Source organism: Quercus suber, unplaced genomic scaffold (genome assembly GCF_002906115.3).
Source record: "Quercus suber isolate HL8 unplaced genomic scaffold, Cork oak 2.0 scaffold_722, whole genome shotgun sequence".
In the NCBI taxonomy this organism is placed as follows: domain Eukaryota; kingdom Viridiplantae; phylum Streptophyta; class Magnoliopsida; order Fagales; family Fagaceae; genus Quercus; species Quercus suber.
Genome location: NW_027070162.1, coordinates 185,783 through 257,871, shown reverse-complemented (window position 1 = coordinate 257,871; position 72,089 = coordinate 185,783). Strand labels below are relative to the sequence as shown.

The 72,089-nt window shown below is 35.3% G+C and overlaps 5 protein-coding genes across 6 annotated transcripts; 3 read left to right on the top strand and 2 right to left on the bottom strand.

Annotated features, from left to right (window-relative positions):
- Positions 1-14,469: 14,469 nt before the first annotated feature.
- LOC136064628 (uncharacterized) lies at positions 14,470-15,378 on the bottom strand. The gene has a single exon (XM_065766587.1). It carries the CDS (start codon positions 15,376-15,378, stop codon positions 14,470-14,472), a length of 909 nt encoding a protein of 302 aa, XP_065622659.1.
- A 14,672-nt stretch (positions 15,379-30,050) lies between these two features.
- On the top strand, positions 30,051-32,171 carry LOC111998834 (protein RADIALIS-like 3). 2 transcript variants are annotated; one of them, XM_024030938.2, is made up of 2 exons: positions 30,051-30,697; positions 31,863-32,171. In XM_024030938.2, the coding sequence occupies exons 1-2, from the start codon at positions 30,462-30,464 to the stop codon at positions 31,867-31,869; spliced, it is 243 nt and encodes an 80-aa protein (XP_023886706.1). In that variant the 5' UTR covers positions 30,051-30,461; the 3' UTR covers positions 31,870-32,171. The 2 variants fall into 2 exon arrangements, with proteins under 2 accessions (XP_023886706.1, XP_023886705.1); XM_024030937.2 differs by having other exon boundaries at positions 30,055-30,742.
- Positions 32,172-34,920: 2,749 nt separating this feature from the next.
- On the top strand, positions 34,921-40,872 carry LOC111998833 (uncharacterized). The gene is made up of 7 exons (XM_065766584.1): positions 34,921-35,403; positions 35,697-35,792; positions 36,376-36,486; positions 36,902-37,211; positions 38,696-38,786; positions 39,788-40,130; positions 40,701-40,872. The coding sequence occupies exons 1-7, from the start codon at positions 35,125-35,127 to the stop codon at positions 40,851-40,853; spliced, it is 1,383 nt and encodes a 460-aa protein (XP_065622656.1). The 5' UTR covers positions 34,921-35,124; the 3' UTR covers positions 40,854-40,872.
- A 2,965-nt stretch (positions 40,873-43,837) lies between these two features.
- Positions 43,838-45,107, top strand: LOC111998831 (embryonic protein DC-8). Its single transcript, XM_024030934.2, has 2 exons — positions 43,838-43,982; positions 44,085-45,107. The coding sequence occupies exons 1-2, from the start codon at positions 43,853-43,855 to the stop codon at positions 44,891-44,893; spliced, it is 939 nt and encodes a 312-aa protein (XP_023886702.2). The 5' UTR covers positions 43,838-43,852; the 3' UTR covers positions 44,894-45,107.
- Positions 45,108-51,616: 6,509 nt separating this feature from the next.
- On the bottom strand, positions 51,617-54,468 carry LOC111998832 (zinc-finger homeodomain protein 6). The gene has a single exon (XM_024030935.2). The coding sequence runs from the start codon at positions 53,238-53,240 to the stop codon at positions 52,167-52,169; it is 1,074 nt and encodes a 357-aa protein (XP_023886703.2). The 5' UTR covers positions 53,241-54,468; the 3' UTR covers positions 51,617-52,166.
- Positions 54,469-72,089: the final 17,621 nt, after the last annotated feature.

Genomic DNA, 72,089 nt, shown 5'->3' with positions numbered 1-72,089 from the left:
ATTATTTCGTCGATTCCAAAGGTCCCAAACCACCCATCCAAATAATTCTGGTTCATTGTTTTTTGCCAGAATCATGCCAAGGAAGTTTGTAAAACAAACGGCCTATCTCAAAGAAGCACGGGTCCAGTTTGGTTTCCTTCTCCACATATCTTCGAGCTTGGGACAACCATATAACGTGTGCAACACATCTTCCTTGTGACACTTACACTATTCACATCGATCCTCAGTGATTATTTTTCTTCGCATCAGATTGGCTTTAGTAGGTAGGGAGTTTTGACAGGACCTCCATAGGAAATTACGAGTTTTGCCAGGACCGTCAAGACCCCAAAGTGTTGTCCACAAAGGCTTCATTGTAGCAGTATTAGAGGGGCCTGATTGTTGCTGCAACACCTCATTCTGCAGAAATTTATATCCTGATTTAATCGAGTAGTCTCCATTAGAGGTAAACAGCCAAATCAAGACATCTTGCTGCTGTGATTTACACAGTGGGATTTTTCTGATTAAGTTGGCCTCAAACTCATAAAATGAATGATCCAAAATATCATCTTTCCACATCCTCTGGTGTTGATCAATCAAATAGCTCACTCTTACATCTTCCTGCCCGTGCAAGATTAGCGATATGATCCTGAGATTACTTATCTCAGGAATCCACCTATCACCCCAAATTCTAACCGAATGCCCATCTCCAATCCTCCATTGTGCCCCCTTCCTAATCACCTCACTGCCACGAATAATGCTCTTCCAAGCATAAGAGGCAATGCTTGGAGCCTTGGCTTGCATTATGGAGCAATTTGGGAAGAATTTTGGCTTGAACACCCTATAAAATAGAGAATGCTCATTGTGCAATAATCTCCAAGTTTGCTTCGCCAAGAGTGCATCATTGAACAAAGATAAATCCTTAAAGCCCATACCCCTTTGACTTTTTGGTTTGCATAGCTCCTGCCACTTAATCCAGTGGATTTTGTGGCTATCTCCTCTTTGACCCTAAAAGAACTTCCGAATAAGTGCCTTAATTTCATGACATAGAGTCCCCGATAGCTTGAAACATGACATTGTATATGTAGGTAATGCTTGGGCCACTGCTTTAATCAAGATTTCCCTCCCCATCTGTGATAGAAGCTTACCTTCCCATCCTTGTATCCTCTTCCGCACCTGTTGTTTTATCTTTGCAAAGCTGTTTTTCTTACTTCTGCCAATAAAAGAAGGTAATCCAAGGTAGCTCTCATATTGATGGATGACCGAGACACAAGAGTTTGCTTGATCACATCTTATGTATCTTGAGGTGTTGATTTACTGAAGAAGAGGTTTGTTTTTGATCTATTTATTTTTTGCCCTGAAGCTCCTTTATAGATTGCCAACAAGTCCAGCAACTTTTGACATTTAGATTCCTTGGCTCTACAAACAATTAGGCTATCATCCGTAAACAAAAGATGAGTTATTTTAGGCCTGGATCTACAAATAGACCCCCCCCCCCCCCCCGAATCTCATCCTTACTTGCAGCTGAACTAATAATGCCATGTAATCCTTCAGTACACATCAGGAAGAGGTATGGAGATAGGGGATCTCCTTGACGAAGGCCTCTAGTGGGGATGATGTGTCCATGGGGTTCCCCGTTGATCAAGACTGAATATGTGGCTGAGGTGATAGACTCCATCATGAGTTTAACCCAACGGTCATGAAAACCCATTTTTACCAACACTTGCTTCATATACTCCCACTCAACTCTGTCGTAGGCTTTACTCATGTCAAGTTTGAGAGCCATAAAGCTTGTCTTGCCAGTGAAGTGGTTTCTCATATAATGGAGTGTCTCAAAAGCAACCAGTATGTTATCTGTAATCAACCTGTTTGACATGAAAGCACTCTGATGTTCTGAAATAAGATGTGGCATAATCTTTTTCAATCAGTTAGCCAAAACTTTAGCAAGAATTCTATATAAAACATTGCTCAAACTGATTGGCCTATATTCAGAAATATATTTTGGAGATTTAACTTTAGGAATTAAAGTTATGAAGGAATGACCAAGGGAAGGAGGTAATGAACCTGAATTCAAGTACTCCAAAATGGCCTGAACAATGTCTTCCCCAAGCAAGGACCAATAACTTTGGTAAAACAATGGTGGCATGTCGTCTGGGCCCGATGATTTAAGTGGTGCCATCTATTTCAAAGCTTTCTCAATCTCCTCTGAAGTGAAATCAGCAATAAGCAAGTCATTCATCTCAGCCGTTACCCGTTTTGGAATAGAGTCCAAAACTGCCTCAAAGCCATTCGGATTGCTTGAAGCGAATAATTGCTGGTAAAAATTTAGGATGGTGACAGAAATCCGTGTGGGATTAGTGGTCCAGCTACCCGAATCATCAAACAAGCCATTGAAATAGTTCCTCCTCCTCCGCTGTGATGCCTTACTATGGAAGAATCATGTATTCTTGTCACCATCTTTTAGCCACAAGACCTGTGATCTTTGAGCCCACATCTTCGCCTCCTTGTCCATTAATACATTAATCTCCTTCTCAAGTTGCCTCATATGCTTAGGATCACCCCCTCGGATTGCTTGCTTCTTGGCCTGCACAAGAAGTTTTCGCTTTTTCTCCAATTCACGCCTGACTCAATATACAAGTTAAGTACTTTATTACTCAATATGTGCCAAAAAAAAGTGTATTTAATCAAAATTAAGCAATCATGAGACAAGATTGACAAAATGATTTAATATCATTAATAAACTATGAAATAGACAAAGTCTCAAAACAAACAATAGTATAAAAGTTAAACATCTTTTTTTTTTTTAACTGTAACTGTAGGGATATTAGGCCTGGAGGTCCATTACACATTTGTACATTGGGCCTTTGGCCCAAACCGAGGATTGGGACTAGTCCGAGGAGAAATAATTTTCGTCATTGGAGATTGTGTTAAATAATAAAAGAGTTGGTTTTGGCCATAAAAGCTCAGCGAGATAAGCTGAGGATAAATGTCTCCTCAGAGAACTTCCTAGAGAATTCTGTCGGTATGAATAGACATTGTGGAGACGTCAAACCGAGAGAAGGCTTCAGATACCTTAGGAAGAAAACTATCACCACCGCATTTACTGTTCTGCAGCTACTTTCCTTGCTGTATTAATGTGGAGAAAACCCCTAAACAGTACAAAGTTGGCTACCTCAAGGCTACATAACCAGAGAGGGTGTCTGATGTGACAAGCAATCAAGTGGTAGTGCATGTGATCAACAAGTGTAAGATCAAGATGCTTTAGAAGGAGATATATAAGGAGAGACGTCTTTCATAGAAAAGGGGAGGAAAAAAAATCAGAAGAATGGGGACTAGAATATTGAGGAACCAAACTTGTAACCAAATTGGAGGATAAAAAAAAAGAATAGTTCTCCTCGGATCTTGCCGAGGACTGTTTTTTCTTAAATATAATCTTTTTTCTTTTCATTCTCCTACTTGAATCTATTCCAATGTTTGTTTAATAAACTATAGCTCAGTTTTTTAACCCATTCTCTATAAATTTATTGTTTTTGGCTTCTTGGATTTAAGTCTATTCACGTAGTGGATTCATTGCCCAATACTGGTCCTCACAGTAACCTACACTCTTTAAAAGATCTAAAGTAATCAAGTATTGAGTTAGAAGTGAAGTTCTCGGCAATTTCTTTTTCAATGTAAAGAGTTAAACTTTCTCATGAACTTAGATTTTTCAAATTAAATTACACCCATTAAGTATAGTAAGTTAATAACTAAGATTAAAAAACTATTAATAATTTAATGATTACTAAATAAAGAAGAAATAATCATTCAAATTTCAATGCATAAAAAAAATCTAATAAACTCTACAGCCAATTATATATATATATATATAAATTAAATAATAAAAGTAGTATGTTTTAATTAACTACATTTATAATGTTATATAATGTGAAAAGTCAAATGAAAAATAGAAGAAAAGAAAAGTACCTACGAAAGTGGGAATGAAGTCTGCACACAGCACACTGCACTACTTTACTTAACACGGCTACTTAATACTTTTGTACAAAGAATTTCACACGTCAGGCAGGAAAATTCTTACCATTTTATTTTTCATAAATTGCAAGTGAGGTTGGCAACCTAATTTTTGGTGACTTACATATTGAAATGTGAAAATAAGTTAGCTTATATATATATAAACAAATTATTTGGTAAAAAGTAAGACCCAAAGTGAATTTAAGAAAAAAAAGAAGTTTTTTTTTTTAAGGGGAAAAAAAAAAGAGTAAACTTAGATTAAGAGAAGCTGGCTAAATCATCCTTAAGTAGGAAAAAAAAAAAATTTAGAAAACCAAACAGACACGGGAAGGACTTTGTTGGTCCTAAAAATCAAAATTTCAACTAGAAATTGCCTCCCAAAAAAACGAGGTTGTATGTGTATTCGAGAGGAGCAAAGCATTAAAAAGAAGAAGAGCAAGTTTAAAATCCCTTAATTTTCGGTAACTTTAGTTGCTAAAGGTGATACAAATATATAAAATTTATCTTTTAAAAAAAAAAAACTAGTTTATTACAAAAGGTGAGAGGGGAAAAAAAACTAGTTTTATTGCAAAAAAAGAAAGCAATTGGTTGGGTGTTTTTAAACTCCCAACCAATTGAAGAGTTTTTTTTTTTTTTTTTTTTTTTTTAAACTTTTTTTTTATATATTAATTAATAAATGATCATACCATTCATACCAGCATTTGTCATAATAATGTCTAAAAAAAGAGAGATTTTAGAAAATTGACATAAACAAATAAACTAGATANGGTTCAATATGTAAAATAAAAATGATAAGATGAGGCACTGGCACCCAATGACCCAACCCAATCACACCAAATTCGTTTTTTTGTTACAACAAATTGTTGGATAATATACAGTTTTGCAAAGGCACTAAAGAAAGTTTACAACAAATCAACAATTCTAGCTACCATGAACTATGTAGTTTAAGATCTAATAAACCACATAGGGACTAGGTCGAGTACCACGATATTTATAGATTGCTAATAAAAGTGTCAAACTCATGAATTATAAAATTATAATTTATTATTTTGTTTGTCTATCGTTTATTGGAGGGCTATTCCAACCATCAGGCCTATGCAAGGTATCACTGCAATGTAATGGGCCATTAGCGAAATTTGAGGGCCCAAAAGTCATTGCAAAAGAAGATGCTATAGTACTACTAATTTTATTAAAAAAAAGATTTAATGTGACAATAAATATAATTGGTATTACATCAATATTAACATATAATAAATCACTTTTTTTTTTTTTTTGGTATTTAAAAGTTGTTGTATTAATTTGTAAGGCTTATATGATAAAATTTGTAGTATCTTTAGTGTCACTTTATTATACGAGGCTGACAATGGATTAATTTTTTTTTAAAAATATTTATTGTAAAGTATATGCTAGGGACACTTTTCTTAAAAAAAAAAGTATATACTAGGGACACAAATTTGTAAAACAAGACCAATAATTTATAAACTTACCCATGTGCTTACAATTTTCAACTAAAATATAGTGGAATAATTTGTTCTAATTACCGCATTGATAAATTCTCTTGTCATTGAATAAAGATTTATGGTCGAATCTCACTTAAAGTAAAAAGAAACCTGTAGGGTCAGTTTGTGTCGCCCAAGCCCAAGGGATATGGCTTGGAGGCCCAACGAACCCAGAACAATGAATTTGTAGAGAGTGGACGAAAAAGCTGGGTTGGTTATGAAGTACAGAACAATTGGCTAGGTCACGTGCAATAATGATAACATGAACTAAAGCTCAGATAACTCCATGAATGAATGTCCGAAGAGGTGTTTTATTGAATGAACAGCGATTACAACGTTCAGAGCTACAGTAAAGCTTTTCTCTCTCTTTCTCTTTCTTTTTTCCGATCCCCCCTTATTAGGGACCCTTCTTCTTTATATAGCATCCCTTCCTATCATCTCCATTGTCCACTTGTTCTTCATCCACGCATCCACTCGAGTGCATGTCATGTCGTGTGTCTACTTTAGTTCTTTGTGAGTGGCGGTAGCTGAGGTTGTACTGTTCAGGGGTCTTCTCCACATAAATGCGGCCATAAAAGCTGTTGCAGCGCATTAAATGCGGTGGTACCAGCTTTTCCTTCAGATATTTTTTAGTTCTGATCATTTCCGGTTCCACCCAGGACCTATCATCACCGTTGGGATCGTTGGGAAGATTAGTTGGACCTTCCACACGTTCGTTTGATCAAGGCTCATCATAGCCGAGGAGAAAGACATCCTCTGACAAATGGTGGTCTCTTCGGACGACACTCCCCTTCTGCTTCTGGGCTTCCTGCTTTAGATGAGCTGCCCCAACCACCTATTAATCCTCGGAAACACCATGGCCCTTAATAGGGGGTTCCGGGCCCATTAAGTAGCTTTGGGCTTTTCCCCCTACAATAGCCCCTCAAAATCTTAATTTTTCATTCGCATCCGAAGGGAAAAAAATGGGATTTTGACTTGTTACGGGGTAAAAGCTTGGAAACAGACAAAATTTCAGCCTGGCACGCGTGTAGGCATAGATGCGCGTGTTCCATCATTAATGCCGTTGTTTTCCTGATTCCCGAAGTGCTGCATTAATTACGCCAGGGGGCGCCCGTTCCATTGCATCCAACGGTGAGCTATTGATCCAACGGATGGGGTCCTTCCTCGGGATTTTGGCAAAAATAACTTCTGCCCTTTCGTTTGACTGGTATAAAATCCCAGAGGTGGACATTTCTCCTTACTTTGCAACTTTCAAACCATCTCGCCAGAACGAGCACACAAACGCTCAGAGCTTTTTCCAATCACCGATTTCGCTTCTTCCCAGAGTCCTCAGGAATCCTTCTGCGAGTTCAGAGATCAGTCTCTAGCCCCGCTCCTGTAAGTTTTCACCATCTCAATCCTTCAGTTTTCTCTTCGGCCGTCTGTTTTTCAGTTTGGGCGAACGTTTCCCCACTGCTATGTTGTGCCTCTGTTTTTCCGTTGAGTGATGGGTAAACTAGAGTATCTGGTAGACAGCCCCGCCCAGCTGGAGAAGTTCAGGGCTACATACCGCATACCTCCAAACGTGGGGGTGAAGTATTGCCCTCCGGAGAAAATACTAACTGATCAGGAAACGGGGAAGGTGGTGATCCCCCTCATCGCCTTCCTAGAAGGGGGAATGACGATTCCCATGGGCCCTATCACCACTAGCTATCTTATAAACCATAGGATTACCCCCTGGCAGTGTGCGCCTAACATGTTTAGGATCTTAGGGGCCATTGAGGACCTCAACCGCCTTCTAGGATTGGGGCTCACTTGGCACGACGTGGTGCACATGTATGAGTTCCACAGCCAGCAAAGGGCGAGATATTATTTGAAGTCCCGGTCCGACATTGTTAGGCTCATTTCCTGCCTCCCCAAATCCAATAAAGGGATGAAGGATGACTACGTGATCATCTCGGGCGCGTGGTATGACGGTCCTCACTGTCCGACCAGAGCAGGAGAGCCAGGTGGGACCCGTTAGACTTAGGCACACTAGCTAGAGGCCCAGGACCTTCGCTTTCTAATAGTTTTTTTTTTTTTGGTTTCTAACAAAGCTCTGCTGCGATTTGTAACAGATAGAAGAAATATATCTCCTCGACTCAGCCTCACTAACTTCGCCGCGCTCAACTATTTGCTACGGTCTGAGATCTTTGTAAGCGAGGACGGACAACTCTGATCGGCTCCCCTTATCCTAAGGTACGAAACGAGGCGAAAGGACCTCCAACCGGTCGGCAACGCGATAGTCTAGGGAGACGAACGTCTTAACCGTATTGACATTTTGTTCAGGGGCTTTTTGGCACCGCACGACCTTCCACCAGTACCACATCCGAACCCCCGGGCTATACCCCCTCTCGTCCGGCCACTACAGCAAGTTCCCCTCGGACCAGAGGTTGAGGGCGAAAAGGTTGGCTCCTCCACCTCCTCGCTAGAAGAACAGATAGACAAGTTTCACTTTGGAGGGGAGGCTTCAGGGGCGAACCAAGTAGTAGAGGCCTTGGACGCCGAGGAAGGAGGTGACAGGCATTCCAATGTCCACCCCTTTCTGGTAACTGCCCTTCCCGACGACTCTTCGGACGAAGATATGGCGGATCTGAAACTCTTGATGAAGAATAAAGGCAAAAAGGCCGAGTAGAAAGGTGCTGCGACCTCCCAACCAGCAGAAATCCTACCTCCAGCGCCTCCCACGGCTCCTGGAGTCGGCCTGAAAACCATGCCGAACCTTCAGAAGAAGAGGCCCCATGAGCCCGAAGAGAGGGAGGTAAGGGTGCCACCTAAGGTGAACAAGCAGCAGAGGACGGCGAGGGACCGAGGCAAGAGGGCCTCTTCCACTGAGAACCGCGACGAAAACGTTACGGCCGAGGTCCGCCGAGGGGCAGGGCTTCGCACATGGTCTCCAAGGCTTGAGCTGGATGGCGCCCCTATTCTTTGGGATACGTCCCTTAGGAATTATAATGGGGGAAGGGCGGGATACGTTGCTGAAACCCTGCAGCAGCCACTCCTCCTCCCTCATGATATGGAGTCCTTCAGGCGCTTCAGCCAGCAGGAGCTCTTCTTATCCCTTAAGAGGGACATGGCCATGGTAAAAGAACTTGCTCCCTTAATTCAGATTATATTTTTAACTTGCATTGCTTCCCTTCTTCGTCTTGTGCTAAAAATGTGGTCATGCAGATTACCCAGTAGATCTACGTGGCTGAGGAATGGAACAGAAAGTCCTCCCTCGAGGCCCAGTAGCAGCCCAGTCCCAATCCGAGGCGGAGAAGGCCCTTGGTCTGCTGAAGGAAGATTATGCTCGCGCATCCGAGCAGCTTAAGGCCGTGACCCGGGAAAGGGACAACCATAAGGCCGGCCTTCGAAGCGCCGAGACCAAGGCCGAGGAGCAGCGCATGCAATTGCGCGCGTCAGAGACCAACTTAGCGACTGAAAGGGAACTGGTGAAGGGTTTCAGAGCTGAACTCCAGAAAGTCCGGGAGGGCGCCCGAGCAGTTGAGCAGGCAGTTCAACTGGCCAAGGAGTCAGTTGAAGCTGAGAGGAAAGCGGCGTATCAGCTAGGGGTGGACGAGATTGGTAAACAGCTTATGGAGCAATTCACTCTGGTTGCTCGAGATTACTGCGACGTAACTTGGCAAAAGGCACTAGACGTTGCTGGGGTCCCTTCGGACTCTCCCCTGAGGTTACTTGGGAGCATATACTACCATCCAGAAATCCGAGAGCTCCCAGAGACTGACTTTCCTCCTGCTCCCCATCTTTTGGAGGCCACGGAACAGAGCTTAGTCAGTGTTGCTTCCCCATCCGCCCTTGATGCACCCCGAGAGGCTGGTCTACCAGTTGAACCGGCCGAAAACAAAGGTCGAGGGTTGGATGAAGAGGAGACTCCTGCTGAGTCCCAGAGCCAAGCCCCAGGAGTTGCTGTTCAGACAGGCCAGGTTGCCGACCCTGTGGTTCCTTCAGCTCAAGAGTAGACACATGGGGCCTCCCTCTTCTTTGTGTTTTTTCTTTTTGTAAGAGATTTGTAGGCTATTTTCCTGATTAATGAAGCAGTTTTTCCTTTGTATTTATTTGTTTTGCTGAGTAATGTGACTCACTATTATTATTAAGGCTCTGTGCCTCAACCTTATTGTGATCCTGATATCATGTTAACGACTCGCATGACTAAGATTGGTGTTAGAAAAAGGGGCAGAATGTACGAGAGCTGTGATAGCATGTTTACTTAAAAGACTTTAAAGTTTAAGAATTCAATGCAATTGTAACAGCGCTTAACTAGTCCTATATCATCTGGTCCGAGGACTGCATGCATGAATGGATTTAAGTTTGAACACTTAAAGGAATCGTAACATAGTGTTAACTAACCCAAATCATTTGGTCCGAGGACTACAGGCATGAATGGATTTAAGTTTAAACACTTAAAGGAATCGTAAAATAGTGTTAACTAACCCAAATCATCTGGTCCGAGGACTACAGGCATGAATGGATTTAAGTTTAAACACTTAAATGAATCGTAATAGTGTTAACTAACCCAAATCATCTGGTCCGAGGACTACAGGCATGAATGGATTTAAGTTTAAACACTTAAATGAATCGTAACAGTGTTAACTAACCCAAATCATCTGGTCCGAAGACTACAGGCATGACTGAATTTAAGTTTAAACACTTAAATGAATCGTAACATTTTGATATGCTGATTGAAAAAGGAGTGTGATTAATAATAATACCTTTTGAGGTTATTTACATTCCACGGGCGTGATATCACGTGATTATCTAGGTCTTCAAGGAAGTATGCCCCAATCCCAGCTCCTGAAGTAATACGATATGGTCCTTCCCAATTAGGCCCTAACTTTCCCCATGCTGGGTTCTTTGCAGTGCCAACCACCTTTTTTAGCACGAGATCGCCAGGCTCTAGAGGCCTGAGTCTTACGTTGGCATCGTAGCCTTGTCTAAGCTTTTGTTGGTAATGTGCTAATCGGACCATTGCATTTTCCCTCCTTTCATCAATGAGATCCAAGCTCCTCCCTAGCAGCTCGTCGTTACCCGTCGGACTAAACGAGCTAGTTCTCAGTGTCGGGAATCCAGTTTCCAAAGGTATGACGGCTTCAGCCCCGTATGTCATTGAGAAGGGGGTCTCCCCAGTAGACCTGCGTAGAGTGGTTCTGTAAGCCCAAAGCACATGTGGTAATTCTTCTACCCATTTACCCTTTGCGTCATCTAATCTCTTTTTCAAGCCATTCACAATGACCTTGTTGACAGCTTCTGCCTGGCCATTACCCTGGGGATAAGCAGGGGTGGAGTACCTATTTATGATCCCCAGCTCGCTACAATAGCTCCTAAATGTTTTGCTATCAAACTGCAGGCCATTGTCCTAGATAAGAGCATATGGGACTCCGAATCGAGTAACTATATTCTTCCACACAAACTTTTGCACGTCTATGTCTCGGATGTTCGCAAGAGGCTCTGCTTCGACCCACTTGGTGAAGTAATCAGTGCCGACTAGTAGATATTTCTTGTTTCCTGCAGCCTTAGGGAATGGTCCCACGATATCCAAGCCCAATTGGGCGAAAGGCCATGGGCTGGATAGTGGGTTAAGAGTCCCCCCTGGCTGATGTATATGCGGAGCAAATCGCTGACACTAGTTGCATTTCTTGGCATAATCCAGGGCTTCCTTTTGCATGTTCGGCCACTAGTAACCCTAAGTGATGGCTCGGTGAGCCAAGGATCTTCCCCCAGTGTGGCTTCCACAGATTCCTTCATGTAGTTCTTCTAATAACAGCTCAGCCTTTTCAGGATGCACGCACAACAAGTATGGCCCTGAGTAGGAACATTTGTACAGCTTCTGATCCTCAGACAACCAGAACCTAGCTGCCTTCCTCCGAATCTTATTGGCCTCCCCCTTCTCTTCAGGCAGGATATCCTCCTTCAGGAACTTAACCAGTGGGTCCATCCAACTGGGTCCAGCCCTGACCTGATGTACTTGAATTACTCCTTTTCCCGCTTTGGTAGGCTCATGGAGGTCTTCAACGAGGATAACTCTCGGCAACTCTTGTGCCGAAGAGGTGGCTAGAGTAGCCAAGGAGTCGGCGTGTGAGTTGCCACACCTAGGGATGTGCAGCAAGCTGAAAGACTCGAAACCCGACTGCAGATGCTTAGCTCGGCTCAGGTATCCCTGCATTCTTTCGTCCTTTGCCTCAAACTCTCCCTGGACTTGACCCACAACCAATCTTGAGTCCGAGAATACTTTTACCGCCTTTCCTCCCATCTTGTGGACCATACTCATCCCCATCAACAGGGCTTCGTATTCCGCCTCATTATTCGTTGCCGAGAAGCCTAACCTTAATGCTTTTTCAATAACGATTCCTTCGGGGGATATCAGCACTAGCCCCACTCCGGAGCCTCTATAGTTTGCAGCACCATCCACGTACGCCTCCCAAAGGGAGGGCTCTTGTTGGGAAATCATGCCAACCGATTTTTCATCCATGTTCGATGTCAGCTTAACCTCTTCTAGTCGCGGCTCTGTGAACTCGGCTACCAAATCAGCAAGCACCTGGCCCTTGACCGAGGTACATGGCATATACTTGATGTCAAAAGCCCCTAGGATCGTCCCCCATTTCGCAATTCTCCTGGTGTAGTCTGCACTTCGGAGTATAGCTCTGAGCGGAAGCTGGGTGAGGACAATAACCGCATAGGCCTGGAAATAATGTGGGAGCTTTCGTGTGCCGTGCACCACTGCTAAAATAGCCTTTTCCAACGGTAAGTAACGGACCTCGGCTTCATGAAGCGATTTGCTCACACAATAAACGGGTTTCTGCACACCGCCATCTGCTCGGATCAGGACCAAGCTTACAGCATGGGTGGCCACTGCGATATACACAAACAAGACCTCGTCGGGCTCGGGGCTGGACATGATCGGTGGTCGAGCTAGATAGTCCTTCAACTGTTGGAAGGCCATAGCACACTCCTCTGTCCACTCGAACCCTTTCCACTTGTTAATCAAGGAAAAGAAAGGCCGGCACCTATCCGCCGATCGAGAGATAAATCGATTTAGGGCTACCGTCATCCCTGTCAGCTTCTGAACCTCCTTAGGGTTCCGAGGAGGTTGTAACTCATTAATGGCCCTTATCTGGTTAGGGTTGACCTCAATTCCCCTGTGAGTCACCATATATCCCAGAAACTTGCCTGACCCCACGCCAAACGAGCACTTGGCAGCGTTCAAGCGTAGCTTGTACTTCCTGAGAACTTCAAAGGTGCTTTCCAGGTCCTTTACGTGCTCGGACACCACTTTGCTCTTTACCACCATGTCGTCTATGTAAATCTCGATATTTCTTCCTAGCTGTGGTTCAAACATTCTCGTCATCATCCTTTGGTAAGTAGACCCCGCATTTTTTAAACCGAATGACATCACTTTGTAGTGGTAGTTACCCGTGGGGGTTACAAAAGCAGTCTTTTCCTGGTCTTCCAGGGCTAAGGGTATCTGATGATAGCCTTGGAATGCGTCCAAGAAGCTCATTCGGGGGTGTCCGACGGTGGCATCTACTAGCCGATCGATTTTAGGCATGGGGAATGGATCTTTAGGGCATGCCTTGTTTAAGTCGGTGAATTCTACACATACTCGCCATTTCCCGCTCTTTTTCTTCACCACCACAGTATTCGCCAACCACTCTGGGTGGAAGACCTCTTTAATAGCCCTAGCCTGTTTGAGCTTTGCCGCTTCTTCTCTGACTGCCTCAGCGTGTTCCTTAGACAGACGCCGAGGAGGCTGCTTCTTAGGGGTGATCATGGGGTTTACTCTCAAATGGTGGCATATAAATTCCGGATCCACCCCCGGGGCTTCGTAAGCATCCCAAGTGAATACGTAAAGGTTTTCCTTAAGAAGTTGCACTAACTCCTCTTTTTCCTGCAACGGCAATTGGGATCCGAGTTGAAAGAATTTCTTGGGATCATCCCCGATGATGACTTTCGTCAAATCTTCGCACCCCGCGCCCTGGCCCGGATCTTCAATGGGCGATGACCGGTGCTTTGGTTGCTATAAATCCATGGTTGATGACCCAGCTCCCGGCTCGTGTTGAATGGCAGCTACTAAGCATTGTCTTGCTACGGATTGATCCCCCCGGATTTCGCAAACTCGGCCTTCGGAAGGATATTTGATTTTTTGATGCAAGGTGGAAGAAACCGCCCCCAGCGCATGAAGCCAAGGTCTGGCTACAATTGCCGTGTAGGGTGAAAAGACGTCTACGACTATGAAATCCACCTCCACCACCTCTGAGCCAGTCTGCACAGGCAGTCGTATTTGGCCCTTTGGGGTAACAACTCTTCCTTCAAAACTGATCAGCGAAGAATGATATGGTGTTAGGTAGCTAAGTTTGAGGTTCAGCCCCTTGTAAAGATCAGGGTACATTATCTCCGCAGCGCTTCCTTGGTCAACCATCACCCGTTTCACATCGTACCCCCCAATTCTAAGGGTGACGACCAACGCATCATCATGAGGCTGGACAGTACCCACCTTGTCGGCGTCCGAGAAGCCTAAAACCAGTTGTTCATCAAGTTTGCATTTCTTCGGACCCTGGCCAGATTCCCTCGCAGGTAACCGATCCACAGACAAGACCTTGGACGGCTAGGATCCTGTTCTCCCTGGGGCCGCAAAGATAACGTTGATAGTTCCCAAAGAGGGTTTCAGAGTGTCATCCCTCCGGGAGTCCGCGCTCGTCGGACCTCCTCGGCCACTGGTGTGATGCAGGAGATGTCGTAATTTCCCCTCGCTGACTAGTTGTTCCAGATGAATCCACAAGTCCCTGCAGTCCTCAGTCGTGTGCCCATGATCCTGGTGGTATTGGCAGTAAAGATTGCGATTATGTTTGTCAGGATTCCCTGCCATCTTGTTCGGCCACTTGAAGAACAGCTCGTTCTTGACCTTTGCCAAAACTTGGTGGACTGGGTCTCTGAATACGGTGTTGACGGTCTGGGGATTGGCTGTTCCTGACTACGCAGGAAAGTCTCTCCTCGGCTTGCTGCTGGTGTATCGATCCGACCTGAAATCCCTCCTTTCCAGGGGGATAGCCTTCTCCTTGCCTTTCCCTTGTTGTTGGTCTTCTTCAACTCTTTTGTATTTCTCAATGCGGTCCATTAGCTGGCGAATACTAGTAACGGGCTTACCAGACAGGGATGTCCTTAAACCGTGGTCGGTAGGGAGGCCGAGCTTAAACGTTTCCAAGGCCATCGCGTCAAAATTGCCCTCCATGTCGTTAAACATTTCCCAATATCTATCCGAGTACACCTTCAGGGATTCTCCTTCCTTCATGGACAAAGACAGCAGAGAGGACAGAGGTTGGGCCACTCTTCGACATGTAACAAATCGTGAACCAAATGCTTGGGTGAGCTCTTTGAATGAGCTGATGGAATTTGGGCTCAGCCCATTGAACCACCTCATGGCAACTGGCCCGAGACTGGAAGGGAAAACCTTGCACATCAGCGCTTCATCCCTGGAGTAGACAGCCATCCTCTGGTTAAAATGACTCACATGTTCCACGGGGTCTGTTTTGCCGTTGTAAATGGTGAACGCTGGTTGGTTAAAGCGCCTAGGAAGTCTAGCCTCTTCGATCCTGCACGTGAAGGGTGACCTGGAAATCTGGTTTAGAGCCTTACTCATGGCGTCGCTTCCGACGTCTCCGCGTGATGGACTTCTGCGTTGCCCCTTGTGAGGAGACTCCTGTTCGTAGGTATAGGTCTCGCTGGCCGGTGTCCTAGATTTGGGTTGATAAGTGACGTTCGGCTCATCATCAGGGTCCTCATCAGAATACGAGGGAGCCCGTTTCCTCTTTGCATGGCGTAATTCCCTTTTTAGTTTTTCAACCTCCCGCTGCAAATCTCGGTTCTTCTCTGTATGGGACATGTGGCTTCCGCCATGTGACTGGCTCTGACCAAGGGGTACAGTGTGCACGCTACCCTCGCGGTCCTGCCTTCGCTCTAGGTTAAGGAAAGGGTCCTCGTGTTAAGGCGTCCTAGACTCCGCTTCTTGTTCACCGTGTTCAGCCATCACTTACTGTTGTCTCCACCCCTGCGCAAGCTTTTCCCACAGACGGCGCCAATTGTAGGGTCAGTTTGTGTCGCCTAAGCCCAAAGGATATGGGTTGGAGGCCCAACGAACCCAGAACAATGAATTTGTAGAGAGTGGACGAAAGAGCTGGGCTGGTTATGAAGCACAGAACAGTTGGCTAGGTCACGTGCAATAATGATAACATGAACTAAAGCTCAGATAACTCCATGAATGAATGTCTGAAGAGGTGTTTTATTGAATGAACAGCGATTACAACGTTCAGAGCTATAGTAAAGCTTTTCTCTCTCTTTCTCTTTCTTTTTTCCGATCCCCCCTTATCAGGGACCCTTTTTCTTTATATAGCATCCCTTCCTATCATCTCCATCGTCCACTTGTTCTTCATCCACGCATCCACTCGAGCGCATGTCATGTCGTGTGTCTACTTTAGTTCTTTGTGAGTGGCGGTAGCCGAGGTTGCACTGTTCAGGGGTCTTCTCCACATAAATGCGGCCAGAAAAGCTGTTGCAGCGCATTAAATGCGGTGGTACCAGCTTTTCTTTCAGATATTTTTTAGTTCTGATCATTTCTGGATCCACCCAGGACCTATCATCACCGTTGGGATCATTAGGAAGATTAGTCGGACCTTCCACACGTTCGTTTGATCAAGGCTCATCATAGCCGAGGAGAAAGACAACCTCGGACAAATGGTGGCCTCTTCGGACGACACTCCCCTTCTGCTTCTGGGCTTCCTGCTTTAGATGGGCCGCCCCAACCACCTATTAATCCTCGGAAACACCATGGCCCTTAACAGGGGGTTCCGGGCCCATTAAGTAGCTTTGGGCTTTTCCCCCCACAAAACCTATTAGTGTATGTTAGATGATTATACAAAATAATTTACTCTTGTGATTTTGTGAACAAAAATGACGAACAAAAATAACAAACAAAACAAAATTGTTTGAAGTATAAGTAATTAAGAACAATTAAATATACTCATAAACTAAATGAATATAGAATTTTAAATACAAACTTGATTAAGGTTAGTGTTTGACATTGTTTCCCTAAGACAATTTTTGCCGCTCACACTATTTATGATCTCTCCTCCGCCTCTTCGTTCTATTAAGCCAGGCTCATGTGCATACATGTGAGTAAACCACATGTCATCTTGGGTGGCATCCATGTATCTCTAGTAAAAATTAGACTTTTCCATCTATTACTTATTAGCAAGACCATTTACACAATAACAGAAGAGTAAGTACTAAAACGAGACGTTTAAAAGGTTAAAAACCTTGTTAAAATATAGGCCATAGGTTGGGAATCAATATGATAATCAAACTTTAAAAAAAATAAAAAATAAAAAACCTTTAGATCTATATAATAATAATAATAATAAACTAAACAAATAATAAATTATTTTACTCAATTTATTGACATCTTATCAAAAGAACATATTAATCTATATCTATATATATTTAAAACTGAAGCATAACATTTATTCTTGCTACACTCCTGTTGAGTCACATCAACGCCAATATTATCAACCCATTTTCAACATTTTGTCTCTTATTTTTAATTCCTTTTTTCCTTATTAATTTCCCAACTTATTGTTATACTTTTTCTAACTTTTCCCCTGCCTTTTACCTTTTCACTTCCCTACTACCATCTACCTTAATATCGCTTTTCTTCTATCCATTTATCTTTCTTTATTTTTTACTTTTCTTATTCACCTCCTCTTATTATAAATTTACAATTCTCTTTTCCATTTTATTCATAATTTTTTCACACACAAAATGTTAATTCTCTTTCTTTCTCTCTTTCATTTTCCACACACAAAAGTTTATTTCTGTCTCTTTCTCTCCCTCATTTTTTTTTCTTCATTTTTGGTTGATTTTTAAAAATATTTTTTTAACATCTCTACTTTAGGTTGATGAATTTTTGTATTATTTGGAACCTTACTTTGGATTGATGTGATTAAGTTTTGTGTTTTTAAGTTATTATCTTTTTTATTATTTATTATTTTATAGATGTTATCATATTGCATTATAAAGATAGTATATAAGAATATAATGTTATTTTATTACATAACATGACTTGGATAATTTGGTGTTTATTGCTATATTTTTTATTCTTACTTTTTTTCTTCTCATATTATTTTCTATAAATTTCTTATTATTCTCTCTCACATTCTCTCTTGAAAAAGTGGGTATTCTCTTTCTCTTGATTTTTTTTATTCTTTCTTGCAACTCTATTTTATATTGATGAATCATTGTGATTTTTAAAACTCTATTTTGGGTTCATACGTTTTGGTGTTGTATTTTTAGTTCTCCGTCACAAGTAGTCTCGGTCTTTCTACAATAAAATTTAGAGAATAAATTATACATATTCATCATAAGTTTGATATGAGTTTTGATTATTATGTTAATCTCTTTTAAAAGAATGAATAATTTATTTAAATAAAAATATACATACATACATATGTATATATTTATTTATTTTGTTTAAATGTGTAATCAACCTCATGTAATTTATTTAAAAGTAACGACGTTAAAAAAAATAAATAATTACCCTAAAGATTACATTTGTATATTCATAGTCTTTATGTTTAGAAAAACTTTCACTTAAATTCAGCTATACTGAAGTGGACTAAAATGCTACATTAATGTGGCTCAACAAAAGCGTAGCAACAATAAATGCTATAGTTAAGATTTCAAATATTATGAGTTTGAGATTTTTTTTATTATAATAAATTTGGATTTAGATTAAATGCTTTCAACCCAAACATGTCTTTTTCCCATTATATAAGTGCACAAAAATAGATTGAAGTGGACTAAAATGAACTGAAGTGATTTAAATAGACTGAATTGGACCAAAATGAGAGAATTGGACTGAATGGGAACAAGGTGGACCGAATAAGACCAAATAGATCAAATAAGTACGAATGGATCGAATAGGACCAAAGTGGATAGAATGGACTGAACAGGACTAAATTGGGCCAAATAGGACTAAAGTGGAAAAATTGGGCCGAAATTGATTGAATAGGACCGAAGTGTACATACTGGACTGAAGTGGATAGAATGGACCGAATAGAACCAAAGTGGAGAAAATGGACCAAATGGAACCAAAGTGGACTGAATGGCCCAAATAAGATTGAAGTGCATCAAAGTGGACAGAATGGACCAAATAGAACCAGTGTGGACTGAATGGAAAATTAGACCGAAGTGGACAGAATAGGATCAATGTGGACCGAATGAAACCAATGTGAACTGAATGGACCAAATTAGAGTGAAGTGAACTGAATAAGACCGAATGGGCCGAATTGGATGAAATAGAACTTTAGTGGACAAAATGGACTAAATAGGACCAAATTGGACCGAAGAGGACAGAAACTTTTAGATAATTATCATTTTTATTGCATTTTTAGACTCATATTTCTAATTTCTAATGTCTATTTATTATTATTTTTAAACTCAAAACTAAAGAGTTTAGCCCAAATATAATAAAATTTCACACTTTTCAACCCAAAAATGAAGTAAAAAATAATTTTTGAGCTAAACTTGAAAAGAAAACCTATAAAAGAATCAATTTAAGGCCCAATTAGTTTAAAATTGACTGAATGGGGGATCGAAATTGACCGAGTGGACTAAATTGGACCGAAATAGATCCAAGTGGACCAAATATAAATTGTTTAATTTTTAGGGAGAACAAATTATCTTCAACAAATTTAAATAAAAAATTATACATTATATTATAATACAAAATAATTATTTATAATCACACATCGCGTGGCTCTGCGATTAGTTTATATAATAAGAAAACATCCTCATACAGTCCAACGTAAAATATTATGTAAAATAAAGACCAACTGTTTAGGTTCAAACCAACTAACCCAAAATATGTAAACATTGGTTGAAAATACATTGCCTTCATTTGTTTTATCACTTTATGTTTTACCCTGTTATCATGTTGATATGAACCAAGCCCCTTAACAACAAGGGACGTAGTTAGGTTCCTCAATTGAATACCTTAATGTACTATACAAAAATAACTTTGAGTATTTAATAATAAAGTCTCATTGGATCAAACTAAGAACCTCTTATTTTGATATTGTGATAAATTACCGATGGTCTTAAAAACTCAAACTGTTAAAAAATAATAAATTTAATTATTTAACCATAATTCTACCCCGCGTATATTTTCATTTGCTCATTCCCAGGAAACCAGTCACTTTAGAGATGCCTGATTTTGGTCCTGTAAGAAAGTTTTGAAGTCAATTGTGTTTTCCAAGGTGCCCACAAAAAGTGATTCTAATGCTTATGCCGACAGAAGTGGACCTGATTAAAGTAGTAGGCCTTTTGCAAATCTTGAATACGTTGAAGTTCCCTGGTCTGCTTAGTGCTTACCCTTAAACAAATAAAAGATAAATGAAAAAAATATATCTTTGGAGTTTGGGATTCGAAAATAGGACCTACCTAGGCATCTTCCATTGGCAAACACCAATACCATCTACGTAAAATTATATGAAGTAAAAAACATAGAAGTTAAATTGTTTTTATTGTTGAGTATACATGTGTGATTATGAGTATTATATCTCACCATGGGCGAAAGTGAAGAGATCAAAGTGATTATGAGTATTATGTCTCACTATGGGTGAAAGTGAAGAAATCAAGTGAGTGATTAATATGATATATGGCTAATTACAACTTACTTATAGTTTGATTGAAATTTAAGTTGCCTATCTATGGTTTGAAATTTGACACTTTATCCACTTGAGGTTTGACCAAAATTTAAGTTACCTACCTATGGTTTGAAACCCTATGATGCAAGTATTCCACTGGATTCTTTTTGATCTTATTTGAACTTGTATTTTTATGTTTTTTTTTTCTTTTTTTAGAGGAGAGAGATATAAAAGTGAAGCAAAATTACATATTTAATCTTGTTATTAATAGATTTGGGTTACGAAATTTTAACTAAGTTAATTTTAAGTAAGTAAAGTGTCAAATTTCAAATCATCGGTAGCAACTTAAATTTTAGTCAAACTATATGTTGGTAAGTTATAATTTGCTCAATGATATAATATCAATATATATAAAAGCAGAGACCTCATGCGAGAGAGTATGAGGTTTTGCCANTTCTATATATTACTAAAAGCTAAAGCGTAGCATTTAATGTTGCTACGCTCCAGTTGAGCCACATCAGCAGCCATGTCATTCCCTTCTTTTTTCTAAAGTTTTCCCATAATTTAAAAATACTTTTTCTAAATATTTCTCATAATTTTAAACTATTAAAAAGAAATGATTTCCAACTTTGCACCATAAAACCCAATCTACGTTAATGTTGTTAACGTTGTCTTTAATGCTAACCCCTCTGTTTCCCCTCCTCTTTTTGCTCTTCTTGTCTTTCACACTTTCTAAACTTCAGAATTTCACCTTTCTAACACCAAACTCTCTCTCTTCCCTCCTTGGTCTCTTCATCTCCTCTGAATCACTTCTTCGTACCTGTTCAATTGCCACTTTGCTAAAAAAATCACTTCTTCATACATGTTCTCTCCTAGGTACGCATTATCTCTTCCTTTGTAATTAACATTTTGCTATTCTTTCAACTAATTGAGCATTAATTCAGACCTCCTTCAAATCTGTCTCTTGATTAATGGCGATTCTTCCTATTCTCGATCAAGAGGTTTTTCAAAACGTTCAATTGTTGCTTATTGGAAATAGAACACCCACTGCTTTATTTTTCTATATATATCTGCAATCTCTTTGCCTCAATAGATAAAGAGCCTATCAGCCTAACCTATACTAATGCAGAATCCAATCCTTCCCACTAATAAGCGCCCACGAAATTATCATATTTAAAGCCATGGATATTTGTTGTGGGGTTCTCAGCAAACAAACAGACCAAAAAAAAAAAAAAAAAAAAACCAAAAGCTTTTAGAATCAAAGCCCTTCAACCCCCAAACCAAAACATTTTCAATGTTAAAGAAGTGCTTGAACAATCTGTAATTTGGTTCTCACAAGTTTAGATTAGATATATATATATATATATATATATATATATATTTTGTGTACTTACAACCATTGTTGAAGCTTCAACCGCCATGAGATGCTATCAAACCATGAGATTGTCTCTGTCTCTCTCGCTCTCGCTGCATTTTCTCCATTTCTACAGGTCTTCTTTGCTTTACTGTCATGGTGAAGGTTTTGGCTGTTGCAGAAGATGGACTGGTTGTGCTTGACCCATTCAACCACTTATTTCTTTTGTAAATTGCCTTGGGCTGTGTTTTTACTTAATTGGTTTATATAAAAAAAAAAATAAAAAAAAACATTTGAAATATAGATATTTATATTTATTTAAATTATTTTAGTCAATTTTTTATATTTTTACTAATTTAATATATTTATTTATTTTTTAAATAATTATTAAATTAATTATGATGTCATTATGGTTCGACCTCAGTTCGACTTTAAAAACCTTAAATCTCTCCCTTTTACGATTCTTTGAACGGTTCGGATTTCAAAACTATGTCTGTAAATGACAATGTCATAAACAATCTCTACCCACTTGGTGTCACAGATACTATTTGATCCCTCAAGACATTGTCTTTGCTTGAATATATGTCATTGGTATAACAAATCGAGGAGCAAATTATGGAGAGAGATCACAACTTTTCTTTTCTTTGTTTCTCATGAAAAAAGCATATGGGAAAATGGTTTCTTTTTTCCAAATTTGGTAGGCTGTGTTTGGTCATGATTATTGAGAGTGGGAGCTGTTTGGTTGTTGACGATAAATGCATGAATGTTTTTAGAAAATGGGTCATAAATGTTTTAAGGGTTTGACAAGTTAGGGTACGTTTGGTACACTGAATATAGATTACATTAGGAATAGTAATATTTATTACTAGGAATAGAAGACATTGTAATGGAATAACTATTACTATTCATAAGTTTGGTTGTTATATGTGGAAAACTTGTAAAAGATGTTATAGAAGGAAACTTTATATTTTTGGAAATATATTAATTTTAAAACCTATTATATATACTAAGGAATAGCTATTACATCCATTTTAAAGAGGAATAACTATTCTTTAATTTAAAGAATAGTTATTTCAATGTAATAATTAATCCATGTAATAAAGATGCAACCAAATGACCGAATTGATATTACACATAAATAACTATTCCATTATAGGGGCTATTACAGTGTACCAAACATACCCTTAGTTGTCAGTTGGAGCTTGTGTGTGTATGTTTTTTAAAAAAATTATTTCACACTTTGTTATTGAAATAGTTGTTACATTGTAGGTATTGCATATATTCACCAATTGTAGGAGATAAGTTTCCGAATTCTATAGATTTAATTTTTAACTTATCCCAATGAAAAATTATGTATTTCTTTTAATTATTAAAGTACTATACAAAGAACAAATAGAGGGCTTATGATATTGTATGTATTTAAATTATAGAGGGCTTATGATATTGTATGTATTTAAATTATAGAGGGCTTATGATATTGTATGTATTTAAATTATAGGTGGGCAATTTTATCCAAACAAAAAAAAATGTCTCAATTATGGCTTTGTGCAAAAAAAAAATAAATAAAGTGTAGCAAATATGCTATTGCAATCCTGGTTTTTGAGTAGCTGTTTGTTTATTTTATTTTGGCCATACAAGAAATGCACATTGCATTGTGCATTGTCATTTGTTGTTGGACTAATACGTTTTTCTTATAAAGTTTTGTAATTCTATTTTAAAGATCAATGAACACTAGCCTTTTTAGATATTGAATATAGACTTCCAAATATATGCTTGCTATTTTTCTACTTGAAATTTCCAATGTTGTATGAAATTTGAACTTCCCTTTAATGAGGTGAATGAAGAGCCAGTCAAGGAAAGACGAAATGTGGCCTTGAGCAAAAGAAGATTGTTGAACCATTCAAAAGGAATTGATAAGGATAAATATTTAATACTCACAAATAAGGATAAATACAATAATAATACTCTTTTTTTCCCGATGACAACTTATTCTTATCCCACGTATACCAAAATAACATTATTTGCTTACCAGCCCAAAATATCTTTAAACTTTACTATACTAAAAAACATAAGCTAAAATATTAAGTGAGCCCAACAATTGCAGCTCATGTTTCCCTCATCTCAAAACTAGACATGGCACTGGCATTTTTTCAAAGCCATCTATTATGCAGGTTTGGGCATTATATTTAGAGATAGTCATGGTTCTCCTGTTATAGTCCTTAATTAATTCATTGCCAAGGAAACCCATTGTGGATGGCTGCCATGCTCTATTGAGTGTTACACTCCTGTCATGAACTATGGATCGGGGATTTGATTGCGGAGTTTGCCAACTCAGTTGCTGGCATTAATTGGGTTGTTGGAACCATGCTTGAAGGAGATTTTGAATGTGTTAGAACAAATTCATGCTTTTTGTGAAATATGTAGGACATATATCATGTAGCACTGTTTCTAGATTGTGTAATAAGTAAGCGTAAGTGTTGGAGTTCTCTCTTTTGGAATTTTCCCGTGCATCGCACGGGTTAGCGACTAGTATATATAAAAGCAGAGACCTCATGCGAGAGAGTATGAGGTTTTGCCATGTGGCGCACTCTGTGTAAAAAATTGAAATACCCTTAAGTCACATTAGAGATAAGAACAAATTTAAAAGTAGAGACTCTATTTCCTTTGATTTAATGTTTCAAGACTATTTTTGTTACATTATTATTCAATATTTTAAGATTACTATTTGCTTTATTTGGTTCAATGTTTCAAGACTTTTCATCTCTCACACACACAAAAAATTCTTTGCATTTCCATTCACCCTTTTCACTTCTACTCTTTTATATACACATATTCATAGCCTTTCATACCATCCCATCTCAGATACACTTAAACAAAAAACAATTTCATTTACTTTCAACGACACCTACATAACTCCAACATTGTAGTATCATTTGATCGTAACCCGTATGAGTAGGCTATGACCAAGGAAGGGGGCTTGTGTTTTTTATTCAGTGATGGTAGCTTATGGTTTTGATATTGAAGTCAGACATTGTAGATTTTGTGAAGATTATGATTCACTTGGAGTCTTTGGATGTTTGAGATTTTGTTTTGGGAAAGTTATAAATGTATTTTTTTAGAACTAAAGAAAAAGAAAAAGAAACATTCTAATTGATTATTTATGAAGTTAGCTTCTTCTTCTTCTTTTTTTTTATTAATTAATTTTGTGTTAGAATTCATAATTTGTAGGTTTCTTTGTAAGTTTATTTTACTGCTTTTTTGTGCAGTATGAGCCATAGTGATGAAAACAAAAAACAATGGTGATTTAAAAGTGTTTTTCACTTTTTTTTTTTAAAAGGATATGAAAGCAGAACTAAAGATGATTGAACTTTGATAAATGAATGTGTTTTTAGCAAATTTCTCTTTGTTTTGTCACGTTCTCTTTATGTTGATACTTACAAATGATTTTCTTAATTTCATTGAGATAATTAATTGGATGTTTGTGATTATTTGGTTGTGAGAATAGAGTGGTTTAGAAAGTGTTTGATAGGTTGCTAAAATTTATGTAATTTTAGGATATAAAAGTATTATATACTTTAAATTCTTATTTGTAGATTTCAAAATCATTTAATCAATTTGAAAAATAAAATCTATTTTTAACAGTAAATATTATAATATATTATAATCTTACAGTGTTATACAATTTTTTTAAAGAAAATATGAATTAAAAAAATAAAGCAGAGATCTCATGTGAGAGAACATGAGGTTCTGCCATGTGGTGCACTCTATGAAAAGAATTGAAATACTTTTAAGCTACATTAGAGATAAGAACAAATTTAAAAGTAGAGACTCTTTATTTCCTTTAGTTCAATGTTTCAAGACTATTTTTGTTATATTATTATTTAATGTTTTAAGACTACTATTTGTTTTATTTGGTTTAATGTTTTAAGACTTTTCATCTGTTGCATACAAAAAACTCTTTACATTTCCATTCACCTTTTTCACTTCTACTTCTTTATATACACATGTCCATAGCCTTTTATACCATCCCATCTTAAATACGCTTAGACAAAAAATAATGTTATTTACTTTCAACCTTTTAATGACACCTACATAAATTCAACATTGTAGTATCATTTGATTGTAACCCGTATGAGTAGGCTATGACCAAGGAAGGGGACCTGCATTTTTTATTCAGTGATGGTAGCTTACGGTTTTGATGTTGAAGTCAGACATTATAGATTTTTTGAAGATTATGATTCGCTTGGAGTCTTTGGGTGTTTGAGATTTTGGTTTGGGAAAGTTAAAAATGAATTTTTTTAGAACTAAAGAAAAAGAAAAAGAAACATTCTAATTGATTATTTATGAAGTTAGCTTTTTTTTTTTTTTTAATTAATTTTGTGTTAGAATTCATAATTTGTAGGTTTCTTTGTAAGTTTATTTTACTGCTATTTTGTACGGTATAAGCCATAGTGATAAAAACAAAAATCAATTGTGATTTAAAAGTGTTCTTCGCTTTTTTTTTTTAAGGATACGAAACCCTAACTAAAGACGATTGAATTTTGATAAATGAATGTGTTTTTAGCAAATTTCTCTTTGTTTAGTCACGTTCTCTTTATGTTGATACTTACAAATGATTTCTTAATTTCATTGAGATAATTAATTGGGTGTTTGTGATCAAGATTTCTATATATTTGGTTGTGAGAATAGAGTGGTTGAGAAAGTGTTTGATAGGTTGCTAAAATTTATGTAATTTTAGGATATAAAAGTATTATATACTTTAAATTCTTATTTGTAGATTTCAAAATCATTTAATCAGTTTGAAAAATAAAATATATTTTTAACCGTAAATATTATAATATATTATAATCTTACAGTGTTTTACAATTTTTTTTAAAGAAAATATGAATTAAGAAAATCAAGTTTCAAAATTAACAATATTGTGGGCAAACATAAATATTATATAAAAAAAATATTAAATATTATATGTAAATTTTAATATGCATAAAAATGATTTCAAATAAAATTGTAAAGTTGTTCGCGCATCGTGCTAGATATCATCTAGTTATTATTAATTAGAACTAAACCAGTACGGTTAAGTTTATGAGTTAATTGATGTTATAGGAAGGCCTCACTTAGAAACTTCTGGTGTTTATTTGGGTGATACCTCCAAGAGGAGGAAAGAATTGGAATCCTTTCAGAAAGGGTGGATATGATCATGTGAGGTGATAAGGATTCCAAAGATCAGCAAGATTATGTACAGCAAGGACCACTACTACAGATTCCAGCTCTTTTTCCAAATGTCCCTCTTAACCAATAATATGGGCCTTCCCCACCCGACTATCCTATGCAGATATTCACGACTAGGAAGTATTGGATTCTCTTTCTGACGGGTTCCGGAACAAAAAAAAGTTTAGGCATCTCTTATATATAAATATATATTTTCTCATTCAGTGAGTATTCTCAATATTGTACCTTTGCCCCTCAGCCAGATTAAACAACTCATTTCACAATTAATAGAGAGTCAACTATAATTTTCTGAACTCCTCAAAGTATGAAAGTGGGAGGATTTGGAAATATGTTATAATTGTTCAATGATGCTGTTTTAGAAGAAAGAATAGATTGTTAACTTAGCATCCAGCTCTGTGCAATATGATAAAAAGATTTTAACTTTGTAAGTTGGATTAGACTAGACTTAAATTGTGTCAAGCCAAAACCAACCGAATAATTCAAAGCTAATGCAGCATTCAGCAACTAGGCTTAAAGGGATTTTCCTTTTGACGTACCTGCCTTCTTCCTTTACTCCAGAAAGCAATTTCTTGATTCTAGCAGTCTAACATTACTGAAGGTCAGCCCCAGCAACCAATTGATTGCTTTGTCGGCAAATGAAGTTTTTGGTATCTACCGAGATATTATCTAATTTATCTCTGGTTGAGAATATACCTCACGGCAGCTATACTTCAGCAAGAAATTTGGTCCATATCTTGGTTGGAATAATAGCAAGTGGAAGAATCGAAAGCCACAATGTAAGTAACAAAGAAAAAATAGTGAATTTATTGCCATTTAACTTGTACATGAAATGTACCAGATCAATTATATAGTCATTGTCATTTGATCACCAGCCAAAGAAGGGGAGTATTATTGTTGATACCAATGCATTGAAATAAAATGACGTTATCATGATAAACTACTGATTATTCCAAATTTAAAGTGTTAAAAAATAGTGAATTTAATTAAAACTCATTCTTAATAAGGGGGCTTAACATGTGGGATATTTAACTTTTTCAAATGGGAGATGGAGTAGAGATACTGTTCAAACTAAGGAATTTATGCTCTGTTATCATATAATTTATTGCTTATCTCAGGCGCTTAAGTTGTTAGGAAAGAGTGAATTTAATCATCATTTAACCATTATTCTAACATGCAATACTCTTATATAGGGGAGAACCAGACCAAGAACTTCTGCTGGTTTTTAACTTTAAGCTGGTACTCTGCTATATGGACTTTGAGAGTACAAGAAAGAGTACAAATTAAAATGGCTGTTCTGGATTTATCTGCCAGGTAAGGTTACCAGTTCTCAAGTTGTAGGTACCCTCAGGTGGCCTAGGAATAACTCTGAGCTAGCAAAGATCATTGATTGAATCGCCCAACACAATGTCATTCATCTTCCTCCCCTCTCTCAGAAGATCCATACAGTATTCCAGGTTTCTAATTTTAACTATAATGGAGAGCCACCATGTTTTCCTACTGTCTCATTGCCTGTCAGACTGTCATGATCTTGCCAAGTATTGTGATGGTTCAAAGAACATGAAGTTAAGAAAAGTGGATGTAAGTTGTACGAGGATGATCATTAATGACATTCACCATGCATCAAATAAGTCACTTCTTAACATACTACTCATGGACTAGAGGGAGCCCTCACCAACCTTGCCTAGGTTTTCAATGATTAGTAGAATTGTTGGAATTTTGACAAGTAACAATGTATGGTCGGCTAAGAGATTGGTCTCGCACTGAATTGTAGGGGCAAGAGTGAGTGGACTGGTTGATAACATAGTTTTATGGGCAAATTACAACTTACCCATATATAGTTTGGTTGAAATTTAAGTTGCCTATATGTGGTTTAAAATTCCATGATATAAGTGTTTTGATGGATAGTTTTTGATCTTATTTGATCTTGTACTTATAGTTTTTTGTGTTTTTGGTGGAGAGAGACATAAAAATGGAGCAAAATTACATATTTAGCTATGTTTTTAATGGAGGTAGGTTATAGAAATCTAATTGAGCTAACCTTAGATGAGTAAAATATCAAATTTCATACCACAGGTAGGTAACTTAAATTTCAGCAAAATCACAGGTGGGTAAATTGTAATTTGCCCTAAATTTATTTGGTTTGGTGTGGGTAATTCGATAGTTGGGGGATGGGAGATTTGAATCCGAGATGTTTCCATTAAAAACATCATTAGGTTTCAATTGAATTACAAGACTCTTGGCTTTGTAGGTTAAGGTGATGTCCACAAGATGGTACCATATTGATTTCATTGACATACACATACTAGTCTGATTAAGCCATGTAAAAATTATTGTCTTTCCAAATCTCTAATCAATTACTTGTTCTTGTACCAAAATTTGAACTTTCGATCAAGAAGGCATGAGATTTAACAAAGGAGAGCCTATTTTAACTGCAGAATATGTTCTTCAACTCCACCCCTCATTAAAAAGGAGTTGAAACTTGAAATGTTATTTCCCTTTAATAGAATGATGTCAAATTCAAGACTAAAGATGACAAGGAGAGTTATCCCTCCCCCTCAATGTGTGAGTGAGAGAGAGAGGAGAATCAATGATAAGGAGGTAAGACCACTAGGCCTTCTATCCAAGAAAGCTATCACTTATCATCATACGTAAACAATTTTAGCACCACAAAATAACAGAGGAAACGTCACAAGAGGCCTTGGTGCCATGTAACTCAAGGAATTAAAGTCTTCCCCACACCCGCATATGCATGCAGTGCCCTACAAAAAGAGCAACATTTGTTTGTTTGTAAATGCTGATTATGATATCAAACGATGTTACAAAGGCACAATATTCCATTGAGCTAGCTAAAATCATGGACGTATCAAACAAGGCATACAACTACTTTACAATTTCAGAAATTGAACGCAAGGGTAAAATATAAAGCTAAGATAGCCAAGGCATATCTGTCCAATTGACATGTGAGAGATAATAAGGACAAATTCTGTCACAACTCACAAGCTAGAAATATCTTTTGATTTAAGCTGCCTTAGATGAATAACTCACTGAACACTAGAAAAGGAAGATGGTTAGGCTATGAGTTGCTTTCAATTAACTAAGAAGTGCAATAAACAGTAATTATCATGGTACATTTGATCCTGTTTAGTCTTTGATTACACAGACTACTCCAGCCATAAGCATGATACATCTGATCCTTTGTCCACTGACAAGTTACTAATAAAGGCCTTCAACTTGCTTGTGATATTGTGATATATAATCAAGGAATATTGCTGGTAAAATTTATAGGGCCCATCCTTTATTACTGATTCTCATCTTACACTTGCTGTTCCTTGTCCTTCTAGTGCTCCATCTTGTGGTTCCTAAGGGGACGAGTCACTTTAATTTCCACCCTTCCCTAAGATATATTCGCCCAACTAGCTTAACCCCACCATTGCTTTTCCTCCTGCTTATAAGGAGCTCCTTGGTCATCTCTTTTCCATACCATCCCTTGACTTTGAGTCATCTTCCTTGACTGCAACAACCATTCTTTTTTGTTCTCCCTTCCCTTTTGTGGGATTCACTTTTGTCACACTCTTTCATTCACATTTAGATTCCAACCTACTTCCTGAAATTATTATCCTCCAAAGCCTGTCAAAGTACCTCTTGTCAGTTGTTCTCGTAGTGCATTTAAATAAATATCCACCAATGGCATCCAACTCTCTCAGTTCCTCACGTAGCTCTAGCTCCTCTTGGACTACTAAGGAGAACAAAAAATTTGAGAAGGCCCTGGCTGTGTATGATAAGGACACCCCTGACCGCTGGCAGAAGGTTGCCAAAGCTGTAGGAGGAAAATCTGCTGAGGAGGTGAAGAGGCACTATGAGATCCTTATAGAGGATGTCCAGCACATTGAGGATGGCAGAGTCCCATTTCCTAATTACAGGTCAAGTGGTAACAATGACTAAGACTTTGTGTATGACCAGTAGAGGTAATAACTAGTTACTTTCTACTAAGAGCAGTGTTTGTTATACACACACTGTTCTACATATTCGTACACACGCACACAGAATGCACTGAAATAGTGATTTCATTTTCTGCGTGTGTAGGGATGTGTAAAATAGTGTGTGTAACAGCATTTAGCCTTTGACTAAGTAGTAGAGTCAAATAATTACATTGCAAACAGCTTTCCACATGCATCCATTTTTCCATTCAGTCATTACCTGCACAATTAATATATATACACTGCATATTGGTGGCTGAAATGAAAGGATAATGCTATTTCACCTAATTCCTCACTTTGAATTATGGTGCAATGTCACATCTAAATCAATGACAGAATGCTAGTTAGTTGTTCAATATATAAACAAAAAGTGATGGGCAACACTGTCCCAAATGGTATATCTGCAATGCACTTTTAGTTCCTTCCAGGTCCTTATAAGTTACAAACCATAGGAAATCCCAGTTAATTTCTGCACCATCATCACCTTAGAAGTAATTCCTGCTGTAGGGCCAGGCAATTATTCTTGAAAGTGAAGGTTGTGAACTCTGATGTGATAGTTCTACGTGGTCCATCAATTTCTCCAATTCATCATAAGGCCAACATCTTGTTTACCTGACTGCTTATTGTCACTTTTATTTAATGAAAAAAGCCAATGCCTGACCACACATGCAATTTCTTATCCTGTCCCTAAGCCAAACAAAGCCCACATGAGATCTAATCCTACCACTTCTGGATAACTCTCGTCAATGGTCCTATGCTTACTAGTTCAAACAATTGCCATGTGAGATACACTACTTTGGCTTCTGTTTTCTGATTTCTAAGATGATTCTCTTTTAAACCGAACTCAATATTTTATTCTCTCTTTTCACTCCTAAGTCCTAAGCAACCTTTTCTTAATATTATTTTTTTAAAATTTTCTCCATGGTCTTCATTCAGAACCAGTTCTTTCGCAACCCATCTGAAACTTTTGGCTAAATTAATGATTTAAATGATAGCTTTTCTATAATTTGGATCTTTTCAACCTTGTCACGTTGATCCATAACCTTTTCAAATAATATATATATTTTTCTTCGGACTAAAACTACTTTCATTACTTTTTTCCTGGCAGGTCTTGAAGTAACTAAGATTCCAGAGTTCCAATGAAGTTCAAGACGATCTCAGTGGTTATCATACCATCATAAGCCGACTGTAAACAATAGCATATTGCAAAAAGTATCGAACTAGATCAAGTTCTTCTTTTGTTGTGTTCCTTTCCATATATACACGCACGTGTGCTCGTGCGCTTGTCTTGGTGGTTTTTTTTTTTTGTTTGTTTTGAGAAAGAGTGCGCTTGTCTTGTTTAATTGTGTTAGTAGTCTGGTATTAAGAATTCTCTGTATGAAGCAAGTATTATTAAGCATGTGAATAAGTTTCCACTCCTCGGTGTAAAATGTTAATTGTTTCTTTTGAAACTAATTATTATAACTGTTCATGTGGCCCATTAAAAAAAAAAAAAAAACTGTTCATGTGCAAATATATCCTGGAAATAAAATTGTTGAAGATTTCAAATATGAGCAATGCAAGATAAACAAGAGAGTACATAGAAAACAACAAAATTGATTTACGTGGTTTGACATTATGTCAAAATAACGACCATCAATGAATTTATACCCAAAAAACTCCAATCCAATACGTTGAATTTTCTAATATATCCTTACAATATGCATGATACCTCTTAACAAGATACCAGTGTTATTTTTCCATTCAGAATATGAGCCATTATCTTTAACAAAAGTAGAGAATTTATACACATTATGTTGGTAAAATGACTTTTATAAGTGAGCACACTATTGATGGTCTCACTAGAAAAAAAAGAAAAAAAAAAGAAAAAATAAAAAACAACTTAGTGAGTAGGGGCGGAGCTAGGGGGGTCGAGAGGGGACAACTGCCTCTTGACTCCTCTGAAACTTTCTTAGCTATAGGTATATGAGAAAAGCTTGCCCCCTCTGATTCATTAACATAGGAAAAAAACAAAACGACACTCAATAAAAGAAACTAAAACTGATACAGTCTTCCTAAAAAAAAAAAGCAAAAGAACATGGCACTGTAATAAAGAGGGCAAATAGTTACCTGACATGTCAAAGTCTTTTTATATTTTTATTTTTGATTTAGACACAATAAAGTTAATAAGTCAAAAAGAATTTTTAGCTTTGGCTTGTCCCACTTTTTCACTTTCTCACTAATATACTGTCACAAAATTATAACCCTTTTGCATTTCATTTTTTATTTAATTTATTTAAATGGTAAGAAATACAATAATTTTCTCAATAGTTGAGTTAGTAAACTTTTATTTATTTACAATTGTATATTTATTTTGTTATAAATATTTATTAATAATTTCAAATTAATTTTGTCCCCCTAAACAAAAATTCTGACTCTACCACTGTTAGTGAGTGAGTGTAATGTAAAAAAGGTGGCGTTGGGATCTAAATGGCTAACCTCATAGCCTCTAGATTCTCTCAAAGCATTTGAGATAGATAGGTTGGGAATCTGAATTTGGTAATAATAATATTGCAGTAGAGCAAGTTGAGCAGATGAGGAACGAATATAAGTATCTAAAAAAAAAAGAGGCAAACCAAAAAAAGGTTGAATTGGATGTCTAGTAAGGAGAGAATATGAACCAAAAAAGATTTGGAAGCATAAGACTAATTTAGGGAGATTGAAAATGAAGAATAAGGGAATGTCTGCACCTCGCAAACAACGGCCCTCATTTTTGTTGGATTATTCCAATTCTGTTTTGTGTACAAAAAAGGCATGCTAGCTCACACATGTTGTCTCAAATGAATATCACTATTACCTATACACAGAAAAATACCTTCAATAAATCGTGGTTCCACTGCAGCTGAGGTCTCCTTAGAGATCACAATTACATGTTTCCAATACATGGCTCATGGGTTTTGAACTTGATCTCATGATAGAGATTGATCCTTTATTACTTTATAACTCGCTAATTAATAATATTCATAGGACTTGACTTGCGTCCAAAGCTCTAATGTACTGAACCTATTGTAATGGTGTCATGTGTCAATTTTTGGCCATGTGTCATCATCGCAATAAGGACTCAAACTTTGTTCATACTCATATTCCTTTATGTTATAACACTTTGGTTTTGGATCATCAGATGCTATTCTTTAAAGATTGGCATATTGATATTGAAAATTAGCCATTGCTCTTGTGAATGTTGGGTGTTGATCCACGTAATGACGTGCACTGTTGCACGTTCTAGAGCTCTTAGCATCCATTTGAATAATTTATTTGGCATCAGCTTATTTTCTTGAAAGTAAAATAAAAAGTGATTTTAAGGGCATGTTTGGTAGACTATAATAGGTGCTGTAATGTAATAGTTATTCCTATGGTTTAGTTATTTTTTAGTTTGGTTATATTTTTATTACAAGGAATAATCATTCCTTATGAATAATTATTCTTCAAAATGAGGAATAACTATTCATCTTTAAAAAGTTGTATTAGCTATTCCTTAGTTAGTATAATATATTTCAAAACTTAAATAAATAAATTTTCCACGTACATCTAACAATTATGAAAATAAAAAACCATAAAAAATAACATATATCTCTCTTAAATTTAAAAACAACCATTTTTAAGGAAATATAATTATATGAATAAGAAATTTCCTAAAATAAATGTTAAGCTTCATTCTAATATTATAACTCACAACCAAACTAATGAATATATTTAGTTATTACATTACAACACATCTTATTCATAGTAATAAAGATTACAATTCCTATTGTAATTCTCATTTAGTGTACTAAACATACCTAAGTTTTTAACAAATAAGTTGGTCAAATGTACATTTAAAATAATAGTATAATACCACTCTTTTATTATTATTATTTTGTAATTCACTCTAAATAAAATTATTAAAATCTTAAAACTTCGAATTTTTGATTTATCACAGAGGTGGCTTTAAAAAAAAAAAAAAAAAAAATATACATTTTCAGAATAAGTGGATTTTAAGACATTTCAAGAAATCTGTAATAAAAATTATCCTAAAAAAATCTAGAGAGTTGTATCATGGTCCAAGCCTTGGGGCCCAGTTAGATTGCTCTCCACGCAGCCCTTTCTAGCGAAGCGCAACACAAACAAAATCCCCCCAAATTTTTAATTTTTAATTTTTTTTCTTTAGTTCCGTTTAAACCCTAAAACTCAGCAGAAAGAGGGTTTATGGGGTTATGCTCGAGCCAGAGTACACTAAACCCTTTTCTCCAATGGCCTAAAATTCCATTCATTTTATTTTAATAATTAATAAAAATAAAAAATCAGATCAGAGCCAGAGCTCGAAAATCTCAGAGAGAGAGAGAGAAAAAGCTATGGCTGCTTCAAGAGTATCGTCGTGTGTAGCAATGGCTGCGGCGGCGGCGTCCTTGTCCACCCTCTCCAACCGCGCCTACGCCGACGGTCCCTTTAATTTCTATCCTTTCTCGTCGTCTTCGTCTCCGTCTCCTGAAGGAGACCAAACCTCGAAATCCAAGTCAGATAAGAAAGCCCAGGCCGAAGACTCCTCCAGAAGCTCCGGTTTCGATCCCGAATCACTGGAACGAGGCGCCAAAGCTCTTCGCGAAATCAACAACTCCCCCTACTCTAAACAGGTTTTTATTATTATTATTATTTATTTTTATTTTATATATATATATATATAATGAATTTGATTTTTCTTTATGCTTTGTTTGGTTGCCGAGAAAACATGGGGGAAAATGAAACGAAATTCTGATCAATTGAGAGACCATGTGTATATGCCCAACGAAATGTAGCAATAAGATATTAATCATTTCTTTTTTCGCTTCGATTTTTTTTTTTTTTTTCACAATTCCATCTATCAAATGGCTTATTTAAAGTTAATATGGACTAAGAGAATTTTTCTTATTAATATGGCGTTGTGCAGGTTTTTCAACTGATGAGAAAGCAAGAAGATGTTCGCCTTAAGGAGTTGGCCGCAGAGAAGCTTCATCACCAAGCAATTGAAGCTCAACGTGCTATCGTGAGCGATTCTCCATTTCGTTCACACTATCCACTAGCTTTAGTTATATTATAGGATGTTGTTCTCACTGAATTGTATAATGCATACAGGGAAAATTTGTTTGAGTATATATATATATGTTTGAAGTGGGCCAAATGGTAGTGTTTGTTTATGTTTTCCTTAAACTGAATGCAATAATACTTCTTGTTTTAAAGTGCTAACATGAGCCTCCAAAATTTGCTTGGAATATATGTTAAAATTTCTCTTCTAACTTTATAGTTTCCGTGTTTGACAATCAATTCATAGCCTGTGGGGTCTTCTGTGTATATACTGTCTCCTTGAACCATTGTGCTTTAGTGGTTCCGGGTGGTAGTAGGCACGGCTGTTTTTCATTATACTGGCTCGTACACATTACACTTTTGTCTAAGCTAAGTTTTTTGTACATGCAGAAGTAGATTTCATCGAACTTGTACCTTTTTAGCTTTGAATCTTTCAGTTGTAATGTTTAGTTGAATTGTAAAAAGCAGTCTGATCAATTTTGTTAGGGAATCATTGTGGTGTTCTTCCAATTCACTGTATTCACTATATTTGTTTGCACTGGCAGGATAAGCAGAGGAAAATGCATGAAGAGCAAAGAGAGCTAATACAGCAACAAGGGCAGGCAAAGGCACAAATGGTGCGATATGAAAATGACCTGGCTAGAAAAAGAATGCAGGTGCAAACAGCGAAATAAATTTTTCTTTAAGTATCTTTTTTAATCTATAGGACATAAACTGGGCAAACTATAGCATATTAACCAGTTAATTGGTATTTGAAAAAAAGTTTCCTCCCACTAAAAGGAATCAGTAATAGCTATGGCAGTGGTGAAACTTCTTTCTATTTATATATAGGCATGTTGAGTCTGTCATTGGCCATTATACCTTATGCCTTCCTTTTTGTCCTTCCCCTTTTGGGACCAGAATGTTCTTTTCTGCTTGAAACTTTTGTTCACAATCCTTATGTATTGCAAGTGAGGAGAAAGTAATGTTCTTTGCTGCTCTCTCTCTGGACCTATTTATGTTAAAAAAATCAAATGGTAAGACTTTTACTTTTAAAATGTCAGTTACATTTTTTTCCCTCATTTTTTGCAGACAGATCATGAAGTTCAGAGGAAAAATAATGTTGAGTTGGTTAGGATGCAAGAGGAGTCCTCTATACGGAAAGAACAAGCAAAACGAGCTACTGAGGAACAGGTTCAAGCTCAGCGGCGCCAAACTGAGAAAGAGAGAGCTGAAATAGAAAGGGAAACCATAAGAGTTAAGGCCATGGCGGAGGCTGAGGGTCGAGCCCATGAAGCAAAACTGACTGAGGAACATAACAGGAGAATGCTTATAGAACGGATTAACGGTGAAAGAGAGAAATGGCTTGCTGCAATCAATACAACTTTTAGTCACATTGAAGGTATGCACAATTGACAAGCTTGTATATGTATTCATTTGTTAAGTTGCAAGGGTGACAATTTGATCCACAAATAAGTGGTTTCTTGGATCTTTGTTCAGCCATGTGCTCTGGGTGGTTTGCATCTTTTTCCTTTGTCCTTTACTTCTCAATGGATTGGCTCTCCTGGCCATTTTGTTTCATGCTTTTTAAGTTAACTGTGTAACTGTACCATATACAGCTTGAGTATTTATTTCCTTACAAAGTTACACACATGATGCAATAAGATGAAGATAAAGAACATCTTTAAGCTTTTCCAATATGATGTTATTTGTCTTCTTGTAGATAATTTTCTATTTAAAGGAAAGTTTCATAAATTTGGAATTCATATTTGCTTCCTAACATATCGGGGTTTATAGTTATGAGCTTTCTACTCAGATAATTTTCTATTTAAAGGGAAGTTTCATAAACTTGGAATGTGCAATTTTAGGGTTAGAACCTTATTGCTGTCTTATGTCTTATATATAGTTTAACTTGTGCAGCTATATTTTTCTCCTATCAATACAACAAAGCTTTGTAACTTTATGAGATTACAGAATCAATGCACTGAAATGCCAAATTTGAAGATGTTTTTTAACCTGAACTTAATAAGTTATGGCCTGCTTGGAAGTTTAGAGAGGGAGGAGAGTAGTGGGGAGGAGAGTCGAGGGGAATGGTTCCCCTCTACCTTGTTTGGATGTTTTAAAAATTAGTAAGGGGGAAGGGAGTAATTAGCCATTTCTCTTGTTTGGATATTTTAAAAATTAGGATGGAGATGAGAGGAAATGATTAAAATAAAAAAATTTACCCATATTTGAAAATGGACTTGCAACATTGGTCTATGATTAATTTGTTAGAAAGGGTAAATTAGAGAATTTACTTGGACAATAATTTATCTACTATACTCTCCCTCCAAATCTCTCCAATTTGGGAAAATTAAAAATGAGGGGTTAGAGAGAGTTGAAACCCTTCCAAACCCCTCCCCCTCCTTCCTTAAAAAACTTCTAAACAAGAAAATTGGATTACTCTCCCTCCCTCTACTCTACTCCCCCTCCTATTTTAAACATCCAAACATGCCATTAAGTTTTTACACAAAACACTTAATTTGTCTTGGAAATGCAATTCTTTGTGATTATTTTATATTTATTAGCTAATGGAACCTTTTCTCCATATATTTTTCTATTTCTCTCATTATTCTTAAAAATTTATTATGTTTGGGACATGAGATGCATTGTAGAACGTGATAGCAAAATTACAGAAATTGATACTCACATTATGGTGCATGAATTGAAACATTGGAAGCTGTTTATTCCATTTTATAAAAGATTTTGATCTAAGCTTCTATACTCTTGTATATCAGGTGTATCTAATTATTGATTGGACTTCAAATTGTTATTGATATTAATAATTGCCATTAAGGTGGAATGCAGTACCTAATGACTTGACCATTGCTGAACTCTAATCTGCAGGGGGTTTTAGGGTCTTACTGACTGATAGGAATAAGTTGATTATGACTGTTGGAGGAGCCACTGCATTGGCTGCAGGAGTTTATACAACTAGGTTTGTTTGCTGGTCTTCTCATTGTGTTCTTTTTCAGTCACTTCAGTAAAAAACATACTTTTTTGGTTGCAGTTTTTTTTTTTTTTTTTTTTTTTTTTTTTAAATTTTTATTTTTATTTTTTATGCGGGTCATATTTCCGTCATTTTTATCTTTTTCTCAGCAAATATCAACTTAACAAGTATGAAAAATGGGATTTGTGGCTGTTGCTTGGTCCATCCATGATCGAAGACCTGGTTAGAAATCATGCAAGAATCCTCCTTATCAAATTAAATAAATAAATAGATCTTGCAATAATTCCAATTACGATGCATGGACAAGTGGCATAATTTGACTTGAAGAGATGTTGGATGGGGATACAACTTGGATTTGCCACAACAACATATGTTTATGAGAACATTGAGAAGGCAAGTGCCAAAAAAAAAGAAAAAGAAAGTGGAGTGTATGGGACCAAGGCAGTTGCTGCAACGTCCACCATCTTTGACATCACTACCTCTGCCTTCCCCTCCCTCAACCTACCATCAACACTAACCTCCAACATGACTCCACCACCTCTACTACATTGCAATCTTTCATTACATTTGTTGCACCACTACCATTGTGTCATGGTTCTCATCAAGTGTACCCTATCAACCTATTTGATAGAAAAAGTGAAGTAGAAATGTTCACTTTTAGTCTCCGATGACTATGATTAAAGCCTTGTTATACTTTTATCTGTAAAGAATCCCTGCCCATTGAATAACTTAATTTTTTTTTTTGGATAAGTAAGTAATGCTTTATTGAAAGAAAACTGAACTTTACAAGAAACCAAAGCACACAAGTAGTGTACTAAGGAGACAGTAGAACAACAGATTGCAGGGCATAAAAATTACAAGTATCCAGCAAATCAAACTGAATAACTTAATTGTTGTCAAGTACTTGTAGATGATATGATCATGATGTTTATACTTGAAAATGGACAAGTCGTTTAATTTTCTCTGATGATCTTCCCCCATGTTTACAGAGAAGGAGCACGGGTTATGTGGGGTTATGTTAATCGGATTCTGGGGCAGCCATCACTTATTCGGGAATCATCCATTGCAAGATTTCCAGGGTCAGAACTAATATCTCAAGCAAAAAATAAAATTTTAAAATCTATTACATCAGCTGGAGCAGCAGGGCCTGTGGGAAGTAAAAAAGGTCTTGGAAATATTGTTCTCCATCCTTCGTTGCAAAAAAGAATAGACCAACTTTCTCGTGCTACAGCAAACACTAAAACTCATCAGGCACCCTTTCGTAATATGATGTTTTATGGACCTCCTGGCACTGGCAAAACTATGGTTGCCAGGGAGATAGCTCGGAAATCGGTATGCTGTTAACTTACGACTTCATTGCACAATATTTGATACCTGCTGCCAAACTTGTACGTTCCTTGTTGGCTTTTATTGGTCTTTTACGTGATAGAAGTATGCCTCAAAGTGTAATATGTATAAAGGGGATATGAACAGAAGAACCTGGATTAACAACTAGGGGCCTTAAAAAAAAGTTACCTTTGTATAAATGAAGATGTTAATTTCATTGATTATTATTCTTTTTTTTCCTTTTGTAGTGATTTAGAAATTGTGATAAAAAAAAAAAAGGGGAAATACTTGTTTCAAAACAAGCAGTGATTTACTAACGAATTCCAGATATATTTGTGATATAGATATGTTATAGTTCACAATGACATTAAACTTAAGTAGATTTGGTGACATCTTCTCAGATAAGAGGCATTGATATGGTAAATATTTTATACAATTTAACTTTCAGGACCTATCCAATATATTTGTGGTGTTTACAGCGCTTTTACTTTTTATGAGGGGAATGGCTTCAATGGCTGAGAATATTTTTTATTATTTTCATTTTGCTATCGTTGACCCTTGAGTCTTCTCATACAGGGTTTGGATTATGCCATGATGACAGGAGGAGATGTTGTGCCACTGGGTGCACAGGCCGTTACCAAAATTCACCAGATATTTGATTGGGCTAAAAAATCGAATAAAGGTTTACTGCTTTTTATTGATGAGGCAGATGCTTTCTTATGCGAGTAAGATTTTCTTTTCTTTCTTTTTCATTTTTTGAAGGTTAAGCTTCTCTCTGCCTGTTATTATTTATCAAGTTTCTTGGTCCGTTATTTTTTCATTTATATGATGCTGATAAGGTTTTGAAATCTTAATTACTTCTCATGAAGTTACGATTGCTTATAATACACTCTGGATAAGTTGGTGGTATCCCAAGATTCTCACTGTTGTAAACTTTGCATATATAGCAGCACCTAAATATATCCTCATGGACTTGTATGTGACTTCATATGTAACAAAGCTCAGTACCTCGATTACACATTCTCTCATTCACGCATTTAATTAAAAATTCCAGTACTCTAATTTTTTCTTCATAAAGATCTTTTGTTGGCTTCTATTTTCATGATATTTGTTTCCAAAAGTTCTCCAGTAAGAATAGTGTGAAATGCACTCTGTTTAAGAACACACCCCCCCCCCCCCCAAAAAAAAAAAGTGTGAAGAGAGTAATGTGTGAATACTCAGAAAACTTTTCATAAGCCCAATCAGCCCAGGAATCAGTTGTGTCCTGGGCATCTTGCGTTGCTTCGGCAGCACTTTGTTTGGTCTCCTCTGCTTTCTCCTTGGCATTCCCTGCTGCTTCATTCATCGTTTCCTTCGCAGTGTCCATGTCCAAACACCAACACATACCCACCCACATGATCACTACCCATAACACCAATATCAAAGTCTCTCTCTTTGCCATATGTCCCTCTCAGTCTCAATGAAAAGTTTGTTCAAATATAAAGTGGTAACCAAAGTTAGAGATTGATTCAAGTGAGTTTTCAAGATGGTCTTGTTAGTGGTATTGCCTTTCTGTTTATAAAAATCAGTGAGAGATGGTTGGCGTTCAGGTCGGTCCTCAAGTGGCACCACTAGGGGATTACGTGGCGGTTACTTAGGATGGTTATGAGAAAGAACAGTGCTAATATGCTGTGTTTGCGCCACTTGTTGCTTATCCAAGCCTAGTTTGCCCGTGTCCCATCCACTTTTGTCTCTCTCGCATCAGCGAGTCTGGCTCCACCGAAAAGCAGGGCTGAAAGCGCTCATTTCATTTGCCATTACAAAAAGAAAAAGTCTCCTGGTCCAGACGGAGACACGAGGCCCACAGAAGCTAGGGCCTCTGTAAAAAGAGGAGTAAAATTTTGAGTTTCCAAGAAATGAAAAATCGCTATAAATTTAAAATCAAGTCCTTTTTTCTTGTCTTTTTTTGATAAAATCAAGTCTTAACTATTTGACAGGTTGCATAGTAAATGATACCTTCTTTCTTCTATTTTTTGGACAAGGCGTGTTTGAACACTATTCATTAAAAAGTAAAAGAAAACAGACAAAAAATTACAGGGTCCAAGAAAAGAAAAGGAAGAGTATGCTTCCGGATTATTTGCAAAAAGCTTCCACCACTGTCTGATGTTCTTGATTGTAAAGCTCTAAAAATCCTAGGTAGACTGGACCACAGTTACCAGGTGAGTGCACAGTTTGGGCCTTAGCAATTGCAGCCCATTCCCTCACACACTCAAAGAATCTAATCTGATTTCAAAGCAAGAATTATCTCAAGTGCAGCGGCCAGCGGGTATCTCAGTGTATGATCCAAAATGATATCTTCTCATTCCAATACACTGAGCAGAGAGAGAGAGAGAGAGAGAGGAAGGAAAGGAAGATCAATTTATCAAACACCCCCCCTTAAAAAAGAATGACAATCACTCCACTATATATAAAAGGTAAAACATGATTAAAACAGCAAAATTTTCCAATATTTGGGCTTTATAAAAAAGAAGCCTGCCTTTCTACTCTGCAAGTGAAGTCTCAGATTCATGTTCCCTAGCTAAAAGCTGGTAGACCACCGTCAGTAGCTAGTTTTATTCGTTGGCGATGCTCCACAACCTTGTAATCTACAACTTCCTTAAACAGCTGGGTATCCAACACACAATCTGGGCGTGCATAAACAGCTGCTTGGACACTGGCAACTAGTTTTGCTATCTCACGGCCGGAGAACCCTTCAGTCTGTCGTGCAGCCTCTCGGATCACATCATCAGATACATCTTTGATAGTNTACCTATTGCCACTAAACATTTTTTTTGTAGGTTTTTTTTTATAAATTTTTTTTTTAAAATTTTTAATTTGAATTTTTTTTAGCATTGATCATGATATCTAACATATTTTTGACCTCTCCTGCGGCTAATTTCTAACTCTGATAAGATCAATATTTAATTCTTTTATGTGACCCAATATGTCATGTTTTCAGTTCTTATTTTAGGGTGTTGAAATTACATATACAGTGTGATATAAAACAAAATGACATGATTAGCAAACTTTCATAACTGTTCTCAGAGAGAGATAAAGGTTGAGTGAGTCCCACAAGAGACATTAAGTGGGGATAGGAACATATTGGTGCCCTAATTGCATACTATAATGAGTCAATGAACTGTTTGGGATGAGAATGAATCACCTTTTTTCTCAAGCTTGATCCTAGGCAACACATTGCTCTAGCCCTTGATTTTATGACTTAATGCTCTAAATTCATATCTTTCTTGCATTATGACAAACTTTGATACATTTAGGTTTCCTTGATAAGGTGGAATCTTATGTGACGAATATATGTATCACTTTCTCATGTAGGTGAGAATAAATATATATCGCTTTTACATGTAGGTGAGATATTTATGCGTGGGTCGTGGGTCACATACACATGTGAAAGAAGCGTTACATGTACTAGTTGCATAAGAAACTTTTTTGTCAGCGAGGGGTGGTATTTAAGTGACATATATATGTAACATCACTTTGATATGTATGTGAGACATCTAGGTAAAATGAGTATCGCTTATAATCGTTATATATGTAACATCACTTTGATATGTATGTGAGACATCTAGGTAAAATGAGTATTGCTTATATCCGTTACATAAGACACTTTTTTGTCCATAAGAAAGATATAAGCCGAACGTCTTTTTGGCAACTATGATTATCTTTTATGCTTTGAAAGGTAATTGATCATTATGCTGCAATGTTTTATTAGGGGATTTGGATTTAGACAAGAAAATGCAAGAGAAGGAGCCCAAGACATGATGGATAAAGCTGGGGATGCTGCGTGGAAGGCCACAGATACAATGAATTCTGCCGCATCTGGTATTCGTTTGTGCTAACAATGACTTTTTTGCATTAACACGTAATTTAAAAAAAAAAAAAAAATTCTTTTACTGTATTTTTATTTTTCTTTGGGTTTTCCAGATACATCAAATTATGCTTCCCAGAAGGTTGGGGATGCAGCTAACACCGCTTATGAAAAGGCGGGTGGTATGAAGGACTTTGCATCTGAGAAAGTGGATCAAACTATAAGAATGGTTTCAGATAAGGCTGGTGATGCGAAGGACACAATGGCAGAAGCAGTGTCATATGGAAAAGACAAAGGAGGTGATGCTTACAATGATGCTAGTGAGACAGTAAACATGGCTACAGAAACTGCCTATGATAATGCTGGTGATGCTGAAGAGATGATGGAAGGAGCAATGAGATATGGAAAACATAAAGCAGGCAATATGTATGATGGAGCTAAAGAGAAAATTAACACGGTCTCAAACATGGCTACAGATGTGGCCTATGATAGAGCCAATGATGCTAAAGAGATGGTGTCTGGGGCAGTCGAGTATGGAAAAGAGAAAGCAAGTGATGCCTATGATGAAGCTAAACATAAAACGAACATGGCTTCAGAGAAGGCTTATGATGCCAAAGATACAATGGCAGATAAAGTAGGCAATGCATATGATGAAGCTAAGGAGAAAATAAATGTGGCTTCAAATGTGGCCTCAGATAAGGCCTGTGATACCAAAGAGACCGTGGCAGGAGCAGTGGGATATGGACAAGATAAAGCAGCTAATGCCTATGACAAAACTCAGCAACAAGTGGAGGACTCTTACATGTCAGCCAAGGATACCATGACTGAACAAGCCAAGGCTAAATATGAGGCTGCTAAGGAGAAGGCTTCGGAAGGCACAGTCAATCTTGGGGATAAGATGAGGAAGAATAAAGCAGAGCTATGAAGTGGACAAACTACTTTTAGCAATGTTATCTTGCTGAAGCCATCTGTGACTGTGAGTTTACGTTTATTGCTATGTTTCCTTCTTTTCTGATAATATGTTCTTTGAAACATATTTAGGATAATGAAATTTGTATCCAAGGAATTAATTGTTTTTTCTTCTTCTCTTCATTTTTGGTATGACTTACGAATTCAAATGCAAAAGCTGTTCGGAGATACTTTGTTGTTCTCATTTTGGGCATGCTCTTGGTTGTTCTCAATTTGGGTGTGGATTTAACGGAATCCGTTATTATGTACACTAGCCGCGAACCCGCGCGTTGCGCGTGATAATTATTTTTATGGTGGTTTTATTAAAAAAAATTTACAATTTAAACTAATCTAATAATGAGTAATGTATTTCGTAATTATATTTTTATTTATTATAAGAACAATCATAAATATAATATAGGATCAATCCAAAACACCAAAAAAACATACACTAAAAAAAAAATTAATAAAACTTAACAATGATTAATTGAACCAATATTAGGATAAAATTTTGTTTTTGATAATCTATTAAGGTTATTTTCTTTGTAGAAATTATAATTTCGGCCACTCAAAACATATTATCAAATAAACAATTATTAGCAAAATCTAAGAATTAAATTTCTATACATGAATTGTTATAAAATAATAATAATTAAAATAAAATTGCAAAAGTTAAAATTTGTCACCTATCCGATTATTTTTGTTTGGCTAACCTTTGCTTTTCTTTCATTTGGCTAACCTTTGCTTTTCTTTAAATAAATGGCATTATAAAGTAATCTTACATGTCAGCCAAGGATACCATGACTGAACAAGCCAAGGCTAAATATGAGGCTGCTAAGGAGAAGGCTTCGGAAGGCACAGTCAATCTTGGGGATAAGATGAGGAAGAATAAAGCAGAGCTATGAAGTGGACAAACTACTTTTAGCAATGTTATCTTGCTGAAGCCATCTGTGACTGAGTTTACGTTTATTGCTATGTTTCCTTCTTTTCTGATAATATGTTCTTTGAAACATATTTAGGATAATGAAATTTGTATCCAAGGAATTAATTGTTTTTTCTTCTTCTCTTCATTTTTGGTATGACTTACGAATTCAAATGCAAAAGCTGTTCGGAGATACTTTGTTGTTTTCATTTTGAGCATGCTCTTGGTTGTTCTCAATTTGGGTGTGGAATTAACGGAATCCGCTATTATGTACATTTCCAAAGTACTAAATAACTCGGGCTGGGTTACATTTCAGGAATATGAATTTAAGTTATGAGTAGATTCTACTGTGTGAAAATGTTACAAATCCAGCATACAAATTTTATTGCTTTGCGACTTTTATGATGTAATTTTAGAAATAAAGGCAAAACTGGAATCTAACTACAGTAATTTTTGAAGGGTTTGTACAAGCTAGAATCCTTATTTTGTTGTCCATGGTGCTATTAAGAGGAGTCCACATCTTCTGTCTCACTTTTCTTGCTCCACTCTATACTCCACCAATAAATATTTGACACGTATTCACTTAATTAATTAAATATTATAATTATTGACTTATTAATACTACAGTTATTAATTAATAGTAGTATTTAATTAATTAGATGAATATGTGGCAAGTATTTATTGGTGGAGTATAAAGTGGAGCAGGAAAAGTGGGACAGAACTATTAAGTGTAGTTAAAATCGATAGAAATTAAGAGATTAAATTCTATAAGGACGTGGTGTAAAACCCATGTTTTACTCCTCCAATCCCAATATGCCATATCATCTTATCACATATTTAAAAATAAATACAATCACACACAATCAATTCATATAACCATATATAAATCCAACCAAATTGGGAATTTATTGAAATGTTATTAGGTGGGATATGATGTATTGAATTTTAAATAAAATGCTGATGTGGTAATCACTTATTGGATGGTGTAAAATTTATGTTTTACACCCCATCCTTATAAAATTTAATCTCAGAAATTAAATGTTGTAGGCGTTACCATAATTAATCATTTAGTTCTGCATGGACATTAATGAAGATTTAATAGTTGTAGGGGATGCCCTAATTAATCATTTATTTCTGCTTGGATGTTGATGAAGTGATAGATCATCGTGCCAACTCAGGGGTTTTGAATGTATTCAAGGAGAAAATAACTGAGAAGGACAATAGCCTGTAAATTCATATAAATTTAGGTGGACATTGGGTACCTCATTAAAGATATACATCAAATCAAACATCAAGCTAGGTTTTCAACAAGGTTTGACATATCACTTGTCTCAATTTTCTTTAGAAATTAAAATGCTATTAATATATAGATTGGTGAACTGGTTCCTTCTCAATCATATAGTTCATTTGTCTTTTATGTCCATGTTTCTCCACCGTTTGTCTTTGACTCTTCCTTCTCAATTTGTTATTGTCCTTTGGTTCTTTGCATTTTCGCTATAAAGCTGTAATGTGTATGAACGTACATGTATTTGGAATTATGAGACCATTAGAGTAATTGTAGGAGTGTGGTTTTCTATGAAGGGGATGTGTGTTTGTGTACTTGGTGTCCATAACACTGTAAGAGTTGGGATGTTGAGAAATAGTAGAAGCCAACAACTAAGTGATGTGAGAAATAATAAGTTCATTTGTCTTTTATGTCCATGTTTCTCCACCGTTTGTCTTTGACTCTTCCTTCTCAATTTGTTATTGTCCTTTGGTTCTTTGCATTTTCGCTATAAAGCTGTAATGTGTATGAACGTACATGTATTTGGAATTATGAGACCATTAGAGTAATTGTAGGAGTGTGGTTTTCTATGAAGGGGATGTGTGTTTGTGTACTTGGTGTCCATAACACTGTAAGAGTTGGGATGTTGAGAAATAGTAGAAGCCAACAACTAAGTGATGTGAGAAATAATAGGTGCCATTAGTAATTTAGTTTATTTACTATTGTTTTATTAACGTTAGAATTTGGTATTTGCTATTAGTGACGGACTTGCGTGTGGGCCCCCCGCGCGGGGGGGCGGGCGGGGGCGCATGGCCCCCCAAATTTGAAAAATCACATACTAGCATGTATATTACACAGAAGTTCATAATTTTGTCCCTGAAATCAAAACAAAAAGCTTACCTGACCATTACTGCATTCCATTTGCCCAAGAAAAACAAAAACCTTAAGACAATCCTTTGGACAAATTTACAAAACCGGATAACAAAAGAACCTTTAGATGGGGTTAGGCTTAGGTCCAGTACATCAATGCACTAGAGCCGGTCGATAGTGACATGTCATCATCTCAACGGGTCCAGTACTAATGGACACTGGACTTAAACCAAGTCCCTTTAGATAAACCAACAAAACCATTCATAAATTCAAATAACAAGAAAAACCTATAGACAAATCAAAAATACCAACAAACAAATCACAAGTCTAGACATAAAAAAATAAATACTAACACAACAAATCTCAAATCTTGACAAAACAAATCTTTGATATTATCTTTTCTTCTCTTTGATATCCCTCCTCTCTCTATCTCTTTACGTTGTGGTGTGACTTGTGAGGCTAGGCAGTTGCTCTGCCTTTATTAATTTTTAAGTGATAAAGGTGGAAGCTTTTATTTCAAAAACTATTAGGGTGTGTTTGTTTGGAGATGAAATAGGGTGAATAGAAAATTTTGGAGAGAAAATTGAAAGAAAAACTTTGTTGAGTGTGTTTGGTTGGGTGGGGAGGAAAAAAAAAAAAATAGTAGGGACTAGGTGTTTTCTCATTGGGCTCACCAAAAAGTTTTCTCTCCATACTCCCTATCCTTTTTTTTTTCCCTCTTCACGTTGCTTATTTTTTTCCTTAGCAAGGGGTGGCACGTTGCCTCTCTTTTTTTTTTTCTTTTCTTTTCTTAATTTCCTGGAGGTTGCCTTTTTTTTTTTTTTTTTTTTTTATTTTAATAAATTGTGTGATTTTTTTTTTTTGGTTGCTTGTCACTTTTTTGTTTTAATTGGATATCATTTTTTAATAAAGGTGTATGAATAAATTTATATAAACTCACTTTTTCCATCTCTCAACTTTTTCACTTCCAACCAAACAAAAAGAAGAGAAATTAAAATCTTTTTTATCCTTCCACTTTTCCATCCTTCTACCATTTTTTATCGTCCCACTTTTTCACCTCTCACCCTTAGAGAGAATGATCACAAGTAGCCACGATATCATTAAGTTATTGACAATCCAATAAAAGGAGTACACCATACCTATATATAGTCCTTTTTAGTTAGAACAAAGTTATTAGTAATATAGAGTAATGTGTTGTGGGCTTGTGGCTACTTTAGGACACACCTAAATTACTAAAATATCTTCTCTCAATTTTTTATTATTATTTAAATATCATTTATGGCTCTTGCTAAATTAATGAAAAATGTTGCTATTATTAGTATTAAAGAAAGGCAAACTATAATCTTTAGTTGTCAATATATCATTATAATGATATTATTATCAGGTATATAATAATGTGAAAGTAATAGCTAAATTGATTTTCTTTAAAATTTAATGTGAAAAGATTAAAGAATAAGTCCAACCCCAATCCAACTAAAGAACCTTGAAGTTTAGAACCACTCAATTTTTAAGATAGTTACAGCAAAAATGAGTGGGGATTTGAACTTTTATTGGACATACTAAGAAGTTTTAGTTGAACTACAAAACTATTGATTATAAATCCATATAATTAATATGATTTTTATTTGATTAATAGATTATGAGAAAGTCAACTACAATGTTTAATATTTTTTAGAGAAAAAAATGAAAAGGATATTAATGATGCAACATTGCCAACGTTTAGTGTTACATAACAATTTTTTAAAAATTTCAAATAAAGAATTTTGGCCCCCTCTAGATTTGAATCCTGGTTCCGTCCTTGTTTGCTATTGTTATTATCTTTTATTTACTGTAATGTTGGAGTTTGTTTTCAGTTGTTAGAGTCCTAATAGGCTGGGTAGTTGAGTTACTATGGCTCACGTTGTGGGCAGTTCCTTGTTTTTCAATTGTAAACATAGTGGAGTCCTTATTTTTCGATTGTTAAGTTGTAGTAACTAGTATAAAACCTGCCAAGTATGATTGAATAAAGATATCGGATAAGTTTAATCAAATTGGATCCTAATTGGTTTTCTGAGGTCAGGATTTCCTCAATCAAATCCAAAAGTTTGCAGAGGTAAGGATTTCCTTAATTAAATCCAAACTTTATCCCTTTGTTATCTTTTGTTTATATCACGTATCAAGCTTTTCATTAGAAACAACCAAAATTCTATTTCTCTGCCCTCTAAATATTTATATTTTCCCTCTCCAAAAATTGTGCACATATCAGTGTAATTACACCCTTAATTTGATCCAGATGCAAGTGAAGTCCTCTATCCTTGGTTATGAGTTATGTGTAAAGTACATGATTTTTCTGTTTGTTGCAGCTAAGATCGTCTTCTTAATTTACATAAAGTGTGAACCCTTCCATCTTCTAAGGAACTTCATCTAGCATGAACTTATTTGACATTGTCTTTCATACAAGATTACCTTTTTAAAAGATATTTTTTCAAATCTCTTTGTATTGTTTCAAGCATAGTTCCTCACCTCATTGATGTTTCACAAAAGGTTCTGCTGCTATATATTTATTATACAGTGCACATTTTGGACCCTTTCCAATTTCATCTAATACGCTCTCTCCCTTTGTGGCTATGTCTGTGTGTTTAAAGCAGGAGAACACAATAGTGGTGCATTGCTCAAGTTTTGTAATTGCATGCATAAATAACTCAATTTCATAACTCTATATGTGGGTGAGAAACATTGTCCTAGTATCTCACAAGCATGCTATCTATTTTTTACACTAAATGGGAAAGATAAATGATGAGCTTAACCCAGAAAAATTTTCTTGGCTTCTTGTATCTTTCTCAAGGGGCATCTAGCCTATTCACATGTTTATATAGAAATTAAACTCTACTCTATTTATTATTGAGAGAGTTTATTATATCTGGAGTCTATACATAGTGTCACAGTGTTACGACATTTAAAATTATAAATGATGTAATGTTGAATTAAAAATTTAAATATGTAATATTTAATCTAAACTTTGGAATAAATCTATTACAAATTACGAAGACCAAATTACTTGGTGTGATCAACCAATTTATATATGTGTGGGTTTTAATTAACTCAATTAGTAAAGTTTCTGGTTGAATAAGAGATTTGGAGTTCAATTCTTACCTACACCAAAAACCGATTAGTGTTTTGGTCTGATGATAGAAAATTATAGTAATGAGTAGATGTCATAAGTTAAAACTCTCTAAAAAAATAAAAATAAAAATATATAAATGTGAATTAGTAATTTTACCTAAAATCTACTTTGGACTATGTTCTAGCAAAATTCCTCATATATATGACTCCTTTAATGTATTCTCCGACCTGGCCAGCACGCAAAATTATTTGCCGTATATATGGACCTTGGTTTTTATGGCAGACGTTATCTCTTTCTCCATGTGCTAAACTGGTACAGTAGGAACATTGACAAAAGAAAATCTGTCGGGTTTCATTCTGAATTATAACCCACAAGAGTTGGATGATAGATGTAAATCCTCATACAAGGTAAAGAGAGAAAAATGCCGTAATTTATGAATGTCCGAATAGCTTTTACAAGAATGAGACTTCTTCAGTCCCGTTTGGTTCATGAGAAAATAGCAAAACACCACTAATTGGTTTCATGGAACCAGTTTTCGTAATTAACTGATGTGTTAGATAAGGAAGTGAAATTGAAAGAGATGGTATTTAAAAAAGGAAGGAAAAAAAAAAATGGTATTTTACAAGAAGATACACAAACACTGAAACAAAACCATACCTTTGAATGAAACAGAAAATTTGGACCATAAACTCACCTTTCATGTTTATTAACTCCACCAAAGCTGGATCATCTTTCGTTTTCTTTTCTCTATTTGCCTTATTTTCCCTTGTAAAAAATGAGCTAGTTTTGAAAAATCAGAAAAGGTGAGACTGAGAATCCAATATGTTTTCAGTAGAATGACCATACATAGTTTTCTGAGAGATTAATTATGGTTACTCAGAACCACCAAAGAAGAAGATTACAGATTTAGGTTTATAAAACCACTTAAAAATTACCCAAAAAAAAAAAGAGAGACTAAAGTGAGTGACAAATCTATGATCTTCTCCATTCTATATCACTGTGCACGTCTAATCTAAAATCATTCATTGAATATAGGCATTTCTTTTTCACAATTAATAGTAATCTCAAGGGTTTGAAGAGTTTGATTTGCCTTACATTTGCTTCTTCTTCATAGCTTGTTTATTGTTGTGCATCCATACCTTGAAAACCTGCCTCTTTATACCCACTTCTAAACAGAAGTTCTGGACATCTTGCTCATCATGCTTCTGGATCTTCCACCCCAACTTCTCAGCAAATTCCATCATCTTATCTTTCTGCTCTTGACTAAATTTGGTCCGAAACCTCTTCTTAGATTGCCGTGCTTGTGAAAAACCTTTCACGCCGACATGATGATCGGACCTAAACATACCAAGATCTTCACTTGAGGACTCAGCTGGCACTCCACCGCCGGTTCCAAAGGCCATCATCATCGGAGCAATAGGCACCGGATGAGGCCGATGATGATGATGATGATGAAGATGATGAGGCGGTGGAGTAAGTGGAGGAGGACGATGATGTTGAGGTAGTACTATTTCTCTTCTATCATTGTTTGTATTGGGATTGTAGTTGTAGTAAGAGTTGGAGACATATTGTGACTCACCCTCAGTTTCTTTTCTATGAAAATTGCGGTGGCACTCACAAGCTGCACACTTTAAGGCCTCTAGGGTGCCTTCATCTCCATTTGGCATGAATTCTCCGCAGCCATCTACAACATGGCCGCCCATACTGGCAGCGTGATTCTTCAAACATTCTCTATATCTAATAACCTTTGGTGGTGCAGCCCTAATAGTAGAACTGTTTTGTTGCGGTTGTGGTTGTCGTTGTGGGGTTGGTGATTTTTTTGATGCACTAGTGATTGCTGTGGTTGTTGCACCTGATGGGGTTGCAATTGGAGCTGGGATTTGATCTGGGTTTGCGTCTGGATCTCTTCCGGGTTTGTGTGTGTTGTTGTGCGAATTTGGATTTGGTTGCTGTGGAAGAGGATGGTGGTGGTGTTGGTGATCTAGGGTTTGAGCTGGGTTGAAGATTGTGTTACCATGAGCAGTTTGATCTCTTCTTCTTTCTCCCACAGTTGAAGCTACAGTTGGAGAAGACAGCTTGGTTGAAGAGTCTTTATGGGTAGGATTATAGCCCAAGGTGCTTGGCAGTGGCATCCTTATTTCCTTATCTTGGCCTCTCAGTTCCATCAAATCTGATTTCTGATGTAAAGCCTTGATCTATGTTTTGCCTTGATCTCAGCCTCCCTTTTTATTTAAAAATAAATATAAATAATAAATAAATGGCTTCTTAAACCATGTTGATTTTCTGTTAGTTTATGGGATCTTCTTGTATTCTTCTCTAACCCTACATCATCCCATTTAATCCAAGAACAAGACTTAATCAGAGAGATAATCACTAGCAAACCCAAAATTATTCCTTTTCTCTTTCTTGTTCTGATCTTGACGTTTTGGGTGCTAAACCCACCAACCCATTTCACTAATTTCAATCTTATTTCCAAAAACGTAAGCAAAGTGATTGAGCAGTAAATTGACTGATGGAATAGATGATTCAAAAAAGAAAGAGAATCTCAGATTAACCAAGAAATAAAAGAAGGAAGTAAAAAAAAAAAAAAAAAGAGAGGGAAAAAAAAAATTTATCCAGATGAAACTCAGATGGGGCCCCTACAAGAGCTAAAAAAATAAAAATAAAATAACACTACACTTACCCTTAAAATCAAATGTAGAAGAATAGTAGAAAAAAAGCTGTAATTGCACCATCAGTGTACCCTGAAAGCAAATATATGAAAGCTGATTTTGAAGATTTTAACATTTGATGAAAGAATATAAAGATTTTAAAGATTTTAACATTTGATGAAAGAATATAAATCTCCAACCTTTTTAATCATAAATCATCCGAAATGTTTAGGAGGAGGGATGTATATAATGTTAAAAGTGAGAAGAAGATTGTGCTTCCTACCACCCATCCGACCCAATAAAATCAAAATGAACAGGTAGGTTGGTTTGTACTCAAAACGAGTGATGACTACACTTGGAGCCTAGTGTGTCTTGGCAGAACAACCGACAAGGTCATGTTAGTCCTCTCCCACAGCCTGCACACTGGTCCAGTTTCTAATAATTGCTCTTGCCCTTCAGTCCTGTGCACTCTATCTTGAAAGTTGAAACCCTAAAACCAAACCCCAAATGAATGTTGTTTTATGTGTAGTATAGGACAGCAAGAGAGAGTGTTTTCTGTTTTTTGTGTGTGTGTTTATGTGTGTCTCTGAGTTGACGTAGCCTTGCTTGTCTGGAATCTTCTTGCAACCTCTCTAGCTCCTAGATTAAGCCAATTAGAGAGTCTCTTAGAAGGGTTTAGGAAAAATAATCAGAGAGAGAGAGTTTGTTCATGCCTGTGTCAGACAATGAGAGGAAGACCCTCTTCTCCTTCTTTTTTTTGGGTTTCCTTTTTGTTTGTTTTTTTTTAGCTTGGAAGGTTGAGGCAACTAAAGTTAAGAGAATGCTGGTCCACAGCACAGCACTTGTCTTCTTAGTGTGTGTCACATTCTCTTTCTCTCTCACCTCGAGGCTATTTGTTGTTTGTTTATGCGCCTCTGCAATTTCTGCAATTCCACTCTTTCCTTAGCGAATGACTTTACCAAGAATTGCATCTTCTTTTCTTTCAACCTTTTATCTCTTGCTGTGCTACAATGACATTGTTACTTTAGTCACTAAGGAAAGAGAGAGAGCCTGATATTGACACTCTTTATCTTTTTCGTCTTTCCACTAATTTCTCCATGGAGCAATTCTATGTTCCATATATGGTCCACAGGCCATTCCAGGCCAATCTTATTAGCTATTACCTTTGTCAAAATTGATTGAACCTCGGAGAGTATAGAAAATAATAATAATAATAATAATAATAATAATAATAATAATAATAATAATAATTCTCCTTGCACCAAGTGGTCAACGAAGTCATTGGAAACAAAAAAAGAGAATATTCAACTTTTTTCTCCAATTTTAATTGCTCTATCATTTTCTTCCTCCATCTTGTGGAACAAAACCTCTTCTGATCATGAATCAATGAGACTAACAAGTGAAATTTGTTTTATATGTGATCTATTCACACTATGTCTTGTTCCAATAAAAAGATAGCACACGCCTTTTGGAGAGAACAATTTGGAAAGACTCCAAGTGAGAAAATATCACACATATAGAGCATTACCCAAATGTTTAAGTTTATAGTTAATTTGGACTCAATTATATTAACCCTACTCTTGAAAATATTATCTAATGGGCAACTTCAATACATAACTAATCATTTCATTCACATGTGAATATTTCAACGATTCTTTCTCTTAGGGGAATAATAATCCAATCTAGGCCTATATAAAGGTACCATAAACTTGATTACCAAGTAAAACATTTTAGAAAATATGTTAATTGATAAATCACCGTCTTTGGATTCTAATTTGATTAGGAAAATTTATAAAATTAAGAAAAGAACAAACTAAAATTTTTAATTTAAAATTACATAAAATATACAAAATTAGCGCCCGCTCAATCAACAAATCCACATCATTTTCCTTGGGTTAGAGAAACCTCGTCCTTGAAATTTGGTGGCAATTTTCCACAATCTATTGGAATCCTGAATAATCATATTCATAATTTCTTTAGTTATTCTTTTATATGCATTAAAAAAAATAGCTCCTTAGCTATAAAACACCAATAAAAACTTATGCATAGCAAATTTGAAAATTCTTCTTCAATTCACAATATAATATAAACAGCGTGTCATGTAGAATAAATTACCGTTGCCTATACAACTTTGTTAAAAAAAAAGGTTTAATCTCATCCTTTCATCTCTTTAATGAACTGAGTCTTGCTCCATAATCCCAGACGCATTCAAATCTTGACTCCCATTCTCACAAAAATATGAACCAGCATGATTCAATGTTATATGTCGATTGATGAACTATTAAAAATCACATCTTTCCAAGTGAAATCATCCACCTTCACCACAATTGTTCTCTTTGGAACTTCAACGAACAATATGAGGTTATTTGAGTCAATATATGTTTGTGAATTGTTCATGTCTAAATGAACATTGTTAGGACTCTCATTGAACACTTGGTGTATATATCCCCATTGTATGGTTCCTAGATTACACAAAGAAATTACCTCGAACATATCTTCATCATCATCATCTGAGTACTCATCATAGATAAATGGCAATTCAGAATCAATGGATGACTCTGTTAATGCGTTCATCCTTCTCTTCAACCTTGAAATCCTTCTTCCCCTCCATGTAATCCAAATCCCAATGGCTAAGGCAATGAGATGCTTTGATAATGCACCTCTAGTTGCACATCACACTCATACACGTCATCTACAGCAGCATGTCTTCCCCCCATGTTTTCCACTTTGCGTCATGTTGGAACCTAGTCTCGCTCTAATACCAATTGTTGCAGCGTAGGCATGTAGGAACTCAAAATTCTTTTACAAACCCAGTTATAAAAGTACTTAACAGGGAAGTGAACAAGGAAAAAGCGAGTGTCCCCTCAAAATTTTAAAAATCCAACAAAGTATTTCATTTTTGTTTTACAGATTTTAGGCCTATATAAAGGGAGGCACCAGAAACGTGATTGCCTAGTAAAAAGTATTGTAGAAGAGATCCTAACGGACACTTACTACATTTGGACCTTAATTTGATGAGGAAAGGATTAAAACAACTTAAATTTAAGGAAATAATAACCTAAAATTAATATAAAATTATTAAAATTGCATAAAATATTAAAGAAATTATTGTATGCTAGATCAACCAACTTGGATTAAAAAAAAAATCATGAATTTGAGGTACCACTAGATCAGGCTAGACCATTGAAGTTGAGGCTTTGGCAGCGAGACGAGTTCTGAAGTTTGCAAAAGAAATATGGGTGGACCAAGTCATTCTAGAAGGTGATTCTGAAATTCTCATCAAAGTTCTCAAGTCAAGCAGTAGCTCTCTGTCTTCTTATGGCCATATTGCACAGGACATGCAGTATCTTGCCTCATCTTTTTCAAAAATGTGTTTCTCTCATGTTCGTAGGTATTGTAATTCTGTAACTCACTCGCTTGTGAGAAGAGTAGTTTAGTCTACATTTCTTAGTTTGGATGAAGAATATACCAGCGGATGTTAGACATGTACTTTAGGCTGATTTAAATAGTCTTACTTAATAATCCACGCTGCATTTCTTTTATTAAAAAAAAAAAAAAAAAACTAGATCGGGCTAGACAATCTTGAAACATATTTTAGTATGGAGATAAGAGGTTGAAACATATTTGAGTATGGAGATAAGAGGTTTTATAATTAAGTAAAGATTTTGTAGTATTTGAAAAAAACAAAAGATTTATGCAATTTAACATGTATCATTATCAAGATAAGAGAAATATTAAGTCAATAACATTTTCGCAACACTATCACTGCACATTCTTAGTACGATAATCACTCCACAAGTATAAGTACTTGTGGGGTGTGGGGGGTAAGGGTTGGGGTTCAAGTCTCCAGGAGGGAGCTTCACACATATATACACTTAGATTATGCTAAAGTAGAATTTCTTTCTTGTATATAAAAAAAAAAAAAAAAATTTCATAACACTTTCACAACAAATCTTAAATAACAAGTTTTTATTGACTATTATGAGTGGACAAAAAAGTAATTTAAGTTCTGGATGGAAAATTTCTTATCAAGATAATATTAGCAGATAATGTATCAAGTTTAGTTGGAGTAATGCTACAATTTGTATTTATTTTTTTTAGTATTGTTACAGTTACAAATTATTTTGTAATATTTTTGCAAACTGTTGTTGTAGTAAATTTTTATTGGTTATCATCTGGACCCATTATTGCCATCACTTTTTCACTTACTGATTACCAATTACCATATCAGTAGTTTGTAAAAAAAAAAAAAAAAAATTGTAACTCTAGCATTTTTCATTTTTTTAATAACTAAATAATTTGAAATTGCCAATTTTTTACCAAGAGCCTTTATCCACTAGCAAGTCCTAGTGTTTCTAATAGAGGTATCTTGAATTCAATTCTCCCACATTTGTTGTTGTAAATATCAACAACAACAAAAAAAATTGCCAATTTTTTTAATCCACCCATATCTTCTTGGATCAAGTCCGGCCGGTTGCACACTTGCTTGGGTTTACTAATAGCCCCATATAAAAATTAATATTTGTGTTGTGAAATGATAGAAATATATAAAACAAAGTAAAAGAAACAAGAAATATATATTGATAAACTCTTATATTCAAGTGGTCATCTACAATTCTTTTGATCTCTCTTCGATGTGTACAATAACAGTAAATAAATCCCACATATATATAGGACTTTAAAATGCTTGTAGAGTTTATGGGATAAGGTTGTAATAATGAATATAATTATGGATATACATCTCCCCTATAGACTTTACATATTTCAGTCTTTACACATCCCAAATAACCTTTTAATTTTCCAAACTTTATACATTCAAAAAAAAAAAAAAAAAAGAGAGGGAAAAAAAAAATTTATCCAGATGAAACTCAGATGGGGCCCCTACAAGAGCTAAAAAAATAAAAATAAAATAACACTACACTTACCCTTAAAATCAAATGTAGAAGAATAGTAGAAAAAAAGCTGTAATTGCACCATCAGTGTACCCTGAAAGCAAATATATGAAAGCTGATTTTGAAGATTTTAACATTTGATGAAAGAATATAAAGATTTTAAAGATTTTAACATTTGATGAAAGAATATAAATCTCCAACCTTTTTAATCATAAATCATCCGAAATGTTTAGGAGGAGGGATGTATATAATGTTAAAAGTGAGAAGAAGATTGTGCTTCCTACCACCCATCCGACCCAATAAAATCAAAATGAACAGGTAGGTTGGTTTGTACTCAAAACGAGTGATGACTACACTTGGAGCCTAGTGTGTCTTGGCAGAACAACCGACAAGGTCATGTTAGTCCTCTCCCACAGCCTGCACACTGGTCCAGTTTCTAATAATTGCTCTTGCCCTTCAGTCCTGTGCACTCTATCTTGAAAGTTGAAACCCTAAAACCAAACCCCAAATGAATGTTGTTTTATGTGTAGTATAGGACAGCAAGAGAGAGTGTTTTCTGTTTTTTGTGTGTGTGTTTATGTGTGTCTCTGAGTTGACGTAGCCTTGCTTGTCTGGAATCTTCTTGCAACCTCTCTAGCTCCTAGATTAAGCCAATTAGAGAGTCTCTTAGAAGGGTTTAGGAAAAATAATCAGAGAGAGAGAGTTTGTTCATGCCTGTGTCAGACAATGAGAGGAAGACCCTCTTCTCCTTCTTTTTTTTGGGTTTCCTTTTTGTTTGTTTTTTTTTAGCTTGGAAGGTTGAGGCAACTAAAGTTAAGAGAATGCTGGTCCACAGCACAGCACTTGTCTTCTTAGTGTGTGTCACATTCTCTTTCTCTCTCACCTCGAGGCTATTTGTTGTTTGTTTATGCGCCTCTGCAATTTCTGCAATTCCACTCTTTCCTTAGCGAATGACTTTACCAAGAATTGCATCTTCTTTTCTTTCAACCTTTTATCTCTTGCTGTGCTACAATGACATTGTTACTTTAGTCACTAAGGAAAGAGAGAGAGCCTGATATTGACACTCTTTATCTTTTTCGTCTTTCCACTAATTTCTCCATGGAGCAATTCTATGTTCCATATATGGTCCACAGGCCATTCCAGGCCAATCTTATTAGCTATTACCTTTGTCAAAATTGATTGAACCTCGGAGAGTATAGAAAATAATAATAATAATAATAATAATAATAATAATAATAATAATAATAATAATTCTCCTTGCACCAAGTGGTCAACGAAGTCATTGGAAACAAAAAAAGAGAATATTCAACTTTTTTCTCCAATTTTAATTGCTCTATCATTTTCTTCCTCCATCTTGTGGAACAAAACCTCTTCTGATCATGAATCAATGAGACTAACAAGTGAAATTTGTTTTATATGTGATCTATTCACACTATGTCTTGTTCCAATAAAAAGATAGCACACGCCTTTTGGAGAGAACAATTTGGAAAGACTCCAAGTGAGAAAATATCACACATATAGAGCATTACCCAAATGTTTAAGTTTATAGTTAATTTGGACTCAATTATATTAACCCTACTCTTGAAAATATTATCTAATGGGCAACTTCAATACATAACTAATCATTTCATTCACATGTGAATATTTCAACGATTCTTTCTCTTAGGGGAATAATAATCCAATCTAGGCCTATATAAAGGTACCATAAACTTGATTACCAAGTAAAACATTTTAGAAAATATGTTAATTGATAAATCACCGTCTTTGGATTCTAATTTGATTAGGAAAATTTATAAAATTAAGAAAAGAACAAACTAAAATTTTTAATTTAAAATTACATAAAATATACAAAATTAGCGCCCGCTCAATCAACAAATCCACATCATTTTCCTTGGGTTAGAGAAACCTCGTCCTTGAAATTTGGTGGCAATTTTCCACAATCTATTGGAATCCTGAATAATCATATTCATAATTTCTTTAGTTATTCTTTTATATGCATTAAAAAAAATAGCTCCTTAGCTATAAAACACCAATAAAAACTTATGCATAGCAAATTTGAAAATTCTTCTTCAATTCACAATATAATATAAACAGTGTGTCATGTAGAATAAATTACCGTTGCCTATACAACTTTGTTAAAAAAAAAGGTTTAATCTCATCCTTTCATCTCTTTAATGAACTGAGTCTTGCTCCATAATCCCAGACGCATTCAAATCTTGACTCCCATTCTCACAAAAATATGAACCAGCATGATTCAATGTTATATGTCGATTGATGAACTATTAAAAATCACATCTTTCCAAGTGAAATCATCCACCTTCACCACAATTGTTCTCTTTGGAACTTCAACGAACAATATGAGGTTATTTGAGTCAATATATGTTTGTGAATTGTTCATGTCTAAATGAACATTGTTAGGACTCTCATTGAACACTTGGTGTATATATCCCCATTGTATGGTTCCTAGATTACACAAAGAAATTACCTCGAACATATCTTCATCATCATCATCTGAGTACTCATCATAGATAAATGGCAATTCAGAATCAATGGATGACTCTGTTAATGCGTTCATCCTTCTCTTCAACCTTGAAATCCTTCTTCCCCTCCATGTAATCCAAATCCCAATGGCTAAGGCAATGAGATGCTTTGATAATGCACCTCTAGTTGCACATCACACTCATACACGTCATCTACAGCAGCATGTCTTCCCCTCATGTTTTCCACTTTGCGTCATGTTGGAACCTAGTCTCGCTCTAATACCAATTGTTGCAGCGTAGGCATGTAGGAACTCAAAATTCTTTTACAAACCCAGTTATAAAAGTACTTAACAGGGAAGTGAACAAGGAAAAAGCGAGTGTCCCCTCAAAATTTTAAAAATCCAACAAAGTATTTCATTTTTGTTTTACAGATTTTAGGCCTATATAAAGGGAGGCACCAGAAACGTGATTGCCTAGTAAAAAGTATTGTAGAAGAGATCCTAACGGACACTTACTACATTTGGACCTTAATTTGATGAGGAAAGGATTAAAACAACTTAAATTTAAGGAAATAATAACCTAAAATTAATATAAAATTATTAAAATTGCATAAAATATTAAAGAAATTATTGTATGCTAGATCAACCAACTTGGATTAAAAAAAAAATCATGAATTTGAGGTACCACTAGATCAGGCTAGACCATTGAAGTTGAGGCTTTGGCAGCGAGACGAGTTCTGAAGTTTGCAAAAGAAATATGGGTGGACCAAGTCATTCTAGAAGGTGATTCTGAAATTCTCATCAAAGTTCTCAAGTCAAGCAGTAGCTCTCTGTCTTCTTATGGCCATATTGCACAGGACATGCAGTATCTTGCCTCATCTTTTTCAAAAATGTGTTTCTCTCATGTTCGTAGGTATTGTAATTCTGTAACTCACTCGCTTGTGAGAAGAGTAGTTTAGTCTACATTTCTTAGTTTGGATGAAGAATATACCAGCGGATGTTAGACATGTACTTTAGGCTGATTTAAATAGTCTTACTTAATAATCCACGCTGCATTTCTTTTATTAAAAAAAAAAAAAAAAACTAGATCGGGCTAGACAATCTTGAAACATATTTGAGTATGGAGATAAGAGGTTGAAACATATTTGAGTATGGAGATAAGAGGTTTTATAATTAAGTAAAGATTTTGTAGTATTTGAAAAAAACAAAAGATTTATGCAATTTAACATGTATCATTATCAAGATAAGAGAAATATTAAGTCAATAACATTTTCGCAACACTATCACTGCACATTCTTAGTACGATAATCACTCCACAAGTATAAGTACTTGTGGGGTGTAGGGGGTAAGGGTTGGGGTTCAAGTCTCCAGGAGGGAGTTTCACACATATATACACTTAGATTATGCTAAAGTAGAATTTCTTTCTTGTATATAAAAAAAAAACAAAAATTTTATAACACTTTCACAACAAATCTTAAATAACAAGTTTTTATTGACTATTATGAGTGGACAAAAAAGTAATTTAAGTTCTGGATGGAAAATTTCTTATCAAGATAATATTAGCAGATAATGTATCAAGTTTAGTTGGAGTAATGCTACAATTTGTATTTATTTTTTTTAGTATTGTTACAGTTACAAATTATTTTGTAATATTTTTGCAAACTGTTGTTGTAGTAAATTTTTATTGGTTATCATCTGGACCCATTATTGCCATCACTTTTTCACTTACTGATTACCAATTACCATATCAGTAGTTTGTAAAAAAAAAAAAAAAAATTGTAACTCTAGCATTTTTCATTTTTTTAATAACTAAATAATTTGAAATTGCCAATTTTTTACCAAGAGCCTTTATCCACTAGCAAGTCCTAGTGTTTCTAATAGAGGTATCTTGAATTCAATTCTCCCACATTTGTTGTTGTAAATATCAACAACAACAAAAAAAATTGCCAATTTTTTTAATCCACCCATATCTTCTTGGATCAAGTCCGGCCGGTTGCACACTTGCTTGGGTTTACTAATAGCCCCATATAAAAATTAATATTTGTGTTGTGAAATGATAGAAATATATAAAACAAAGTAAAAGAAACAAGAAATATATATTGATAAACTCTTATATTCAAGTGGTCATCTACAATTCTTTTGATCTCTCTTCGATGTGTACAATAACAGTAAATAAATCCCACATATATATAGGACTTTAAAATGCTTGTAGAGTTTATGGGATAAGGTTGTAATAATGAATATAATTATGGATATACATCTCCCCTATAGACTTTACATATTTCAGTCTTTACACATCCCAAATAACCTTTTAATTTTCCAAACTTTATACATTCTAATCAGACTTTATTTTTAACACTCTCCCTTGGATGACTACTTTCTAAGAATATGCCTCGTTAAAACCTTGCCAAATAAAAACCCTGGGGGAAAAAAATTTGGCTAAGGAAAAAGAGTATAATATTCTTATATATCTTTTAGTGCCTTAGGATTGCCTCATTAAAACCTTGCAAAGGAAAATCCAATGGGAAAAAACCTTAGCGAAGGAAAAAGAGTACAATTAGCACACATCCTTTAGAAACTTTACTCCCCTTTATGAGTATATCGAATATCCTTAAGTCGACGCATACCAATGTTGTGCACCATCTTCTTAAAATTCGCAGTTGCTAATGGCTTAGTGAACATATCTGTCAAATTATCACATGATTGTATCTGCTTGACATCAATATTGCTACTCTTCTGGAGCTTATATGCATAAAAGAATTTGGTGCAATATGCTTGTTTCTATCACCCTTGATATATTCTGCCCTAATTTGAGTGATACAAGTGGCATTATCTTCGTATAATATTGTTGGACCTTTTATGATTGATGATAATCCACGGTTCTTACGAATATGTTGAATTACCGATCTCAACCAAATACATTCACGACTTGCTTCATGAATTGCGATAATCTCTGCATAATTTGAGAAAGTAGCAGAAATTGTTTGCTTAATAGATCTCCATGAAATAGCAGTATTTCCATAAGTAAATAAATATCCTGTTTGTGATCGGTCTTTGTGTGGATCAGAAAGATAACCTGCATCAGCATATCCAACTACTGTGGTTTTGATCCATGTGGATAAAATAATCCCAAATCAGTAGTCCCATGAAGATAATGTAAAATATGTTTAATTCCATTCCAATGTCTTCGAGTTGGTGCAGAACTATACCTTGCTAGTAAGTTAACTGCAAATGCTATATCAGGTTGTGTGTAATTTGCAAAATACATCAAAGCACCAATTGCACTAAGATATGGTACTTCAGGACCAAGAATTTCTTCATCATCTTCTTGTAGTCGAAACGGATCTTTCTTGACATCAAGTGACCGACCCACCATTGGAGTACTCAAAGGATGAGTTTTATCCATGTAAAATTGCTTCAGGACTTTTTCTGTGTACGTTGATTGATGAACAAGAATTCAATTTGGAAGATATTCAATTTGTAGGCCAAGACAAAATTTTGTCTGGCCAAGACAAAATTTTGTCTTACCAAGATCTTTCATCTCAAATTCATTCTTTAAACAATTTACTGTTTTTGTTAACTCTTCTGAAGTCCCTACAAGATTTAAATCATTAACATATACTGCAACAATAGCAAGTCCGGATTTTGGTTTTTTGATAAAAACACATGAACAAATTGGATTATTCTCAAATCCTTCTTTCAAAAGATATTCACTAAGGCGATTATGCCACATGCGTCTGAATTGCTTTAACCCATATAAGGATCTTTGTAGCTTGATAGAATACATACTTCGAGATGTAGGATTATATGTTTCAAGCATTTTATATCCTTCAGGGATTTTCATGTAAATATCATTATATATGATCCATACAGATACGCTGTAACAACATCCATTAATTGCATATCCAAATTTTCTTTTGCCACCAAACTGATCAAAAATCTGAATGTAATTACGTCGATTACATTAGCATATGTTTTTTCATAATCAATACCAGGTCTCTGCGAGAAACCTTGTGCTACAAGTCGTGCTTTGTACCTTATAATTTCATTTTTCTTATTTCGTTTACGTACAAATACCCATTTTTATCCAACAAGCATTACACCTTTAGATGTTCGGACTATAGGTCCAAAAACTTCTTTACTTAGTGAATTTAATTCTGCTTGAATCGCCTCTTTCCACATTGGCCAATCATTTCTACTTTGATATTCATCAACGATTTGTGGTTCATATTCATTATCATTATTTCTGATAATATCAAGGGCAACTTTATATGAAAATATGTTGTCAACAACAATTTTATTTCTATCCCATATTTCTCCTGTATGTATATAATGTATTGAGATCTCGTTATTTTCAGGTACCTGACCCTCTTCAGGGGATAACTCTTCAAGATGTTTATTTTGAGGAGATTTTTGTTCATAAGTTTTGGATAGATCAATTATTTCTGTGACCTGTTTCCTGAGTATAGCCTCTTTATAGGTTGCAACTTATTTTTCTTGTACTTTTCTCTTTTGGGGAATTTTATTTTTAACACCGATAGGTCTTCCACGCTTCAAGTGTGGTTTTGACTCATTTGTTGCTGTATTAACTGATTGTCCTACAGGGACTTCAATCCGTGCTGGAGTATTAGCAGCTAGAATGTGAGATTTCACTATTTTCTTATTGTTGGTGAATACATTTGGTAATTGTTTTGTAATTTCTTGCAAATGAATAATCCTTTGAACTTCCAGTTCACATTGATTTGTACAAGGATCAAGATGAGATAACGTTTGAAACATTCCAAGTAATCTCACGTCATGCTTCAGGCAACGACTTTTCTCCCCCTAATGGTGGGAAGATTGTTTTATTAAAATGACAATCCTCAAAACGTGTCTTAAAAACATCACCAGTTAGAGGTTCAAGATATCTAATGATAGATGGGGAATCAAAGCCCGTATAAATTTCAAGTCTACGTTGAGGACCCATCTTAGTGTGTTGTGGAGGTGCAATAGGTACATATACAGCACAACCAAATGTGCGCAAGTGAAAAATATTTGGTTGTTGGCCAAGTACAAGTTGCAATGGTGAAAATTTATGATAAGCAGTTGGCCTAATAAAAAAATCTTCTAGTTCTTTAAGGGATGTCCGTGGAGTTTTCAATAATTCGACGTATCATTATTGATCCTGGATGTCCAAGACGATCATGCCAAAACATAAAAACCTTTGGGTCTGAACACTTCTGGTGTATTGCAACATTTGTTTCAACTGTTCTCATTGTAGTATAATATAACCCAGAAGAGAAAATAGACAGTTTTTCTAATATGAGCTTCTGGCATGATACTATTGAAGTAATATAAAGAAATTCTTCACTACCTTCGTTATTGGTTTCAATATAATAACCATTATAATGTATATCCTTAAAGCTGAGTAAATTTCTGCTTGATTTAGAAGAATACAAAACATCATCAATACAAAATTTTGTGCCCTTTGGCAACATGATAATCACTTTTCCAGAGCCTTCAATTAAGTTTGATGAACCTGATATGGTATTGACATTGGCTTTGTATAATTTTAAAATTTGAAAATATTTTTTATCTTTAAGGATCTTATGAGTTGTTGCATTGTCTGCTTAGACAAAAATCTTTTCTAGTCATCTTGGAATTAATTTTACTAGTAGGACCCATGCATCTTCATTTATGCAAAACATAAATTAACTTTATTACTTAAACGTAAATAAAACATAGTAAAGTAAACATACTTATTACAATGCAATAATATAATAAAAGAAAACAATTAATATGTATGGAGATTTCATCACTAATCAAATTATCAATTTTTCATCAACATCATATCAAGATGGGTCTTATTCACTCCATTTGAAAAAATCAAGATAATTGATAGGATCTTCAAGATCATTATGATTAGCAAAGTTCGTTTCAAATCCCTTTTTCATTTTCTTTTATGGAGGCTTGGTACAAATCTACCAAATGTTTAGGAGTACTATAGGTACTTTGACCAATGACCTTCCATACCACACCAATAACACTTAATTTCATGGTCTTTCAATGGTTTTCACACAACAACTCATTATTTTGTTCAGCCATTAGAAGATTAAACATTAGTTCATAACACTTTATGAACATATCCATTCGATATTGCTACTACTGAGCACATTCGAAACATGATATATGTGTCTTCTATTATATAATTTTAATTGTGGGCTAATTTTAAAGTGCTAGATTAACTCACTTGCACCTTTAGTTTATTGCAACTTTAGTCATACTGAGCTTTTAGGATGATCAAGTTCTTCTAGAACTTGTAATTCTCCAAAGAGGTCTTTTATATTAAAGTACTTAGTTTTTATGTAAATAATAACAAATAAAACTTATTGCTTTTGAAAGATCCTTCTAGGATACTCTGTTGCCATAATAATATTTTCAGGATGTATTACATCAACATAGATCTCATCAAGATTCATTGCTTCTAGATGAATCTTAGTATCAAGGATCCATGATAAGGAATTATTGCCTAAGATGTCAAGGGCAACAAATTTAAGCTTTGTAAGATTTGACATCTATATCAAATATATAATTACAAAAGAAATTAAATAACTAATTTTTTTTTCATACACAATTTTAATGAAACAATACTACACATACATATTCAAAATTTGATTGTAATGAAACAATACTTACATATTTAAAGTTTTATCAAAACACATTACATATAACTATAGGTATGATTGAGTTGTTTTATCACTAATCATTTTAACAACATATTTTTAATCAATTAAACGTGAATCTCATAGCAATTTACAACAATAGGATAACGTGAATCTCATAAAATTTTTAATCAATTAAAAATCACTAAAATTATGAGCATAAAACGTAAATACAAACAAATAGGATAATTACTAATTTCTTAAAAGAAAACTTACAGTGAGTTGAGAGAACTACACAAATAATCTTTGATGTTTGGAGAACAATTGGATTACAACTTCCTTTTGAAATTGGGTAGAGACGTGTGCTGATAACGTGTTGTGAAATGATAGAAATATATAAAACAAAGTAAAAGAAACAAGAAATATATATTGATAAACTCTTATATTCAAGTGGTCATCCACAATTCTTTTGATCTCTTTTCGATGTGTACAATAACAGTAAAGAAATTCCACATATATATAGGACCTTAGAATGCTTGTAGAGTTTATGAGATAAAGTTGTAATAATGAGTATAATTATGGACATACATCTCCCCTATAGACTTTACATATTTCAGTCTTTACACATCCCAAATAACCTTTTCATTTTCCAAACTTTATACATTCCAATCAGACTTTATTTCTAACAATTTGATATATATATATATATATATATTTTTTTTTTTACTAGTGGTGGGGTTTTTTGCTTTATGTACATAGTCTTTAATTCTTTATACAATATCTCACAATTCTACAACCATTTTGTTAATTTATTTAAAGCTTGACCATTATCAAAATTAGTTGATATCTCGCATGATCTGCAGTGCAATTTGATAAATTTTGTAAGAAATAATTTTCGACCCATTGATTTCATGAATACCATTATTGTTAATCATACTTAATCAATGAGGTTTTCTACTAAAACTAAATTCTAACTAAATACACTCGGTTGGGGGGGGGGGGGAATTCCTCTAATTCATGCAACCAAGAAATGTGACTAGATCATAGTGAAATTGTCACCTACAAACATGTTGGTTCCTAGGTGTCTTTCTTATATTATTTATGTTTTACATATCAATTGGCTATAAAAACTTCTAGAATTTCATGATATTACAATAGAAAATATTAATGCCATAGTGATGCAATAATATCACAATTTAACCTCCAAATTTTAATTGACCTAAAAGTAGCCAAAAATAAATACTTACCAAGTATACGCATCATATAGAAAACCAAAAATTTAAATTGGCACATAATATGAAAAAATAAGCCTAAATAAATTACAATGCTACATAAGTAAAACTGTATACATAAAATCTAAAAAAAATATGTAAGACGAACGTAATATTTTGAAAATTAACATACTACTCAGAAAGAAAACAAAGATATTGTGAGCAAATTATGGAAGTTTAACTTTTAAGTCCAATGGAAATGGGGATTTATATTGGACAAATGTGGGGGACAAATAATATTTGCCCAATTCATTGAATTTGTCTCTAGCGATTCTGCATTAAAATTAGTCTTATGCAGAAAATTGAAAAGTGTTTTTNTGTCACCTACAAACATGTTGGTTCCTAGGTGTCTTTCTTATATTATTTATGTTTTACATATCAATTGGCTATAAAAACTTCTAGAATTTCATGATATTACAATAGAAAATATTAATGCCATAGTGATGCAATAATATCACAATTTAACCTCCAAATTTTAATTGACCTAAAAGTAGCCAAAAATAAATACTTACCAAGTATACGCATCATATAGAAAACCAAAAATTTAAATTGGCACATAATATGAAAAAATAAGCCTAAATAAATTACAATGCTACATAAGTAAAACTGTATACATAAAATCTAAAAAAAATATGTAAGACGAACGTAATATTTTGAAAATTAACATACTACTCAGAAAGAAAACAAAGATATTGTGAGCAAATTATGGAAGTTTAACTTTTAAGTCCAATGGAAATGGGGATTTATATTGGACAAATGTGGGGGACAAATAATATTTGCCCAATTCATTGAATTTGTCTCTAGCGATTCTGCATTAAAATTAGTCTTATGCAGAAAATTGAAAAGTGTTTTTTGTGGGGGAAAAAGGGCCCAGTCCAACATAATGGGCCGAGAGCACATATGAGAGCTATTTTGCGATCGAGAAGAAGGAGATGGTAAGGGCAGGGCCCATCTGGAAGTGGGACCCTCAGAAGGAAGAATGATTACAATCCGAAGAGGATATCTCCTGTCCGAAGAGGTTGTAATCCTCTGATGCAAATATTATAAATCAATTGAGTGTGTAAAAGGTCAAAATGACCTTTCGAGGACTTCACCTGATCAAGATAAGCTCTGAGTATGCTGGAAAACGATAAGGATGGAGAAATATCTAAAGGGAAAGCTGCTACCACCGTATTTAATACTCTGCAGCAACTTTTCTGGCTGCATTTATGTGGAGAAGACCCCTGAACAGTGCATCCTAACCTACCACCACTCACACAGAGCTAAAGAAGATGCTTGACGTGACACGTACTCAAGTAAACTCATGGATGAGGAATAAGTGGACGATGGAGATGAAGAGAAGGGGGGTTATATAAAGGAAAGAGGCTCCTAACGAAAAGGGGGGAGGAAAAAAGAAAATAGAAGAAAAGAGAACAAGACTGTAACCCTAAGATCTTTGTTCATCAGATAATCAATAATATAGCTCTTCGGATATTCACTCTTTACGTGTAGTTTCATGTTAGCTTGTGCTTGAAAGTTGTAATTCGTTGTTGTTAATCCCATACTTAACCTAGCTCTTTCACCCATACTTTACAAATTAATTGTTTTGGGTTTGGGCCACAAATCCCAACCTTACATTTTTGATTCCTACATTTCATATGACTTTTTATATCCATCAGTATCAATTTAAAGCATGTAAAGTTATAAATATATACAAATTCTTTGAATTTTATTCCTACATTTCCCACGACTTTTTAAATCCGTCCGTATCAATTCAAAACATATAAAATTATAAATGTATACAAATTTTTTGAATTTTATTAATATATTGAAATAAATGCATTTGTCATTATTTAATAGTTTGACATAAATGCTAAATTTAGATGAGGTGGAAAACTAAATGAAAAAGATGTCATACAATATGCTACTTGATAGAACCTTACTCTTTCCCACATGAGGTCTCACATCAATATATATTGATGTGGAGACAAATAATATTTGTCCAATTCATTGAATTCGACTCTTGCAATTATGCATTGAAATTAGTCTTATGTAGAAAATTGAAAAGTTTTTTTGATTCCTACCTTTCCCATGGCTTTTTAGATCCATCCGTTTCAATTCAAAGCATGTAAGTTATAAATGTATACAAATTCTTTGAATTTTATTCCTACATTTCTCATGAATTTTTAAATCAATCCTTATCAATTCAAAGCATGTAAAGTTAAAAATGTATACAGATTCTTTGAATTTTATTAATACATTTGAATAAATACATTTGCCATTAGATAATAGTTTGACATAAATGCTAAATTTAGATGAGGTGGAAGCCTAAATGAGAAGGATGTCATACAATGTGTCACTTGGCAAAACCTCATGCTTTCTCACATAATGTCTATACTTTTATATATATATATATATATTGATGATTGATGTGGAACAAATAATATTTGTCCAATTCATTGAATTCGACTCTTGCAATTATGCATTGAAATTAGTCTTATGTAGAAAATTGAAAAGTTTTTTGATTCCTACCTTTCCCGTGACTTTCTAGATCCATCTGTTTCAATTCAAACCATGTAAGTTATAAATGGATACAAATTCTTTGAATTTTATTCCTACATTTCCTATGACTTTTTAAATCCATCCCTATCAATTCAAAGTATGTAAAGTTATAAATGTATACAAATTCTTTGAATTTTATTAATACATTTGAATAAATGCATTTGCCATTAAATTCAAAGAATCTGTATACATTTTTAACTTTACATGCTTTGAATTGAAAGGACTGATTTAAAAATTCATGAGAAATGTAGGAATAAAATTCAAAAAATTTATCTATACATTAATTTTACATGCTTTAAATTGAAACAGATGGATCTAAAAAGTCATAGAAAAGAAAGAAATCAAAAAAACTTTTCAATTTTTTGCATAAGACTAACTTCAATGCAGAATTGCAAGAGTCAAATTCAATGAATTGGACATATTATTAGTTCCACATTAATCAATATATAATATATATTATATAATAAGTAGAGACCTCATGTGGAAAAGCATAAGGTTTCTACCAAATGGCACATCGTATGATATTCTTCTCATTTAGT

What these genes read in the sequence shown, in the direction of transcription:
- LOC111998832 (XM_024030935.2), bottom strand. Translation starts at nt 53,240, where the DNA reads ATGGAACTGAGAGGCCAAGATAAGGAAATAAGGATGCCACTGCCAAGC.
- LOC111998834 (XM_024030937.2), top strand. Translation starts at nt 30,462, where the DNA reads ATGGCATCCAACTCTCTCAGTTCCTCACGTAGCTCTAGCTCCTCTTGG.
- LOC136064628 (XM_065766587.1), bottom strand. Translation starts at nt 15,378, where the DNA reads ATGTCCCATACAGAGAAGAACCGAGATTTGCAGCGGGAGGTTGAAAAA.
- LOC111998831 (XM_024030934.2), top strand. Translation starts at nt 43,853, where the DNA reads ATGCTGCAATGTTTTATTAGGGGATTTGGATTTAGACAAGAAAATGCA. An exon ending in AATGAATTCTGCCGCATCTG is followed by an intron (nt 43,983 to 44,084) that starts GTATTCGTTTGT and finishes TGGGTTTTCCAG; the next exon opens with ATACATCAAATTATGCTTCC.
- LOC111998833 (XM_065766584.1), top strand. Translation starts at nt 35,125, where the DNA reads ATGGCTGCTTCAAGAGTATCGTCGTGTGTAGCAATGGCTGCGGCGGCG. An exon ending in TTGAAGCTCAACGTGCTATC is followed by an intron (nt 35,793 to 36,375) that starts GTGAGCGATTCT and finishes TTGCACTGGCAG; the next exon opens with GATAAGCAGAGGAAAATGCA. An exon ending in GGGAGATAGCTCGGAAATCG is followed by an intron (nt 40,131 to 40,700) that starts GTATGCTGTTAA and finishes CTTCTCATACAG; the next exon opens with GGTTTGGATTATGCCATGAT.